This window comes from Coregonus clupeaformis, chromosome 1 (assembly GCF_020615455.1).
Source record: "Coregonus clupeaformis isolate EN_2021a chromosome 1, ASM2061545v1, whole genome shotgun sequence".
In the NCBI taxonomy this organism is placed as follows: Eukaryota; Metazoa; Chordata; class Actinopteri; order Salmoniformes; family Salmonidae; genus Coregonus; species Coregonus clupeaformis.
In genome coordinates, this window is record NC_059192.1 from 96,248,776 (window position 1) to 96,310,655 (window position 61,880).

General features: G+C 41.8%; 5 protein-coding genes across 7 annotated transcripts; 3 read left to right on the forward strand and 2 right to left on the reverse strand.

Moving 5' to 3' along the window:
* Nucleotides 1-5,530: 5,530 nt before the first annotated feature.
* LOC121577900 lies at nt 5,531-17,103 on the reverse strand. 2 transcript variants are annotated; one of them, XM_041891896.2, is made up of 7 exons: nt 16,682-17,103; nt 8,884-9,052; nt 8,005-8,730; nt 7,744-7,974; nt 6,723-6,916; nt 6,241-6,400; nt 5,531-6,096 (listed from the first exon to the last, which is right to left on the reverse strand). In XM_041891896.2, exons 1-7 carry the CDS (start codon nt 16,736-16,738, stop codon nt 5,954-5,956), a joined length of 1,680 nt encoding a protein of 559 aa, XP_041747830.1. In that variant the 5' UTR covers nt 16,739-17,103; the 3' UTR covers nt 5,531-5,953. The 2 variants fall into 2 exon arrangements, with proteins under 2 accessions (XP_041747830.1, XP_041747820.1); XM_041891886.2 differs by having other exon boundaries at nt 7,744-8,730.
* A 243-nt stretch (nt 17,104-17,346) lies between these two features.
* LOC121577915 (proteasome subunit beta type-1-B) lies at nt 17,347-19,608 on the forward strand. The gene is made up of 6 exons (XM_041891905.2): nt 17,347-17,549; nt 17,892-17,999; nt 18,413-18,494; nt 18,660-18,789; nt 18,934-19,040; nt 19,295-19,608. The coding sequence occupies exons 1-6, from the start codon at nt 17,449-17,451 to the stop codon at nt 19,478-19,480; spliced, it is 714 nt and encodes a 237-aa protein (XP_041747839.1). The 5' UTR covers nt 17,347-17,448; the 3' UTR covers nt 19,481-19,608.
* A 1,743-nt stretch (nt 19,609-21,351) lies between these two features.
* On the forward strand, nt 21,352-28,224 carry LOC121577937 (TATA-box-binding protein-like). 2 transcript variants are annotated; one of them, XM_041891934.2, is made up of 8 exons: nt 21,352-21,463; nt 22,057-22,139; nt 22,263-22,579; nt 23,221-23,308; nt 27,110-27,201; nt 27,281-27,448; nt 27,630-27,724; nt 27,831-28,224. In XM_041891934.2, the coding sequence occupies exons 2-8, from the start codon at nt 22,089-22,091 to the stop codon at nt 27,908-27,910; spliced, it is 891 nt and encodes a 296-aa protein (XP_041747868.1). In that variant the 5' UTR covers nt 21,352-21,463; nt 22,057-22,088; the 3' UTR covers nt 27,911-28,224. The 2 variants fall into 2 exon arrangements, with proteins under 2 accessions (XP_041747868.1, XP_041747858.1); XM_041891924.2 differs by having other exon boundaries at nt 21,353-21,463; nt 21,937-22,139.
* Nucleotides 28,225-29,120: 896 nt separating this feature from the next.
* pdcd2 (programmed cell death 2) lies at nt 29,121-34,888 on the reverse strand. The gene is made up of 6 exons (XM_041891913.2): nt 34,493-34,888; nt 31,023-31,262; nt 30,790-30,930; nt 30,523-30,623; nt 29,954-30,067; nt 29,121-29,601 (listed from the first exon to the last, which is right to left on the reverse strand). Exons 1-6 carry the CDS (start codon nt 34,779-34,781, stop codon nt 29,431-29,433), a joined length of 1,056 nt encoding a protein of 351 aa, XP_041747847.1. The 5' UTR covers nt 34,782-34,888; the 3' UTR covers nt 29,121-29,430.
* A 767-nt stretch (nt 34,889-35,655) lies between these two features.
* LOC121577949 (rho-related GTP-binding protein RhoU-like) lies at nt 35,656-42,249 on the forward strand. Its single transcript, XM_041891944.2, has 3 exons — nt 35,656-36,247; nt 36,622-36,680; nt 40,956-42,249. The coding sequence occupies exons 1-3, from the start codon at nt 36,001-36,003 to the stop codon at nt 41,406-41,408; spliced, it is 759 nt and encodes a 252-aa protein (XP_041747878.1). The 5' UTR covers nt 35,656-36,000; the 3' UTR covers nt 41,409-42,249.
* The last annotated feature ends 19,631 nt before the right edge of the window (nt 42,250-61,880 follow it).

Sequence of the window (61,880 nt, forward strand, 5' to 3'; positions counted from 1 at the left end):
CAATTGTCATACTTGAGTCAAAAGTAAAGATACCTTAATAGAAAATTACTCAAGTAAAAGTGAAAGTCACCCAGTAAAATACTACTTGAGTAAAAGTCTAAAAGTATTTGGTTTGAAATATACTTAAGTATCAAAATTAAATGTAATTTCTAAAATATACTTAAGTATCAAAAGTAAAAGTGTAAATTTCAAATTCCTTATATTAAGCAAATCAGACGGCACCATTATAATGTTGTATTTAGTTTTATTTAGTTTTTATGGATAGCCAGAGGCACACTCCAACAAGAGGAATAATTTACAAACTAAGCATTTGTGTTTCGTGAGTCCACCAGATCAGAGGCAGTGGTGATGACCTGAGATGTTCTGTTGATAAGTGTGTGAATTTGACAATTTTCCTGTCCTGCTAAGCATTCAAAAATGTAACAAGTATTTTTGGGTGTTAGGGAAAATGTTGGAGTAAAAAGTCAATTATTTTCTTCAGGAATGTAGTGAAGTAAAAGTTGTTAAGAATATAAGTAGTAAAGTACAGATACCCCCAAAAAACTACTTAAGTAGTACTCAGTTGGTAGAGCATGGCGCTTGCAACGCCAGGGTTGTGGGTTCGATTCCCACGGGGGGCCAGTATGAAAAATGTATGCACTCACTAACTGTAAGTCGCTCTGGATAAGAGCGTCTGCTACATAACTAAAATGTACTTCCAAGTATTTTTACTTAAGTACTTTACACCACTGTATTTCATGTAGGCTTTCCCTGGCGTGACGTTTTGATAACGTGTGAATCTCTCTAGGACAAGGTGACTTTTATCAATATAGTCGGCTCTATTTACCCTGATTCGAAAATGCTAATTAGCATCATAGACATCATGCATGACTACAAATCCCTGAATGTCATCTCTAGCTGACACCTTTGCTGTCAGCTAGCTAGCTACCTTGATCCAAAACAAAATATATATTGAACATTTTAATTTACTGTTCCCTATTTTAACTCATATTTGTTGTCTTATTTATGCATTTGGTCTTGTGTCTTGTACAGAATACTATCCTAGTAGCAGTCAGATATTTATAATGTGCCATAAATACTAGAATAATATTTTTGCTAGCTACCTACCTAGAGATGATATTAGCAACATATCCTTATTTTACCAGATCCTCTTCTCCTTCAGCCAGTGGAGTTCTATATTTAATCCCTTATAATTTCTGCCAACTACATGAATGAGGTGAAATCTATTTAAATTCATGGTGTCAGAATGCACTGCTGTATTAAAGCAATTCAGAACTAACTTGTTGACATGCTCTGTTACACATTTAAAGCCAGATTAATTTATTGCAGAATGTATCCATAATCATGAATTAATAAATGTATTTGACAAGAATGCACCTAGCCACCCATCAATCACGTCAAACACCTGAACTCCAACAATTACATTGTTTTAGGCCTACAATGCCTTCAGAAAGTATTCACACCCTTTGACTTTTGCCACATTTTGTTGTGCATTTAAAATATATTAAATTGAGATTTTGTGTCACTGGCCTACACACAAAGTTTTTCAAAATGTTAACAAATTAATTAAAATTGAAAAGCTGAAACGTCTTGAGTCAATAAGTATTCAATCCCTTTATTGCAAGGCTAAATAAGTTCAGGAGTACAAATGTGCTTAACAAGTCACATAATAAGTTGCAAGTGTTTAACATGATTTTTGAATGACTACCTCATCTCTGTACCCCACACATACAATTATCTGTAAGGTCCCTCCGTCGAGCAGTGAATTTCAAACACAGATTCAACCACAAAGACCAGGGAGGTTTTCCAATGCCTCGCAAAGAAGGGCACCTATTGGTAGATGGGTTTAAAAAAAAGCAGACATTGAATATACCTTTGAGCATGGTGAAGTTATTAATTACACTTTGGATGGTGTATCAATACACCCAGTCACTACAAAGATACAGGAGTCCTTCCTAACTCAGCTGCCGGAGAGGAAGGAAACCGCTCAGGGATTTCACCACGAGGCAAATGGTGACTTTTAAACAGTTAGTTTAATGGCTGTGATTGGAGGCTGGATCAACAAAATTGTAGTTATTCCTCAATACTATCTTAAATGACAAAGTGAAAAGAATGAAGCCTGTACAGAATAAACATTTTCCGAAACATGCTTCTTGTTTGCATTAAGGCACTAAAGTAAAACTGCAAAGAATGTATAAAATAAATGAACTGTCCTGAAATTGTTTGGTTTGGGGCAAATCCAACACAACACATCACTGAGTACCACTCTCCATATTTTCAAGCATGGTGGTGGCTGCATCATGTTATGGGTATGCTTATCATTGGCAAGGACTATAGTTTTTTTTTGGATAAAAATAAAAGGAATAGAGCTAAGCACAGGCAAAATCCTAGAGGAAAACCTGCTTCAGTCTGATTTCCAACAGACACTGTGAGACAAATTCAACTTTCAGCAGGACAATAACCTAAAACACAAGGCCAAATATACACTGGAGTTGCTTACCAAGACAACATTGAATGTTCATGTGGCCTAGTTACAGTTTTGACAAATCGGCTTCAAAATCTATGGCAAGACTTGAAAATGGCTGTCTAGCAATGATCAAATCAAATCAAATTTTAGCAGATGTTATTGCGGGTGTAGCGAAATACTTGTGTTCCTAGCTCCAAAGGTGCAGTAGTATCTAACAATTCAACAACCAACTTCACAGAGCTTATAGAATAAAAAGAATAAAAAAATATGCAAATATTGTACAATCCAGGTGTGCAAAGCTCTTAGAGACTTACCCAGAAAGACTCACAGCTGTAATCGCTGATTCTAACATGTATCGAATCAGGGGAGTGAATAGATATTTCTGTACTTAATTTAATACATTTGCAAAAATGTCTAAAAACAAGTTTTCAGTTTGTCATTATGGGGTATTGTGTGTAGATGGGTGAGAAAAAAATATTTTGAATCCATTTTGAATTCAGGCTGTGACAACAAAATGTGGAATAAGTCAAGGGTGTGAATACTTTCGGAAGGCACTGTATATACAGTTGAAGTCGTAAGTTTCACACCTGAGCCAAATACATTTAAACTCTGTTTTTCACATTCCTGACATTTAATCCTAGTAAAAATGCCCTGTCTTAGGCCAGTTAGGATCACCACTTTATTTTAAGAATAATAGTAGAGAGAATGATTTATTTCAGCTTTTATTTATTTCATCACTTCCCCGTGGGTCAGAAGTTTACATACACTCAATTAGTATTTGGTAGCATTGCCTTTAAATTGTTTAACTTGGGTCAAACGTTTCGGGTAGCCTTCCAAAAGCTTCCCACAATAAGTTGGGTGAATTTTGGCCCATTCCTCCTGACAGAGCTGGTGTAACTGAGTCAGGTTTGTAGGCCTCCTTGCTCGCACACGCTTTTTCAGTTCTGCCCACACATTTTCTATAGGATCGAGGTCAGGGCTTTGTGATGGCCACTCCAATACCTTGACTTTGTTGACCTTAAGCCATTTTGCCACAACTTTGGAAGTATGCTTGGAGTCATTGTCCATTTGGAAGACCCATTTGCGACCAAGCGTTAACTTCCTGACTGATGTCTTGAGATGTTGCTTCAATATATCCACATCATTTTCCTTCCTCATGATGCCATCTATTTTGTGAAGCGCACCAGTCCCTCCTGCAGCAAAGTACCCAGACAGCATGATGCTACCACCCCCGTGCTTCACGGTTGGGATGGTGTTCTTCGGCTTGCAAGTCTACCCCTTTTTCCTCCAAACATAACGATGGTCATTATGGCCAAACAATTCTATTTTTGTTTCATCAGACCAGAGGACATTCCAAAAAGTACGATCTTTGTCCCCATGTGCAATTGCAAACCGTAGTCTGGCTTTTTTATGGCAGTTTTGGAGCAGTGGCTTCTTCCTTGCTGAGCGGCCTTTCAGGTTATGTCGATATAGGACTTGTTTTACTGTTGATGTAGATACTTTTGTACCTGCTTCCTCCAGCATCTTCACAAGGTCCTTTGCTGTTGTTCTGGGATTGATTTACACTTTTCGCACCAAAGTACGTTAATCTCTAAGAGACAGAACAAGTCTCCTTCTTGAGCGGTACGACGGCTGCGTGGTCCCATGATGTTTATACTTGCGTACCATTGTTTGTGCAGATGAACGTGGTACCTTCAGGCGTTTGGAAATTGCTCCCAAGGATGAACCAGACTTGTGGAGGTCTAAAAATTTTTCAAATCTTGGCTGATTTCTTTAGATTTTCCCATGATGTCAAGAAAAGAGGCACTGAGTTTGAAGGTAGGCCTTGAAATACATCCACAGGTACACCTCCAATTGACTCAAATTTTCTGGAATTTTCCAAGCTGTTTAAAGGCACAGTCAACTTAGTGTATGTAAACTTCTGACCCACTGGAATTGTGATACAGTGAATTATAAGTGAAATAATCTGTCTGTAAACAATTGTTGGAAAAATGATTTGTGTCATGCACAAAGTAGATGTCCTAACCGACTTACCAAAACTTTGTGGAGTGGTTGTATGTAAACTTCCGACTTCAACTGTATAGTGTATGTACACAGTCTTGTACTCTTAACCTTTTTTAAACTGACTATCGTATTTGTTGATTAAATCGGACTTCATTAGCATAATGAGTAATCCAGGAATGTCAAGTTAATTGACACGAGAAAACCTGAGAAAATAGCAACTCTACAGAGCGCCAATAGCTACAATGAATGGCTAAATTACTTTCGGAGACAAAGGGTCCGCGCAGCTCCTCCTCACCACTCGCTAGGTTTTGGCCAAAAAGCCAAGCCTACATTAGTGCCTACAAAAGGAGGCCATTACTATTGCCCTCTTTAGCAGAGCCGGCCCTAGCCTTTTGGGGCCCTAAGCAAGATTGACGGAGGACATTTTAATTTCCTGCAATTCTAAACAGTTTGCCATGACTTATGCAATGTTAATGATATCTGAGTGAGAGTGACTAACAAAATCAATGCGGGCCCCCTGGAGGTCAGGGACCCAGGGCACGTGCCCTGCGTGCTCGGTTGGTAATGGGCCATGATTACTAGAAATTTAGATAGCTGGCTAGATTAATTTACCAATCTAAAATGTGTTATCTGACATGGCTAATTGAGTGACTCAGTGAATGACATAAGAGAAAAGGTGCTTGAAATTGCACCTTGTGTGTTCTGCTATTATAACTCAACAGTAAGTTCAGAGTGAGGAGTGAGACCCCGACTGAGTTCGCATCTAGACATTATTTCCAGTATCTTTTAGCCTAGCATTTGGTTTTCAACAGCGGAGATTTGTTTCAATTTTGAATTGCGATCTCCACCGTATCATAGAAAGTGTCCGAACGAGACAGACAGCAAGTTGGTCTGGTTGTCATAGTAACATACAACAACTAGTTAGCTAGCTAGCTAAGCTGCGGGGAATAACAAAGTGAATGTATTGTTTCACTGATTAAAATCAGTTCAAATGAAATCCCAAGGTCAAGAACATTGGGAAACAGCGGCACTCCAAAATAAGGACAAAAAAACGTCACCTCATTTCACCATTTTATTTTTGGCCGAGCAGGCTAACGTGGTTCGGCAATTATGCCTTCGTCAGAGCATCCTTATATCTTTCTTTTGTCTAGTATAGCCATTTAGCTTAGATAGCTTGGCATAGAACACATAGAACTAATGACCAGTTGGCTTGGTTGGCAACAAGCAGCTTAGATTTGTGTCGGGACTATATCTCATGGAAGGAAGGAAATAGTATGAATAAATTCATCAAAATAAAGTTGAATGAAAATATGTCAATCATTATTTGAATATGTCAGTAACCGTTGCATAAAAGTGATAATGCCCTCCAAGCCGTGATTTGGAGGTTATATTGGCACGGTTTGCCGGCCCTTGACAAATATATCATCCAAACCACGGCTTCTTGGGCACTATCACTTAAATACACCCTTTTCCCCAAGTCCATCATGGCACAGGGGCTGCCACACTCCTGTCTCGTCTCCTTCTTCCTCCTTCCCGGTATGCCGCCAGCTGCAACCACTTTTTCATGACCGACTCCACATCACTTTCGGACGCTCTAGATGTTAACGGATTCTTCCGGACAACAGCTAATGAACAAGAGCACAAGTGGTTTCAAAGATGTGAAAAGGCAGTTGCAACAGGGAGAACGGAATACTGTAAAATGTAATGGTAATTGCATTGCAGGCTATTTGTGTCGTGATGAGACATTTGTAAATATGAGAAATCCTTACCAATCAAAACCTCTCTCAGTTGAAGGGATGCAAGAGAGATTTTCCGATTTACTCCTCTCCAATTCATGTTTTTTGCCAGCGCATTGGAAATTGTGCGCCTCATTAAACGCCACACAGCATCTTTCACATCGCATCCCCCAATTAGGCTCAAGTGGTTAATCTAAAGGAAAAATACATTTGAATAATGTATCAATTGACATACAATTTATATCCACAATTGACTGCCGCTTTTCCCCAGGTGAGAGAAGCATATATGGTTTTAAGAAACACGTATGCTTATTCTGAGCATCGAAACATTAAGCTTTTATCCTACATCAAGTTGAAACGTTTTTACAGGGAGCCTTTTCCTTTTCATAAAAATGTTTTTGTGGACATAAATAATAATGTTTTTGTCTTGCTTAACTGAACAATTAATTTAATCCCATAAACTCCCATTGAATCTCTCAAAAAGAGCTTAAGATACAAAGTGGAATGAAACTCACCAGTTTAACTTTGAAGTCAGCCCCCTGAAGATCAGTTTCCAGGCTCTGGAGACCTTGCTGATCCTTCAACGGCAGAAGGCCTTCTTCAATCGCATATTCTGCTCCATTTTGCTGTCCTGTTTGTAACAGTCGTAGGATGAGTGTCTGTTGTTCCAGTATCACCTCTTGCTTGGTAAGCATTTCCCGAATGAGCGCTGAAAGACATTTTAAGGGGCATTTCACTATAACACAAAGAGGTGGACAAGAGTGAGGTAAGTGTATATTGCTGCCCACCAGGAGTAGGGGAGACATGGAAGATGTGTCTACCCACTGGGCACACACTGGTTGAATCAACGTTGTTGAATCAACGTGGAATAGACATCTGTGCCCAGTGGGTATCCTCGGCGTAGAATGGACACATCCTTCCCATCTCTCCCTCCACCGCTGGTACTGAAACATGAGTGAGTGAGGTATTGGCATTTGTAAATATTAGTGTACAAAACATTAGGAACTGCTCTTTCCATGACAGACTGTCCAGGTGACAGCTATGATCCCTTATTGATGTCACTTGTTAAATCCACTTCAATCAGTGTAGATGAAGGGGAGGAGACAGGTTAAAGAAGCATTTTTAAGCCTTGAGACAATTGAGACATGGATTGTGTATGTGTGCCATTCAGAGGCTGACTGGGCAAGACAAAATATTTAAGTGCCTTTGAACGGGGTATGGTAGTAGGTACCAGGCGCACCAGTTTGAGTGTGTCAAGAACTGCAACGCTACTGGGTTTTTCAAGTTTAACAGTTTCCCGTGTGCATCAAGAATGGTCCACCACCCAAAGGACATCCAGCTAACTTGACACAACTGTAGGAAGCATTGGCGTCAACATGGGCCAGCATCCCTGTGGAACGCTTTCAACACCTTGTAGAGTCCATACCCCAACGAATTGAGGCTGTTCTGAGGGCAAAGGGGGGGATACAACTCAATATTAGGAAGATGTTCCTAATGGTGGTACACTCAGTGTATATATTATGTATTGCTGCTCACCAGGAGAAGGAGAGACAGGGAAAATGTGTTGATCCTCTGCAAACACCCAATTGTCCTGGACAAAGCACTGACTCTTGAGATTGGAGTGAGCTGTAATGTCCTTCTCAGCAGATGTATGCTTCCTTAGTTGATGTTTCGTCAGGTTATTTTTGTTAAGCCATAAACTGCAGTTACGACATTTGATTTTCCTCTTGCTTGCAGGTCTCACAGCTGGACACGCTGAACCTGGGCCTCTCACAGTTGCACTGGTTACATCTGGGCCTCTCACAGTTGCACTGGTTACATCTGGGCCTCTCACAGTTGCACTGGTTACATCTGGGCCTCTCGCAGTTGCACTGGCTGCACCTGGGCCTCTCGCAGTTGCACTGGCTGCACCTGGGCCTCTCGCAGTTGCACTGGCTGCATCTGGGCCTCTCGCAGTTGCACTGGTTACATCTGGGCCTCTCGCACTTGCACTGGCTGCATCTGGGCCTCTCGCACTTGCACTGGCTGCATCTGGGCCTCTCGCAGTTGCACTGGTTACATCTGGGGCTCTCGCAGTTACACTGGCTGCATCTGGGCCTCTCGCAGTTGCACTGGTTACATCTGGGCCTCTCGCAGTTGCACTGGCTGCATCTGGGCCTCTCGCAGTTGCACTGGTTGCATCTGGGCCTCTCGCAGCTGCACTGGCTGCATCTGGACATCTCACAGCTGCACTGGTTACATCTGGGCCTCTCGCAGTTGCACTGGTTACATCTGGGCCTCTCGCAGTTGCACTTGTTACATCTGGGCCTCTCGCAGTTGCACTGGTTACATCTGGGCCTCTTGCAGTTGCACTGGTTACATCTGGGGCTCTGGCAGTTGCACCTGGGGCTCGCCCACGTACTGACTCACATTGTGGAATGTGTTTGGTAAAATCACTCCTATTTACATAGGTCTTGGGGCAGTATGGGCAGTGGAAATGCTTTGCTGCTCTGCACTCCAAATGGCAGATGAATATTGTGAACTCTGAAATAGAGAAAATAAAACGATCAGCATCCAGGACCCAAAGTTCCCCGGTTTATAATAATCATGGTATCATGTGCTAAACTAGCATAATGAATGGAAGGCTTCACGTGGTTAGTATGTGTAGCTAAGTGTAACATCACTGTACGTGATTACCTCTATGCAGCACAGCCTTCAATCTGTGAGACTCAATGTGTGCCGACACACTGGCATAGTCTCGGGGCTTGAAAATGGAGGGCTGGCAGAAGGGGCAATGATACAATTGGTACTTCTGGCACTTGGATAAAACAACACGGCCATCAGCTGCTTTTCGCACTGTGATATGCTGTCAAACACAAACATAAATGACAAATATACTGAACAATAATATAAACACAACAATTTCAAAGATTTTACTGAGTTACAGTTCATAGAAGAATCAGTCAATTTAAATAAATTCATTAGGCCCTAATCTATGGATTTCACATGACTGGGCGGGCCACTTGTTCTCAACTGGCTTACCTGGTTAAATAAAGGTGAAATAAAATAAAAATAAAATAAAATAGGCCCACCCACTTGGGAGCCAGGCCCACCAATTGGGGAGCCAGGCACAACTAATCAGAATGAGTTTTTCCCCACAAAAGGGCTTTATTTCAGACAGAAATACTCTTCAGCGGCCTCCCGAGTGGCACAGCGGTCTAAGGCACTGCATCGCAGTGCTTGAGGCGTCACTACAGACCCGAGTTCGTTCCCAGGCTGTGTCACAACCGGCCGTGACCGGGAGTCCCATAGGGCGGCGCACAATTGGCCCAGCATCGTCCGGGTTAGGGGAGGGTTTGGTCAGGGGGGCTTTACTTGGCTCATCGCGCTCTATTGACTACTTGTGGCGGGCCAGGCGCCTGCAGACTGACTTCGGTCGTCAGTTGAACAGTGTTTCCTCTGACACATTGGTGCAGCTGGCTTCCGGGTTAAGCGGGCAGGTGTTAAGAAACACGGTTTGGCGGGTCATGTTTCGGAGGACGCATGACTCGAGCCCGTTGGGGAGTTGCAGCGATGAGACAAGATCGTAATTGGATCGCAATTGGATATCACGAAAAAGGGGGTAATATACAACAACAAAAAATACAAAATTAAATATTTAAAAAAATACTCCTCAGCACCCTCCTTCTCCCTCCACAGACAATCCGGCAGGTGAAGAAGACGGATGTGGAGGTCCTGGGCTGGCATGGTTACACGTGGCCTGCGGTTGTGAGGCAGGTTGGATGTACTGCCAAATTCTCTAAAATGACGTTGGAGGTGGCTTATGGTAGAGAAGTGAACATAAAATTATCTGGCAACAGCTCTGTTGGACAATCCTGCTTTTTGTGCATTTGGAACATTTCTGGGATCTTTTATTTCAGCTCATGAAACATGGGACCAACACTTCACATGTTGCGTTTATATTTTTGTTACATATAGTTTAGCAAGTCAGCTAGGTGAGTTGATAACGTTGCCTCACTGTGTATTATACATCATGAATATGGAATACGTACATCATGAATACGGCTGCAACGAATGGGCCTACAGCCAATGTTACCTTCTTTTTTTACTGTGAACACAGGCTGTACCCGCTTTAAGTTACAGTTTTAACAGTGGCCAAGTAGGCTAATGTGGCTATTTGATCATAATGTAGTCCTACCAGAGTGGCCTATCATCAAAAACAATGGAGAAAATGCATCCCATAACATTTTAACATGGAAATAGCTGTTCTATCATTCATCCTACAGAAGCAGCCAATGTGTGGTGTTCAATGTAGGCCTACATTCCATTAGACTTTGGAAAAAAATATGCAGGGCTTGACATTAACCTGTTTATCCACTTGTCCTTCAGACAAGGAAGTGACTGAAAATGTTGTTGTGTTATTTGATGCAAGAAACCACTTTACAAAATAAAATGCATTATTATTCCCATACCATTATTACAGAGAATCAGACACATTATGCTACCCTCTGCCTATTGGCTACTTAGCTTATTCAAGCCTGTCTCAAAATACAACACTGCTACTTTAAGACAAAAAAAAAGCTCTTTACCTGACACACTTTTCAAAGATGTCTAGAAATGCACATTTTGTGCTCTTGTAGGAAGCAATCACTCCCCTATTGCTGACTACAAATGATCTATAACTGGGCTAATAACTCACTAACTAGCAAAGGATATTAACAAATGTGCACAGGTGGCTACATGCAGCTCTGGCTTTGATCTCAAAACAAGCGCATCTACTCACAACCACAGCTTTAAAACGGGTCAATGACGTATAAGGTTTTAAAAAGTGAAAAAAAAGTGAAAAGGGAAAACAATTTAATTTTAAATACTTTTTATGTTCCCTTGAGCGTTACCTATGCACTTTCAGGGTTTGTCGCAAAAAATAATTGTTAAAAAGTTGTTTTTTTATGCGATTGTTAAATTGACCTCCTAAAGAAAGTCATTCGGTGCAACCATGAATACAAATTTAAAAAAGGTTTTCGGACCATTATTTCAAGCAAAGAAGAGTAAAATATGAATATATGCATGGTCTCAAATATTCAACATTAAAGAAGTTATAAGTTACAGTATAATAAATATATTTTCACTGGAGGAACCCTCATTTTGAATGACTGTCAACTACAACTTCTGTTAAATGAAAACCATATAACATTTTACAGAAATGCATTTTCTCTTATAGACTGAGCTTCTCTCTGCATGTTTGAGACAATAACATAATATAATTGTTTTTTAACATTAAAAACACTGGTTGTACCAAATGATCATTGCTAGTCGCACCGCATTACTATTTTGTTATGGTGTAATTCTTTAGGCAGATCTCTCTCTCTGTTTCCATCTTAATCAAACACACACACAATAAGAGTAAACATGGCTTCCTATTCAACAACAATGAAGCCTTTAATGCTTAATAAAATACAAAAAATGTGACTCAAATGATAATCACGCAGAAACATTTCATCATGAACATGACAATGGACTTCTAAAAACAGGATTAAAATGATGCATTATGATGAATTTATTTAACAATAATTCAACATTCAAACATAAACATATAAAATGCATTAAACAGTTTTTCTACATTACATTACAATTTCAAGAAACAAAGAAATTATCACAAGTTGTATCACAAACTCATTTAAGTTGACAATAATCAAACTTGCATTCTTAAAACAGTGTTTTTGATGTTGTTGCACTAGTGTGACAGGAAAGCATCCCAGTCTGTGTCGGACAGCCCAGATGCTCTTGAGCTCAACGGCTCGGGCTCAATGATCATTGACTTCACATCTCCTTCATAGTAGAAGGTAATGTTTAGCACAGAGGGCCAGACAAAAACATTCCTCACTCCATGCTGCTGCATACAAGTGATCTGCACTTTCTCCCCAACCACCTTCAGCACCTGGCCCACAAAGGGGCAATCTTCGTAGCTGACAATGACAAAACTGCCTAGACTTTCAGCAAGTGTTGACTTGGACACAGCTGCAGCTTCATCTTGCTGTTCCTCAGTGATGGTGTTGTCCTGATGGCACAGCACTGAAACAGGTGTTGCAGATGCTTGGTCTGCTGCAGAAGCAAGACACTTCATGGTGTTTTATTTTCCCTTCCACTGTGGAGGTGACCTGGTGCAATTTCATGGTTCCTTTGACTCCAGCAAGGTTGTTTGGCACAGCTTCATCATACTTAGTGACATCTATAATCCAAAAGAACTTGATGCTCAATCCACTCTTCAAGTAGTTGGAAGAGCTCCTTGGGAGTCTGCACACCCTCCCCACGTTGAATGTGTTTGTCTGTACAACGTTTCATAGCCCCACCCACGCTATCTGATGCCCCCTTCCCGTAGGCCTTTTCTGAAAAGTTCCAGGTGATTTGTTTGAATCCGTAAATAAATGGCAGTGTTGAGTAGGTACATGTTCTTCTTGTTTCTGTATTGGTTGACGGGACCATCGCTCATCATGTGGAGTGTCATGATTTGTGGATTCTTGTTCTTGACATCTCTTAGGACAGGCTCCAGGTGAGCCCATACTGCTCTCTCATCATGTCTAAGGGAGTCAGATATGGTGGCGTAGGACTGGCTTCCCTCTGATGTGTACACAACACTTGTATGGATCGTAGCCTGCTGTCTACTCCCCCCAAAGTGGAACGCCTGGAATTCTGTGGCAAATTTGCAACTGAGTCAGCAGTAATCTGTGTCTTGACGATAAAGCATTTGCTTGATAAAGGCATCTGCAAATTGACTCTCAATTAAGATAGATAGATAGATAGATAGATAGATAGATAGATAGATAGATAGATAGATAGATAGATAGATAGATAGATAGATAGATAGATAGATAGATAGATAGATAGATAGATAGATAGATAGATAGATAGATAGATAGATAGATAGATAGATAGATATAGGATAGTAGTTATTTACATAAACTTATTTTCAGTTTTAGCTGCTTGATGTGCTATACTATAAAACTAAAAAAACTGACATAAAATACCCTTATCCGACAAAAATGTGTGTTTTTACTTGAAAAGGAGATAATATTATGTATTTGTGTGTACAAAAAAAATATACAAAGACAAACATATTGACATTCAGTACAACCGTTTAGTCATATGGTGTAACTGGAATTTCTGGTGACTCCGAATGATCATTTTGCTTACACCATATTACTTTTCTCACATAAACATGTTTTAGAGGCAACTGCTTATGCACCCATGTGAACACTTGACTTTGACATCAAGTATGTATCTTGAGTATCGAAATAAAATAAGCTTTACAGATAATTCAACATTTTAATTGGTTTTTAGTAGTGGAAATGTAAACGTATCAAAGATTTATGAGATACTTGCTAACCTTTATTTTTAACCAAAGGGTATCTCACAGGCATCTTAATGATGTCACATCCTGTCACATGAGTACCGAATGATAATCATTAAGGCTATTTTTCCGGACAAAAGTATTTAAAACCTTTCTGCCTAAAATGTCTTACCCATACAGACGTATAGTGCAATAGACCCTTAAAAAAAACATGCAAGAATAATCATTTTACAGTTTTGTTATGATTTTAGATGTTTTATTAACATTTATATAGATTGCATTTGTCTTCGGACAGTATGACTTTTTTTAACTTTAGAGCACCGAAGGTGACAGTTTTTTTTCTCACATTTAACCATTAACTCTTTTAGGACTCAATAAAAGAGAAAGGGCATAGTTACATAACATAAAATGTGTATAAATTGGTTGTTGATTTTGGAAAGTATTTCATTCGGACACCAAAATATGCACATCATGTCAATGACCCAAACACAGTCCAGTTCAAAGTAAATGTCACAGATCCATATATGGCAATGGTTTATTTGCATATAGGCCTACTGCAGCTCTGATTGGTTATGCCGCACTAGTCTGTGTAGAGTACCGGCTGAGCCTAAAACAAAATCTCTTGCATAGTTTGTTTTGTTTCGGTATGTTGCATTGAAAGTGGCTAATATTGTGTTGATTCGATCACAATTGCCAAAGTAAAGGGAAATATTGATAGTGTTAACTAACAGGGAAAACTCTAGAAAGTTGAGTGATGTTCAATCTCGTGCTTCTCTCCATGGGCTGATATTTCTTCTGCGCTCTGCGTGGCAGTCCCGGGGGAGCTGCGGGTGCCTACAGCTAATGTGTTAGCATCAACATCCGGGGAATTGTCTACGTTTCTTTTCATGCTTTGATTGACATGGTAATGGACAAATAGTATTTGAGAAAAGCTGGAAAACTGACCCCTTCTGGCCTGAACTTTACCGTGTTACGACTAGGGTTGCAAAATTCCTGGGAACTTTCAATAAATTCCCTGGTTTTCCAGAAATTCTGGTTGGGGACCAGACAGTGAATTTCTAAATACACCGTCTGGAACATGACAGTGTTTGATTCTGGAAATGGTCCTCTCAGGTCCTCTACAATTGTCAAACACTCATGTTCCAGATGGGGTATTTATAAATGGGTAATTCCACGGTAGTAACAAAAGAAATACCAATGATTGCAAAGTTCAACAAACCATACAACTCCATGCTATGCACAATAACTACTTTTAACAGTTTTCACTGAAAATGTTTAAGTCGTCGCAAAGTAGCAAATAGTTGAAAAGTTGCTATTTAGTTAAAATGCTAAAGTTGTCTGTGATGAGGTTCGAACATGCAACCTTTGGGTTGCTAGACGTTTGCGTTTATGCCCACCCCGACCAACCACCCTCCTTCCGTTTTTGCCTTAAGTAACTTTCTGTCATATGTAACCATACCAGTGCTTAATTTGAGCCGGATCCTCTCCGTTTGGGACTGTTTCGTTCCGGAACCTATTTGGCCGGATCCGGTACCTCTCGTGGCATGAAAACTAATTGTCACTTTTTACTATGTAAAAATTATAATAAAAGCAATCAAAGTTCATTCGAGTTGCCTTTTCGTTAAAACATTTGCGCCACATTGTAGCCAATATAGACCAACGCATGGCCATCACTGTGGTGAGAGAGAGAGAAGCGGGCCTGTATCTCTCACAGAACTAGAATGAGATTCACTTTCTATGATCTCTCTCCCTCTCTCTGCAGTGTTAGACATGAGCCTGCAACTCATCTCTCCAGCGTTTCACTTCATCATTTATGTCCTTATAGAATCATAGCCGTGGGAAGGGTGCTGGAGGTGCTGCAGCACCCATGATAAATTGAACTACATTTGCCAAAGTTATAGAATTACTGCTGTCTGTTCAGAAATAAATTAAATAATTCAGAATAGCCTACTACACAAAGAAAATGCCTACAATTTAGCCACAGAGGATCAACAGCTTATTTAAAAAAATAACCTAGCTGTGGATTGTAAGGCAATAACAAGGAATAGCCTACAGTCGGGAATGCATGGCACATCTGTCAGTGAACAAACAGCACGCAGACAAAACAGGCCTTACGCAATATTTCAAATACAATCGAGGGAAAACACAGGTTAGAAAGTAAATGGCTCCAGCTGAAAATACCAATCTGTCTGCTGTAGGCTAACAAAATATTTGATCAACTTCCAAATATTGTTTTACAAAGTAAAAAGAGATATAGGCTTTTGGCACAAACGCATCGGCCATCACCGGTGACTGAACTGCACATCATTGGGTGAGTCTGTGAAACTGGAAACCATTTTTAGGACTATAATTTCCTCCTCATATTGTAGCCTACAATATATGTCTCCACACACTTAGGCCTAGGCTATTGCTGGATTCAACACAAGGTTGTTTTTATTGATCTCAGATTTTCAGTTTGTCAGTGTCAAAGTAGTCTGTCATTTCGATCATTTACAGTATTAAAAAAGTATCTGCCAAAGTCTCCAGTCATGTAAAATGACATAGAATTGCATGAAATGCATTTATAAAAGTCACATTTTCCCCTGACCCTAGGCTACTAAAATGTTCCCCATGTGTGCAACTTCTGTAATTGCCTCTACTCTACTGCTCTATGCCACTACGCAAATGCAATGATATGCATGCAATGCTTTATTATAAAGGTGAGGAAAAAATAAGTAATGCGCTCCTGGTACTGCAGAGCTCCCCAGGTCACCCCCCTCTCATGTACACTTTTTGTTCCAGCACCTCCCGATTTACAATTAAACACTGAACCATACATACCAAACGTAACATATCGTACAAATTTGAGGCGTCCATATTTATTTATTATGTTACGTCTAGTATATGAGACCAGGCTGAATACACAGACTCCAGATGTAGTGTCCCAAAGCTTGGAATAGCCCAAACTCCTTGTCTGGTCCCCAGGCTAACTTACCTAGCTAGCTAGCTAAGGTAAAAGGCTAACTAGCTTGGTAGATCGCCACGTTATCGTTATACAGTAATAAAAAGCTAGTATATACATCTACGAAAAACGTAGACACCGGTAGCTACACAAAAGGCGAAGCTCAAAGTGAATCGCAAAATGTTAGCCTAAATGAAATGGCTTACCCTCATCTCTGCGGTCGAAGACACACTGAAACAGAGACACATCAGGGCTGTATTCATTACGCCAATTCTGTTGCAAAACGTTTACTCCAAACAGAAAACGTTTCGCAATGAAAACGACTTTCTATTGGCCAAATTCTGGTATGTCCCTCTCAGTTTCGTTCCCGTTTGCGCTGTTTGCTTCCGTTTGGTTCTTAAACGGTTTCCGTTGTAAGACGTAATGAATACACCCCAGCAGCCACGCAAAACGGTCTTGAGTGGTAACAAATTTGCACAATTAGCTGTTCGATTTCCATACACCCACTTGTGTATTCGTTTTGGAACCGGGATGCCTCCCGGGCGTGAGCCAGGTGCCCCTTTCTGGCCGACGGCGAAGTCGGCTCAAGACAAAAGTGACGTAATTAGTAGGATTCGGTATTTTCATATGCTAAAGTGATTCGTTTTTTATTTAAAAATGCTTTATCTGCCTTACCAATGATTTTTTTTTTGAAAATTGTTTATTAACATTGTTGTTTTTGCTGATTTGTTGATAACATGGCTGAGCTGCGCAGATCACTGTTCGATTTGAGAGTGGCGCTCCTCCCTCACCGCTTTTTCGAACTCCCTCCATGACTCCAGCCAGTGGGTGGTAGGAAAGACAACTTTTTGTTTTGTAGGTTGTTGAAGAAGAAGAACCATATCCGTCCGCCATATTGCAGTGATACAGCGAGATTTCCCATTTGTCTTTAGCAAGCTGAAGAGTTTATTGAGTTTCCTTGTCAACCGGCATAATGTTTAATACACAAGTTTATGGAGATAATGGAAAAATGAAGGAGTATCACTATACTGGACCAGTAGAGCACCGATTCTCTCCATATTCCTTCAACGGAGGGTAAGCGTCAATATCCAACTAACGTTAGTTTAGGTAGCCCAAATGTTAGCAAGCTACAGTAACGTTAGCTAGCTACCTAGCTAATGCTGTGCATCATTTTGTTCTGCAGAATGGACAGTGACTGATATAGTGTCTGACTAAGAATGTGTCATGGTGTAAATAGCTAACACTTAATCAAGATAATATTTTCGTAGTTAACTACGTGAAAAACAAGACTTAACTACATGTTGTTTAGCTGGTTTCGATTTCAGTTAGTAGTTACAGTAGGTTTTGCCAAAACTAACCAACTTGTTTGTTAGGCCATCATGTCAACTTACACTTGACTTTTTTGTTTGTTTCCAGGACTGTGCTTGCTGTTGCCGGTGAAGACTTTGCCATTGTGGCCTCAGACACCCGTCTGAGTGAAGGCTATTCAATCCACAGCCGTGATTCTCCAAAATGCTACAAATTGTAAGTCAAGTCCACACAACTGTATTCCCAAGGATGAGCGAAGGCAGATTGTCACATGGTGTGGTTTAACCCCATTAACTGCCTCCCTATTGCTGTGTTTAGACAGGCAGCCCAATTCTGATATTTTTTTTTCACTAATTGGGCATGATTGGTCAAAAAAACAGTTGTTGGAAAACATTTTCATAATTGGGCTGCCTGTCTAAGCTCAGCCAAAGTGACTTGTCAATTATTTTTATCTAATGACATGATAGATGATAAATCTAAATGCAGTCTTGGTCAAACTAAATAAGTTGAAATGGTGGTGAATGAAAATGGATTACGCTTGTGAACATCATAATACATTAGATGTTCATCAATATTTGACCACTAAGTTACGGTGCTGTTACTAATACATTTTGTTTCATTTCTCACAGGACAAATACAACTGTCATAGGCTGCAGTGGATTCCATGGGGATTGCTTGACTCTTACCAAAATCATTGATGCAAGATTAAAGGTGAGATCGTCTTGAGACTGTTTCACTTTCTTTCATCATTTTTACTTTCAAAATTGTTAGTTCAGCTGAAAGTTATGGCATACGGCCGTACACAATAAATTAGCATTTGTAAATGTATAATTTTCTAACATCAGCCAATGTCTGATGGGAAATGTTATTTTTTAGATGTACAAGCACTCCAACAACAAGAGCATGACAAGTGGAGCAATCGCAGCCATGCTGTCAACAATCCTGTATGGTAGAAGATTCTTCCCCTACTACGTTTACAACATCATCGGTGGCTTGGATGAGGAAGGTATATCTCCTGCTCTATTTCTGTTATTACTGTTATCAGATGCTTGGTTCAGTTTCCATATGTGTAAGGTATTCACTGCATATGTTAAGTCTAGTCCACTATTTATGACGTTCCAATCTGAACTGGATTGTTTTTGCTTTTCAGGTAAAGGAGCTGTTTACAGTTTTGACCCAGTGGGATCCTATCAGAGAGACACATACAAAGCTGGAGGCTCAGCGAGTGCCATGCTGCAACCTCTGCTTGACAACCAGGTAAAGAAACCAAAAAGTGGTATAAGTTCAGCATCACTATTATCTTTTGAGGGCTTTGTTCAACTCAAAGCACCTCTGTCTAATTCGACAGCACAATATGACTGGAATTTTTGTATGCCAAATGTGTATGTAGAATTTAGCTGTGGCAAGGAAACCCTAGACATTCTAGTGACCTAGATATCTTTGATTCGGGACAAACCATCTCCTTGTTACTGTATTTCCCCTTATCGTCTTTATTCTTAATTTACAATCAGATTGGATTCAAGAACATGGAGGGTGTGCAGCACCTGCCCCTGAGCCAGGAGAAGGCTGTGCAGCTGGTCAAAGATGTCTTCATCTCCGCTGCTGAGAGAGACGTGTACACCGGGGACGCCCTCAGGATCTGCATCGTCACCAAGGAGGGTATCAAAGAAGAGACAGTCCCTCTCAGGAAGGATTGAACAACCTATTCCCCGCCGCTGTGTCAAGCTACCGCTTTTGTCTGGATTTTTCATATTTTGGACCAATCTCCTGCTTTTCTTTTTACATTCTTGCTGAAGAATAAAAATGTTCCCTGTAGTTCATTTTCTCATGTTGTCAGTGTCCTTTTTTAAATTGTATATATGACATGAAATGTTTGAAAATGTATTTGATTACAATGGAGTCTGAACAGTATTCAAATGTATAAAGAAAAATCTTGCTCAACATATATGCCATCGGTCCTGAGATTGGAAGTGTCTCCTTAGACGAGAATTGGTTAAGGCTGGCAAAAATACTTTTAGCCAAATAGGGGTGTTAAGAGATTGAGTTTGGACAGCTGGAACTGGATATACTACCACCTGTGCCATAACTGACCAGGGGGCGGTTTCCGATTGCGATGGAATTTAGACTTATGAGCGTTTTAAAGATTTTATCTTTTCTACACACGCCGAAGCTGTAATGCCGTATTCAAGTGCTAGTCTCTGACTAGGAAACTGACATTTCAGACTTGCTAACTGGTTGTAGTTATACACGTGACGCCTTCAGTGAATCAGCAAATTGGACATTTCCGAGTTTCCTAGTTCAGACTAGCATGAGAACGCAGCACAACATACGTTTCCTAAAACACCAAGCAGAGAGAACGAACGTTCGCTAAGTGCGTCGCGTCGTTGAGGCACGTGTCGATACTGATAGGCTCGAAAGACAATGCTGCTTTTGGATCAGCTTTCTCCATTCAAATCATACCATAGCATTAGAATTATTCCACAATACTGAGGACGGATCAGCTCCTAAAAAGACACAACCTATGGCTGCAATTACCGAGGCGGCTTATTCTAATGCTTACCCTATAATAATGCACTAAATCAAGATTTGGCACATCATTGCGCACATGTTAGGCTACACATCATGAAATATAGACAAATTAGCCAACAGATACCCTACACGTAGCAAAATATAACTCAATTGATTGAACATGAAATGTATTTACATTTTATTGCAGTCATCTCGGTTTTAATTTGAAGCATTTTTTATACGTCGATGGTTTGTATCATTTGCAAAGACATTGGCAACTTTATTTGTAGTCGACTTTGTTCTGAAGTTATCGTGGTATCAGGGGCGGATAAACCATGTGATTATATGTTTAGCGGATATCTTCTGTATATAAAGTGCGACGAGTGGTCTGAGGCAAGCGTTAGATCACGAGCGTTTTCACGTGCAACGTTAATAACGATAGTTTTGGGAAAAAGCTCGGAGATTTAACGATGCTCCTACGAAGGCCTTAAGGAGCTTTTGGGAAACCAGGCCCTGACCTTTTGGTTGTAGTAAGGTAGTATTCTGGAGTCATAACTCCTCTCAAAGAGGCACACTTCACAGTTCACACAAACCCCTATGCAACCAGGGGTAACGCTTCCGACAAAGGCCAGAAACCAGGGATTATCCTTCTGCTACCACCAATGTAATGGTTGAAGGGAAACTTCTGAACTGCAGGGATTGAACCAAAGAAAATCACTAAAGACATCTCTAAAGAAAATGCATAATACCAACCCTTTTTTCTTGAACAGTACTTTCTGTTTTTAATTTTGGATAACTTTTGCCTTTGCTCCTGCCAGATAAAATAATCAAGAATATTATGTGAATTTTTATGAACTTTGACACTTCTGAACTGCAGGGATTGAACCAAAGAAAATCACTAAAGACATCTCTAAAGAAAATGCATAATACCAACCCTTTTTTCTTGAACAGTACTTTCTGTTTTTAATTTTGGATAACTTTTGCCTTTGCTCCTGCCAGATAAAATAATCAAGAATATTATGTGAATTTTTGTGAACTTTGACACCGGATGTATCATACCGGATGTATCATACCGGATGTCACTGTTTTGAGCGAGTGAGTGCATGAACCAGTGAAAGCAGCGGCTATCCAAAGCGTTTTAATGTGACATTTTAAGTAAAGTTAGAGACGTGGTGAGTATTTGAAATATTTGTCCCATCTCAACAGCTCACAACTTCATCACTTAGTGAGCAAAACACTAATGACCACAAGAGTGTTGACATGGAAGTAGAAAGCTAGCTAACGTTGATACTACGCTAACATTAGCCTGGCCAGCTCTGCCAATCATCAAGTCAGGTGCGATTTTTGCGCCAAACTGATTTTTACGCGCACACGAAGTTGCATGCGTTACATATACAACTGCATACATTGCAACATTGGATTTAATTCCAATGTGTAACGTTAAAGTGCTAGCTATGTTAAGAGAGTTCGTGCGCCGCTATCACTGGCGGTAACTAGCTAGCTAGCTGACTGGCTGCAAAGGCTTGTTAACTAGTAATAGTTTTTTGCTAGCTACTGCTGCATAATGTGGTCTAGTTCAGTCATTGATCAAGTTTCTTGACAGTAGTGTTACTTGGTATCAATTGTGATTGTTGTCTTCTTGCAGGTCAAAAGAAGCTAGCTTAGGGGTTCGCTGCTACCCTCTGTTGTTCCAACACGACTGTGGTCGAATTTTTCAAAAACAGAATTGCTCATAGGTCTCAGAATTTATTTCCTTTTGAGACAGTGAACCAACTGTCCGCTTCATAATTTGAGGACATGGAGCAGAACAACAGTTTGCCTCCTTTCCAGGGTCTTGCCTCCCCGCAGGTAACTCATTTGACTTCTAATAAATTTGAGTGAGAAGTTTTTGTAGGCAACACAGAAACAGCATTGCTCAAATGTTTAGATTCAACTATCCTAATTGAGGGATTGTTATTCCATCTTTTAAAGGGGGCGATGACGCCTGGAACGCCCATCTTCAGCCCCATGATGCCCTATGGCAGTGGTCTGACTCCCCAACCTGTGACAAACACCAACAGCCTGTCTCTCCTGGAGGAGCAGCATCGGCAACAGCAGGCTTCGGCCCAGCAGGGTGGGGTGTCAGGGGGCTCGGGACAGACACCACAACTTTATCACTCACAAACGGTCACTACCACCACACTGCCGGGAAACACCCCTCTCTACACCACTACGCCACTAACCCCCATGACACCCATCACACCTGCAACACCTGCCTCTGAGAGCTCTGGGATTGTCCCACAGCTACAGTAAGTGTTCTTGAATAATTTGTTAGTGTCAACCACTATGTAGGTAAGTTGAATAGTGATGTGACCATAGTGATGGTTTGAATAGTGATCATCATGATGGTTTGAATAGTGATGTGACCATAGTGATGGTTTGAATAGTGATCATAGTGATGCTTTGGATAGTGATGGTTTGAATAGTGATGTGACCATAGTGATGCTTTGAATAGTGATCATAGTGATGGTTTGAATAGTGATGTGATCATAGTGATGGTTTGAATAGTGATGTGACCATAGTGATGCTTTGAATAGTGATCATAGTGATGGTTTGAATAGTGATGTGATCATAGTGATGGTTTGAATAGTGATGTGACCATAGTGATGGTTTGAATAGTCATGTGACCATAGTGATGGTTTGAGTAGGGATGTGAGCATAGTGATGGTTTGAGTAGGGATGTGAGCATAGTGATGGTTTGAGTAGTGATGTGAGCATAGTGATGGTTTGAATAGTGATGTGACCATAGTGATGGTTTGAATAGTGATCTGACCATAGTGATGGTTTGAATAGTGATCTGACCATAGTGATGGTTTGAATAGTGATCTGACCATATCAGCAAGGAGAATCTCTCATCCTGATGGTATGGTTTATTTCCTTCCCTCTTTAGGAACATTGTATCCACTGTAAACTTGGGCTGCAAACTTGACTTGAAAACAATAGCACTGCGAGCTAGAAATGCTGAGTACAATCCTAAGGTAAGCATATTGTTATTTTTCATTTGCAAATCAAAATGAATTTATGTTGCATACCCAGATTAACAGATGTTAACCCTTAACACTCGTGTGAATTGACTATGGTAGCAATGGAGAGGGAACAGTTTCGAGGTTATGGGAAAATTATTAGACTAAAGGTGAGGACACAACAGTTCACCTGACAGAAGACTCAATCCAAACATTACACTGTTGATTTAATGTGCATTTTACATTTACTGTAATTTTTGCCTAATTTGTTGATAACGGAAATCTGAAAATACTATGGATACATTCATTAACTGATAAGAATATTCCTGGAAAATGTTGGGTAGGTGCAACATAAGACCAAAAAATGACAAGGGTTTGAATGAGAGGACTAACTGGTGTCTCCAAGTGGCCACACACCTCTCCAAAGTGTCCTCAGTTCCTAAGTCATTTCTATGCACTTTTATGACTCAAAGAAGCGTCTTCAACTATAAGATGCTTTTTTTTTTAGCTCTCCTAGCTGTGCCGTTGAGGAACTAGAGCAAGCACACTTGTAGTTGTTTTGAACACAGCCCTGCATCCCCACCATTACACAATTACTTTTGTTGTTTATGCAATAAAAAAACGGTCCATTATAAATCACAATCTGGGTCAGGTGGGCATCATTTGAAAGCCTGTTCTATTGCCAACATGACTAGATAAGTTATAAAATACCATACTACAGTGTTAGGCTTTCACAAGGCAATTCAGGGAAACTGATCATAATTTTGGTGCGCATAGAAAGGAGTCATGCATTCAGGTGCGTGTGCCGCGGGGAATGTTCTTCACAATACAGGCTCATTCTGTTCAGAACAACCCAGGGTATGACGCCATGCCATCTTGTAACTGTACATCAAACATAGTGATCATAAACGTTGACACTGTATATGACATGATTTTTATGATATGGAAATGTGAAGTGCACATTTGGACTCACAGGTGTTTGGCATGCTTGTATGACATCAAAGCGGTATTTATTATAATCCTCACGATCTCATATTTTAAAATACATTAATATTAATTAATATGCCATTTAGCAGATGCTTTTATCAAAATCGACTTAGTCATGTGTGCATACATTTTTACGTATTTACATTTACATTTTAGTCATTTAGCAGACGCTCTTATCCAGAGCGACTTACACAAGCAATTAGGGTTAAGTGACTTGCTTAAGGGCACATCGACAGATTTTTCACCTAGTCGGCTCGGGGATTAGAACCAGCGACCTTTCGGTTACTGGCACAACGCTCTTACCCACTAAGCTACCTGCCGCCCCATGGGTGGTCCCGGGGATCGAACCCACTACCCTGGCGTTACAAGCGCCATGCTCTACCAATTGAGCTACATAGTCCCTTAATTTACAGCATTTACCTCACTCAGACTTTTTTTTGTGCAATAGTTGCCCAATTAGCGGGAGGGATGGGGGGGCAACGTCATGTCGCGCGAGGTGCTCAAGCTCTGAACCCATACAGCGCTGTGAAGTGCAGAGCCAGAGCTCTGACATCATGGATAGCGTTTTACTCTACAGCCACTGCATTCCAATTTAGGTGTTTATCAGTGCCCAAATCTGCCATTTTTAACCCGTATATGGGTACGAGTATAAAGAGTTAAAGCAGGTGCAGCGAAATGCTTGTTTCTAGCTCCAGCAGTGCAGTGTGTGTCTAACAGTACAATGCTAATACACAAATAATCCTACCGGCCCCCTCAAATAAAGAAACAAGAAATTACGAAATATCAGAACAAGCAATGTCAGTCTGTAATATAAATACGTGGTGTGTTTGTGTGTATAGTTCGTATGGACAATGTAAAAGGTATGTACAGCTGTAGTCAGGTAGCCTAGTGGTTAAGAGCATTGGGCCAGTAACCGAAAGGTTGCTGGTTCGAATCCCAGAGCCGACTAGGTGAAAAATCTCTGTGCCCTTGAGCAAGGCACTTAACCCTAATTGCTCCTGTAAGTCGCTCTGGATAAGTGTCTGCTAAATTAGTAAAATGTAGTTACAATGCATTCGGAAAGTATTCAGACCCCTTCATTTTTTCCACATTTTGTTACGTTACAGCCTTATTCTAAAATGGATTACATTGTTTCCTCAATCTACACACTATACCCCATAATGACAAAGCGAAAACAGGTGTTAAGATTTTTTGCCAAATGTATTACAAATAAAAAAACATTTGCTATGAGACTCGAAATTGAGCTCAGGTGCACCCTGTTTCCATTGATAACCCTTGAGATGTTTCTATAACTTGATTGGAGTCCACCTGTGGTAAATCCAATTGATTGGACATGATTTGGAAAGGCACACACCTGTCTATATAAGGTCCCACAGTTGACAGTGCATGTCAGAGCAAAAACCAAGCCAGGAGGTCGAAGGAATTGTCCGTAGAGCTCCGAGACAGGATTGTGTCGGCACACATCTGGGGAAGGGTACCATTTCTGCAGCATTGAAGGTCCCCAAGAACACAGTGGCCTCGGTTATTCTTGAATGGAAGAAGTTTGGAACCACCAAGGCTCTTCCTAGAGCTGGCCGCCCGGCCAAACTGAGCAATCGGGGGAGAAGGGCCTTGGTCAGGGAGGTGACCAAGAAGCTGATGGTCACTCTGACAGAGCTCCAGAGTCCTTTTGTGGCGATGGGAGAACCTTCCAGAAGGACAACCATCTCTGCAGCACTCCACCAATCAGGCCTTTATGGTGGAGTGGCCAGACGAAGCCACTCCTCAGTAAAAGGTACATGACAGCCCGCTTGGAGTTTGCCAAAAGGCACCTAAAGGACTCTGACCATGAGAAACAAGATTATCTGGTCTGATGAAACCAAGATTGAACTCTTTGGCCTGAATGCCAAGCATCACGTCTGGAGGAAACCTAGCACCATCCCTACGGTGAAGCGTGGTGGCAGTGTCATGCTTTGGGGATGTTTTTCAGCGGCAGGGACTGGGAGACTAGTCAGGATAGAAGGAAAGATGAACGGAGCAAAGTACAGAGAGATCCTTGATGAAAACCTGCTCCAGAGCGCTCAGAACCTCAGACTGGGGCGAAGGTTCACCATCCAACAGGACAACAACCCTAAGCACACAGCCAAGACAACACAGGAGTGGCTTCGGGATAAGTCTCTAAATGTCCTTGAGTGGCCCAGCCAGAGCCCGGACTTGAACCTGATCTAACATCTCTGGAGAGACCTGAAAATAGCTGTGCAGCAACCCTCCCCATCCAACCTGACAGAACTTGAGAGGATCTGCAGAGAAGAATGGGAGAAACTCCCCAAATACAGGTGTGCCAAGCTTGTAGCGTCATACCCAAGAAGACTCGAGGCTGTAGTCGCTGCCAAAGGTGCTTCAACAAAGTACTGCGTAAAGGGTCTGAATATTTATGTAAATGTCATATTTCCATTTTTATTTTTAACATATTTGCAAAAATGTCTAAACCTGTTTTTGCTTTGTCATTTTGGGGTATTGTGTGTAGATTGAAAAAAATATAAATATGTTTAATCAATTTTAGAATAAGGCTGTAACGTAACAAAATGTGGAAAAAGTGAAGGGGTCTAAATACTTTCCGAATGCACTGTATATAGGATGAGCTATGTCGAGAATAAACAGCTCATCCTATATAACTGCTGCTGGTACATACCTTTTTCCAAATCATTGTCAGGGCCCATGGAAAGGTGAAATTGGACCACGGTAAAATGCCAACTAGAATGGCAATGTTGCTTCGGGTCCTAGAATGTCCCAACAAGACACTGTTGTTCTATTGAATAAATTCACAACTTTTTAACTATTGTCTTACAGCGATTTGCTGCTGTAATCATGAGAATACGAGAGCCAAGAACAACTGCACTAATCTTCAGCTCTGGGAAAATGGTGTGCACAGGAGCCAAAAGGTTAGTATCATCTTCAAAAACAGGAAACATGAAAACATCTGTTTTAAAGGCCTTATCATACTTCCTCCTTCCCCTCCAGTGAAGAGCAGTCCCGCCTGGCGGCCAGGAAATATGCCAGAGTCGTGCAGAAGTTGGGCTTCCCAGCCAAATTCCTTGATTTCAAGATTCAGAACATGGTGGGCAGCTGTGATGTCAAATTCCCCATTCGGTTAGAGGGACTTGTACTAACTCACCAGCAGTTCAGCAGGTTTGTCTATTTCACTACTGCAAAATGAAAGCCTGTAATATCTGAGGAGATGCGTTGTCATACTTGGAATTCTGTCATATTTTGTTCATTATTTATAAAACTGCTATTGGTATTCTAAAGTGATTTAGTACTGGGAGCAAAGATTAGAAGTAGGCCTAATATTTTTCTTGTTATTTTTCAGTTATGAACCAGAGTTGTTCCCTGGGCTAATCTACAGAATGATCAAACCCAGAATTGTCCTGTTGATATTTGTTTCAGGCAAAGTTGTATTAACAGGTGAGTTTTTCTCATTTTCCTAATAACATAGAGAAGGGGCATTTGTTGTCCTTAATTTTTGTCAAATGTAACTTGTGTATGTACTATTGTTGCTGCTTTTTTCAAGGTGCAAAGGTGAGAGGAGAAATTTATGAAGCATTTGAAAACATCTACCCCATCTTGAAAGGATTCAGGAAGACAACATAAATATTTATGCCTGCAATCTTTTTTTTATTTTTAATTGTCACATGGGAACTTGTCCTATGTTGTGAGCTGTTACTTTGGGACTGATTGGACCTGTACAGTTTAATCAAGTCAGGGACCCCTCCTATTCACCGTAAAGGGATACTTCGGGATTTTGGCAATGAGGCCATTTATCTACTTAGTCAGATGAACTCGTGGATACCATTTTTATGTATCGGTGTCCAGTATAAATGAAGTTTATTTTTGCGAGCCAATGCTAACTAGCGTTAGCATGCTAGCAGATACCCATAGACTTCCAGTCACTGCGCTAACGCTAGTTAGCATTGGCTCGCGAAACTACCTCTAACTTCCTTCATACTGGACACGGAGACATAAAAATGGTATCCACACGTAGATCTGACTATGGGGGAGTATATAAAGGTGATCCCTTTAATGGTGATACTAGGAGAAATGCTGTATTTTAGCAGTTTTATTTATTTTTAAATGACTCTTGCTTGTTAATAAATAAGGCAGTCTGGCTGGCTCTTAAATTTTTCTAATGTAGGTTTTGTTATCCTAACGTTTCTCAGTGGATGTTTGTCCACATATTCCCTACAGACATTCAAGATTCATAACATTATTCTTTAAATGGTTTTTAGTCTTTCATTGTTATATGAAGAATCTCCAGATTTAATGTTACTTGGGATTGTATTGCAGCAAGGCTTAACTTCCCAATTTTGTCATTATTTTAACATTGTTTGGATGACATTTTGATCACTCTTTGGTGTTGAAGGCCAGAAAATGGTTGAACATGAATCATGCAACCTTAGTCTGAATCTTAGGACTGTTATTAGTCATATCTGTATGTACCTCCAATGTCTTATTTTGGTCCTTTTTAAGTGTGATTTAAGATCCCTCATGTTTTAATGCTAGAATAGACAAACTAGCCTTTGTTTCAGTAGTTTACACATACTGTATGTTTGGTCTACCATGTAAGCCCACGAAAGCACTGTCAGTAATTATGTTCTGGTTTTAAATGTGTTATTTTGCTACATTGTGCACAATTAAATATTTACTTACCAATTGTGATCTCCCTCCTTAGTTTAAAAATATTTGTCTTCAGGGTATGGCAAGATTACAACTAGTATTCAATCATCCAGTGAATGACTAGTACGTACATGGATTTGAGATAGCATGACCAGTTTAAAGAATAGACCCACTAACAATGGCGCAATATTCCAAGGTGCATCACATGACATTTTAACATGCAAAGTGCGTTTAATTTTCAAGAAATTACATTCCATTAATGTTTTTAAACCGGATTTGAAGCTATGTCCTATGACAAAACAAATGACATGTATTTTGCTTATGATAAAGTAAGTACCTTGTAACAATCAAGTCCTATTCCTCAAATCAATGTATGAGCGATTGGAAATCTAAAAGATTGTGGCTGTTTATGCATAGTTTTTCCTCTAGAAAAGGAAATAGCCACTGAGACAAAGGGACAGTGTAGCCCAAGCCCACTAAATTAAACATTTCCATAACTAGGTACATTCGGATTTCTGTTCTGTGAAATCTTGTTTCCAGATGAATTCGGAAGAGTACTTGTTGCCTTGGTCACAGCTGTCAGCACATGTGTAGACAGCCAAGGTTCCCCAGTCTATACTGGCATCAGGGCTGTCTACTTTTAGGTCATTCAGTAGCTGGGGCATGACCTGTTGGAATGCAAAACACTATCAGCACATTGTCATTCAAGCCTTAGACGTTGAAACATTTAGGTCTGGTTTTCTGGACCCAGATTAAGCTCAGTCCTGGATGAAATATCTCAGCTGAAAGTGTGGTTTAGTCCAGGAATAGGCTCGATGGGGTGTATTCATTAGTCGCAGACCGTTGCCTCTAGGATCCAAACAGAAAGAAACGGAGGAACCTACCTGATTTAGTTCAATAGAAACTCTGTTTAGTTTCAAAATGTTTTCAGTTTAGAGTAAAGATTTTGCAACAGTCTGCGACTAATGAATACACCCCTTGGTCCAGGAAACCGGCTCTTCGTTTAAATATTGCAAATACCTGAAATTCGAAGATACGCCTGGAACCACATGAACAATGTGGGATGTCCTTCTCCACAGGAACATGTTCAGACGAAACCCAAAGAGGAGAGCCACCTCTACAGTATCGCAAAACCTACAATAACACAATGTTATTATAGTCTTCAGTAATCAGGGAAACCCACAATTAAAATTGTGTGTAATTGCATCAGATGCTTGATTAGGTTCTGGGGGGAGATGTATGAAAATAGTCTCCACCCTGCTAAATGGAAACTCTCAGCCAAAGCATTGGCCAAATGTCACCTCCCCTTATGAAATTTGAAAGATGTGAACACCTTTGAAATCGTGATTTGTCCAAATGATCAGTGATGGAAAAAATATGCGCACAGGAACAAAGTTCCTGATAAGTCTTCGCATCCCAGTCTTGACAGAAGCAAGATACCATCCTAAATTATGTGCATTTGTCCACAAGAGATTGTTTCGAGTAAAAAAAAAAGATTAATTTCAGAGTAATCTACACGATTGCCAAATACGTATTTGAGTGATTCTGATGCTCTTCATGTCTGAGGATTCTGCTTGAAGAGTTGTTACCTGATGTGGCTCTGACGCAATCCTCTGTTTAAACTTCTGGAACACTTTGCTATCTTCGGTTTCATGCATGGCCATGTCTTCAAGTTCTGTCTCTGCCAAATCTGTGGAATAGAAGTCATGCTTTTATACAACAGAAATTGTAATCATTTATAGACTCCTATTTAGGCTGGGTCAAATGCCAAAAGATTCTCTCTTCACTCTCCTTTTGATGCCTTAATGGGTCTGAAAGGACTAGATAAGTAAATGCAATGCAGTCTAACTTCTTACCGTCAACTGAGGAGGAGCATTCCACGTTATTCTGTGCGTCCCCGACTGTTTCACTTGATTCTTCTTTCTGATGTTCCTCAGGCTCTGTGACCAGTTCCGACTCTGGGAACAGGAATGGGGAAGGCACTGCGCTGGACGGCACTGAACATGTATTGAAAGTTTAATGTTTATCTTTCAGGCGGGCGGAAAACACAATTTCAGCATTATTACAAATAGTATGACAGTATAATTACCTTGTTTGCAACACTCTTTCTTGTGACAGTGTTTCCAGTCTATGGTCTGGTGTTCTTTGCTGCAGTAGGACACTGCATGGCATTTAGAGCAAGCTTTCTGACCAGGACAGCCACAGAGCTTGCATAGTTTAACCCCTGAACTGTGGACGCAGGGGTCACGCTCAGTCCAATTGGGGTCTTCATCAGATGGAGGATCGTAGGGATAAAAGTCGTTCTTCCGTGGCAACTGGCTCCGAAATACTGGAAAAGAGTAATCTCAAGGTCAGCTTGAGTGGAATAATAGCGGAGTAACATCATTAGTTTCAAGTTTTATTAGTCGTACAGTGGGGGAAAAAGTATTTAGTCAGCCACCAATTGTGCAAGTTCTCCCACTTAAGATGAGAGAGGCCTGTAATTTTCATCATAGGTACACGTCAACTATGACAGACGAAATGAGAAGAAAAAAATCCAGAAAATCACATTGTAGGATTTTTTATGAATTTATTTGCAAATTATGGTGGAAAATAAGTATTTGGTCAATTTCAAAAGTTTCTCAATACTTTTATATACCCTTTGTTGGCAATGACACAGGTCAAACGTTTTCTGTAAGTCTTCACAAGGTTTTCACACACTGTTGCTGGTATTTTGGCCCATTCCTCCATGCAGATCTCCTCTAGAGCAGTGATGTTTTGGGGCTGTCGCTGGGCAACACGGACTTTCAACTCCCTCCAAAGATTTTCTATGGGGTTGAGATCTGGAGACTGGCTAGGCCACTCCAGGACCTTGAAATGCTTCTGACGAAGCCACTCCTTCGTTGCCCGGGCGGTGTGTTTGGGATCATTGTCATGCTGAAAGACCCAGCCACGTTTCATCTTCAATGCCCTTGCTGATGGAAGGAGGTTTTCACTCAAAATCTCACGATACATGGCCCCATTCATTCTTTCCTTTACACGGATCAGTCGTCCTGGTCCCTTTGCAGAAAAAACAGCCCCAAAGCATGATGTTTCCAGCCCCATGCTTCACAGTAGGTATGGTGTTCTTTGGATGCAACTCAGCATTCTTTGTCCTCCAAACACAACGAGTTGAGTTTTTACCAAAAAGTTATATTTTGGTTTCATCTGACCATATGACATTCTCCCAATCCTCTTCTGGATCATCCAAATGCACTCTAGCAAACTTCAGACGGGCCTGGACGTGTACTGGCTTAAGCAGGGGGACACGTCTGGCACTGCAGGATTTGAGTCCCTGGCGGCATAGTGTGTTACTGATGGTAGGCTTTGTTACTTTGGTCCCAGCTTTCTGCAGGTCATTCACTAGGTCCCCCCGTGTGGTTCTGGGATTTTTGCTCACCGTTCTTGTGATCATTTTGACTCCACGGGGTGAGATCTTGCGTGGAGCCCCAGAACGAGGGAGATTATCAGTGGTCTTGTATGTCTTCCATTTCCTAATAATTGCTCCCACAGTTGATTTCTTCAAACCAAGCTGCTTACCTATTGCAGATTCAGTCTTCCTAGCCTGGTGCAGGTCTGCAGTTTTGTTTCTGGTGTCCTTTGACAGCTCTTTGGTCTTGGCCATAGTGGAGTTTGGAGTGTGACTGTTTGAGGTTGTGGACAGGTGTCTTTTATACTGATAACAAGTTCAAACAGGTGCCATTAATACAGGTAACGAGTGGAGGACAGAGGAGCCTCTTAAAGAAGTTACAGGTCTGTGAGAGCCAGAAATCTTGCTTGTTTGTAGGTGACCAAATACTTATTTTCCACCATAATTTGCAAATAAATTCATTAAAAATCCTACAATGTGATTTTCTGGATTTCTTTTTCCTCAATTTGTCTGTCATAGTTGACGTGTACCTATGATGAAAATTACAGGCCTCTCATCTTTTTAAGTGGGAGAACTTGCACAATTGGAGGCTGACTAAATACTTTTTCCCCCCACTGTATGTACAGGATACACATGGTATACACTGTCTAACGAAACACTTACTTGCAGGTTCCTTCTGGACAATGCAACAACAGTAAGAAATAATAAAGGATAATACAAAATAAAGTAAATGGCTCAGTAGAATAGAAAACATTTGAACATAAGTATAATACAGGAAGGCAAAATGTATAGTCCAATATTTACATGTGTACTGGGTAAGGGGGGATTGGGGGGCAAGTGTTTAAATTGTGCAGTATTAGCAATAGTAAATAATTGTTTGCTAGCAGCCATTGTGGTGTGTGTGTGCTAAGGTGAGGAGAGTCAGAGCAGGTGGTCAGTCCAGTTCAGCAGTCTGATGGCTTGTAGATAGAAACTGTCTATGAGCCTGTTGGTATCAGACCTCATGCTCCAATACCGTCTGCCCAACGGTAAGGGAGTGAACAGCTTGTGGCTGAGGCGTGTGGGGTCCTTGATGATGCTGTGGGACTTCCTCAGGCACTGTTTCAAGTACAGTGGCTTGCGAAAGTATTCACCCCCCTTGGCATTTTTCCTATTTTGTTGCCTTACAACCTGGAATTAAAATGGTGCAAGTCTCTTGGGGTATGTCTCTATAAGCTTGGCAAATCTAGCCACTGGGATTTTTGCCCATCCTTCAAGGCAAAACTGCTCCAGCTCCTTCAAGTTGGATGGGTTCTGCTGGTGTACAGCAATCTTTAAGTCATACCACAGATTCTCAATTGAATTGAGGTCTGGGCTTTGACTAGGCCATTCCAAGACATTTAAATGTTTCCCCTTAAACCACTCAGGTGTTGCTTTAGCAGTATGCTTAGCATCATTGTCCTGCTGGAAGGTGAACCTCCGTCCCAGTCTCAAATCTCTGGATGTCAAACAGGTTTCCCTCAAGAAATTCCCTGTATTTAGCGCCATCCATCATTCCTTCAATTCTGACCAGTTTCCCAGTCCCTGCCAATGAAAAACATCCCCACAGCATGATGCTGCCACCACCATGCTTCACTGTGGGGATGGTGTTCTCGGGGTGATGAGAGGTGTTGGGTTTGCGCCAGACATAGCGTTTTCCTTGATGGCAAAAAAGCTCGTGCCCTTGCACTCCTACTAAACAACTTTTTTATTTGGTGAATGGTAAAATCTACAAAACTTTGTCCACTCTGTAATAGATTCTAGTTTTGGGAACAGAACTGTATTGACATCAAACGTTTCATCGATTAGAAAACTTGCATAATGTCGGCCAAAATCCATCTGGCTCCATCTTCCACTGCCGGCCACTGGGCTTCCTCTCATCACCATATTTGGTAGTGAGTGGAAAACGCCAACACCTATACATCCGGTGAAATCTCTGGCTCATTGTTCCATCTGTGGTAGTGTGATTGCCCTGTAACAGGTTTGAAAATTCAAGCCCCACTCCAACTGTTGCACCGCAGTAACTACAATGGTGGTAGCGGTGGGATAATCCCAGCCTTTTAGTGTGCCCCTCTCATTCCCATCCCTGACCATGTGACTATAGGTTTGATGTTGATGGAAATGCAATAGCTAGCTAGCTAAATGCTATTTACCTTTCAGGCAACGGCTGTCGTTTCGTGAATAGCAGTCTGGTGTCTTGCAGCAGAATACAAAAAGAGTTCGGTGAAAACTTATATCCTGTCCAGTTATTGGAGCGTAAACCTGCAAGAGAAATGCTGTATGAAGTTGGCATTTTCCACATGCTAACTCAGGAAGACTTGGGATGTCCAACTGACTCAACCATGCAGGTTTGCCTCCAACTTTGCTGGGGAACTGATGACTCTGTAGTAGCCAGTGTTCGGCCTCCTCCAAAAAGCCAAGAGCAACCCCTGTTTCTGCCATAGTGTTAATTTAACTATTTGCCAAGTAACGTTGATTTGATCGTATTCCTTCAATCGCTGGCTAGCTGTCTGTCACATCATATTCCAACGTGCGTCAAGGTTGTAACTTTAAAATATGTCCGGAGTGGAACAATACTTTTAGGAGGCAAACGTTCTGTGTAATTCGCTCTCCTGCCATATCGCTTATTTGCAATTGAAACACCTTAATTAAAATAGTGTGGCGTACCTCGGAAAACGTAATTAAATGTATCTGTAGGTCCAAGAAATGCTGAATAGTTGTCTCTGTCACGTCGTCAGTGGGCTCCCGAGTGGCGCAGCGGTCTAAGGCACTGCATCTCAGTGCTAGGGTCACTACAGACCCTGGTTCGATTCACAATCCGGTCGTGATTGGGAGTCCCATAGGGCTAAATAAGAATTAGTTTTTAATTGACTTGCCTAGTTAAATAAAGGTAATAAAAAATGAAGTCAGTCAATATAGAATATTTCCTGTCAAAGTCCACCAGGTGGCAGACTTCAGCTACTGTATCATCGCTCAGCCATATCATCGGAGAGAAGTGATACTGTTGGTGAGATCAAACAGGCTGAGGGATGCAAATGTAACAATTGTGTACAAAACATGTAACAATTTCGCCGGTTAAAACTTAACCATGAATAGTAGAGAATTAGAAACCATTGAACAGACGAAGCCTTACAAATTACTTATTTATTTATTTTAGTTTATAAAACAAAATTTTTGCACAAAAAAAAGAATCAAATTCTAGGTAGGATATATTTGCAATCTACGGGGGGGGCTTGCTTATTGCTATTGGTCAATGGTGCAATCTTTTTTCTGACTCAGTGGTGTTTGATGATGTCATACTGCTCAGGAGTCGAAGGCTGAGCTGTTTTTTACAGTCATAGGGCTGAGTAGGGGAGGGGAGTGCGAACTACAAATGTGGAAAAGATTTAGGAAAGAAACTTCAAATCATACGGGGTGGAAACATTTTCTCCTATTGGACTTATTGCTTGAGGAATTTATTTCTGTACAATGGGGGATTGACATCAAGGTGTCTGCATCGTCTTTATAGAAAGGCCACACTTTTTCCAACCATGGAACACTACAGAAGATAAGGGGCAGTTCTTGTGAAAGTCACGTTGATGTCAGATCTAGGAAACTAATGGTTTGGCGAAACTAGGATTAACTGGTTGCTGGACGGTTCCATTGGCTATACCACAAGGCGATGCCTCCCCAGGGCGATGGAGAATATAAACCTGTAGCAGTGTCGGCGGTCCCACCGGTTCCCCCTCGGAGGGTTCGGAGCAGAGAGTCGTTTTCTGGCTCCAAGTGTTGGTCCGGTGGCGGAGAGCGCAAAGTGAAGTGTGTGCTTGTCGGTGACGGCGCAGTTGGAAAGACGAGCTTGATTGTCAGCTATACCACAAATGGATATCCAACTGAATATGTCCCAACTGCTTTTGATAATTTTTCAGGTAACTTGACAAATATGTGCCTTTTGAAGTCAGGTAGGCTATTAGGACCTATTGTGGTCCTATTGGCATATGCAATTCATTGTTTTTCTCAGGCCCTTTTAACAGCACATTTAACAGGTAAATTCTTGATTAGCCTATATTTCTACTCAGCCTCAGACTGACAGCAATTTTAAATTCAGCTTGAGTAAAATTTCTGCCAACTGTCTGCTGCCATACATTGGCAACAGGAAGACTATGGTAATTATTATACACAATAGTTTGTCCATAACAACACTGTTCTGGCCTTAACAGTAGTTAATGGCATTGTGGTTACCAATTTATTCTTTGTTATATTGGCTGATTACATTTATAATTTGTTGTATTTTTTCTTTCAGCGGTTGTGGCAGTTGATGGCAAGCCAGTGAAACTGCAGCTTTGTGACACAGCTGGGCAGGTTTGTGTAATTAAAATACACCTCTAGGACAGTTTCATATGATCGCTACACTCCTGGAAGTGTAAAGGATTAGTTACAAACAAACAAAGTTGACCTTTTTGCTGTTCCTAAAATGTCTCAAACTTCTTCTAACCCCCTATGCATTACTAGGCTACTACATGTACAGAATGGGTTCAAATGGTCTACTAGTGTAGGGGAGATAAGGGATCTGTCTAAATTGATGTGCTCCAGTAGTGTTTTTGTCCTGTCATTTACATTTTAGTCATTTAGCAGATGCTCTTATCCAGAGCAACTTACAGTTAGACATTTTCATACTGGCCCCCTGTGGGAATCGAACCCACAACCCTGGCGTTGCAAACGCCATGCTCTACCAACTGAGCTACACGGGACCAGTCATGAGTCTTCACCATAAATGAGGTTACTCAAATAAATGCTGTCTCCCCCACATGGGAGGGGGTAACAGGCTTGGGGGGATTACAGACAGGAAACCTTATGTGTAATGAATTGAATATGAGCCTGGAAAGGAAACGTAGCTTCGGCACAGCTGGGGCTGGTCAGAGGAGATGGGTCTGTTTCTGAGGAGCAGAGCAGGCTGGAGAGAGTCAGCAGTGGAAAACAGCCCAGGAAAGCAGGCCAAGAGAGATCCAGAGCGGTTCTGTCTAGACACAGAGAGAGTCCCTGGCTGGAGGCTGAGCTCTGTGGGTTCATAGGGTTCTGCTTTGTCTCTTTGCAGTGAGGCTCTAAGCCGATGAGCTTTTCATTAGACACCAATGATCTTTTCAATTGTTTTGAAATTATTTTTTACAAGACAATGCAAGCAATATCATAGTTATAGCATAGTTAAACCTTGGTTACATAGAAAAATAATCAAGATGACATTTCCGTTTGCATGAATATTTTGCCCCAGCTGCCCGCCCAACCCCATGATGTGCTGCAAATGTGAGATAATGGCTGAGCCAATTCAACAAAATAATAGTTATTACCTTTTCAAAGATCAATGTCACCCTACTCCCCTGGGCATAACTGAGTCTGTGTATTTAGCATACTAAGCATGCAGAAGACTGCCTGAATACCAACCACAGGGTCCCTCACAGTCAATGTTTTAGTATTTTATTGGGATCCCCAGTAGCTAGTGCTGAAGCAGCAGCAACTCTTCCTGGGGATGTTGTTGACCTCATTGGGTTCCTGATACCACTAATTAACTCCCAGCCAATCAGAAATGATCTGGAGACCCTTTGCTGCTACCCTCTGAAGAGGGAAATGCACTATTAAAATCTCTTTCAGGAAGCAATGGGTACACACAAGCTGGGTGTATCAGAGAAACAGATGAGAGAGAGCGATGGAATGCACGTTTGTCAATTAACAACAAAATATAATCTCAGTGGAATGCCAGCGTTATCGTCCCTCCAATAGAACTAGATGTATTGGAGATATGCAAACGTAATCTGAATGTTGTGTAATAAGCAAAGATAAGCACACATATTGGCGTCAGTGCAATGGCCCATGGGTTGGATGTTTACCGCTGGAACTCCCCTGCAATGCTGAGCTGCCACTAATACCTGATACCGCTCCACTCAGGGGCTCTTTAGCTGGTGATATAAATGATGTCACCGCTCCACTCAGGGGCTCTTTAGCTGGTGATATAAATGATGTCACCGCTCCACTCAGAGGCTCTTTAGCTGGTGATATAAATGATGTCACCGCTCCACTCAGGGGCTCTTTAGCTGGTGATATAAATGATGTCACCGCTCCACTCAGGGGCTCTTTAGCTGGTGATATAAATGATGTCACCGCTCCACTCAGGGGCTCTTTAGCTGGTGATATACATGATGTCACCGCTCCACTCAGGGGCTCTTTAGTTGGTGATATAAATGATGTCACCGCTCCACTCAGAGGCTCTTTAGCTGGTGATATAAATGATGTCACGCTCCACTCAGAGGCTCTTTAGCTGGTGATATAAATTATGTCACCGCTCCACTCAGGGGCTCTTTAGCTGGTGATATAAATTATGTCACCGCACCACTCAGAGGATCTTTAGCTGGTGATATAAATGATGTCACCGCTCCACTCAGGGGCTCTTTAGTTGGTGATATAAATGATGTCACCGCTCCACTCAGGGGCTCTTTAGCTGGTGATATAAATGATGTCACCGCTCCACTCAGGGGCTCTTTAGCTGGTGATATAAATGATGTCACCGCTCCACTCAGGGGCTCTTTAGTTGGTGATATAAATGATGTCACCGCTCCACTCAGTGGCTCTTTAGCTGGTGATATAAATGATGTCACCGCTCCACTCAGGGGCTCTTTAGCTGGTGATATAAATGATGTCACCGCTCCACTCAGAGGCTCTTTAGCTGGTGATATAAATGATGTCACCGCTCCACTCAGGGGCTCTTTAGCTGGTGATATAAATGATGTCACCGCTCCACTCAGGGGCTCTTTAGCTGGTGAGATACATGATGTCACCGCTCCACTCAGGGGCTCTTTAGCTGGTGAAAATCACATATCCTTATACTTACAGAGATTGGGCAGTGGGGTAGTGGTTTGCTGTGCCAACTGTGAATCAGAAATGTTTTCCTCCTCTACCCTCTCAACAGCCTCATCACACTTTCTCTCTTTCATTTAGCTGCATGATCGTCATCACAAATTCCTTTTGGGAGTCAGTCAGACAAAATGTGGACTATGGTTCATAGTCTTATGTACACTGAACAAAAATATAAACGCAACATGTAAAGTGTTGGTCCCATGTTTCATGAGCTGAAATAAAAAATCCCATAAATGTTCCATACGCACAAAAAGCTTATTTCTCTCAAAGTTTGTGCACAATTTTGTTTACATCCCTATTGGTGCATTTCTCCTTTGCCAAGATAATCCATCCACCTGACAGGTGTGGCATATCAAGAAGCTGATTAAACAGCATGATCATTACACAGGTGCACCTTGTGCTGGGGACAGATGTGTCAAGTTTTGAGGGAGCGTGCAATTGGCATGCTGACTGCAGGAATGTCCACCAGAGCTGTTGCCAGAGAATTTAATGTTCATTTCTCTACCATAAGCCGTCGTTTTAGAGAATTTGGCAGTATGTCCAACCGGCCTCACAACCGCAGGCCACGGGTAACCACGCCAGCCCAGGACCTCCACATCCGGTTTTTCACCTGCGGGATTGTGTAGGGGGGTGGTGGGGTGCTGAGGAGTATTTCTGTCTGTAATAAAGCCTTTTTGTGGGGTAAAACTCATTCTGATTGGCTGGGCCTGGCTCCCAAGAGGTGGGCTTATGCCCTCCCAGGCCCACCCATGGCTGCACCCCTGCCCAGTTATGTGAAATCCATAGATTAGGGCCTAATGAATTTATCTCAATTGACTGATTTCCTTAAAGGAACTGTAACTCAGTAAAATCGTTGAAATTGTTGCTTGTTGCGTTTTATATTTTTGTTCAGTATAAATATTTTAATCTATAATATAGTCATGTTCTAGCAATTTAATAATGCTCTCTCTCTTCTCCAATTTAGCTATTGGTAGTTTTTATATTTAGCATTCATGCTAGTGTAATATATGCCGGTTGGAATAAACAGTGCCTTCATTACGCAATGGCATGTCAGTCAGCAACATTAAAGGAGATTCAAATCAACTGTAGGCTATGCTGAAAGAGCTGTCCCTAATCAGAAACACTACAGCATGTAGACTTTGTCACTCTAACAGAAACTGATACAGGTGTCATGTGTTGTCAGGTTGTGGACACAGAGTGTGTGTTCCTGCCTGCCAGAGACACTTTGTCATGAGGTTGAGGCTCCACTAGTTACAGCCATGCACATGGTGACATCTTAGCCAATGAGGGCAGGATTTTTCTTCTCTTGACTATGCCCTTGTCAACCCTCTACACTCTTAGAAAAAAGGGTTCCAAAAGGGTTCTTCAGCTGTCCCCATAGGAGAACCCTTTTTGGTTCCAGGTAGAACCCTTTTTGGTTTCAGGAACCAAAAAGGTTCTACCTCTGACCAAAAAAGGTTATTCAAAGGGTTCTCCTATGGGGACAGCCGAATAACCATTTTAGGTTCTAGATTAAACCTTTTTTTCTAAGAGTGTACTCAAAGACCTTTTCACAAGGAGGACTATTGAGTTGAGCTTGCCCATTCTCGGTTCTACTTGTTATCAGGTCGTGTCATGAACCCCCCTCTCCTCTCCTCTCCTCTCCTCTCCTCTCCTCTCCTCTCCTCTCCTCTCCTCTCCTCTCCTCTCCTCTCCTCTCCTCTCCTCTCCTCTCCTCTCCTCTCCCTGCAGGATGAGTTTGACAAGCTGCGTCCGCTCTGCTACACCAACGCAGACATCTTCCTGCTGTGCTTCAGCGTCGTCAGCCCCTCCTCCTTCCAGAACGTAACAGAGAAATGGGTGCCGGAGATTCGCCGGCACTGCCCGCAGGCGCCGGTGGTTCTGGTGGGCACCCAGTCGGACCTGCGGGAGGATGTTAATGTTCTGATCGAGCTGGCCAAGTATAAAGAGAGGCCAGTCGAGCCCCAGGAGGCCCAGCAGTGTGCCGAGGACATGAGGGCTGTGTCACACATGGAATGCTCCTCACTCACCCAGAAGAACCTCAAAGAGGTGTTTGACGCAGCCATCGTGGCCAGCATCCAGCACTCTGACAGTCAGCAGCAGCATAGACTGAAAAAACGGACTCCAGACAAGATGAAGAAGCTTTCTAAATCATGGTGGAAGAAGTACTGTTGCGTGGCTTAGCCTCTATCTGTGTGTGTGATAGGAAGGACGCATGGGTTCCTATTTTGGTTCCATGTCAGCATGTTAACAGGGGCAGTAAGGAAAACAGTGACTGGAATATGGACGAAGGTCTGGTCTGGAGTATCTGAGTTATGTGTAGGTTAGGCCTCAATGACCCCATGCTATTTTTGCTTTACCAATGTGAGCTGCAATGGAGACAGAGCTGACTTTCCTCGAAGAATACTCATTGACTTTCCCCTGCCTTATATCCATGATCCTGGGGGGGGACAGCTTCTAAATGGACAACTGTGAAAGATGAAGCCCTATTGATAACCAGGAGGGCTTATGTTGTTATATCAGCCCATATTTAAGAGCCTTGTTTAGCTTGTTGTCTAATGTACAAACCACTCAGAAACATAGCAGAGCTACATTTTTCTAATGTTTTTCAGAATTTCTAACTGTTGTTTACATTAGGACATGGGTTCTGTCCAAGTTCATATGAGGGTCACAGTCTCAAGTTATGTGCTGGAGTTCTAACTGGACTTGTTGACCTTCGGTTCACTTGACCATAGCACAACCTGAGGAGTTTTAAACAAACACCGCCATGGCAACATTTAAAGAGCTCCCTATGGGACTCAAATGCATGTGACATGTCCCCTTGTTACGTATGTCAGTAGCTAGGTTTCCATCCATTTGGGGACAGGTTTTCATGCGAATATTCTAAAATCCATGTAAAGAAAAGATGTGCATTTTCCCACAATTGGTCTTTCACCACGCTGTGAAGTTCATCATGACTTATTTAATCTGTAGCCTAATAAACAGCATGGTTTCCTGAGTCATAGTGGGAGGTCCACACACCATATCATCTTGTGACTCCTAGTTTACTTCGATATGATGGTTATTATATCAATATATGCGTATAAAGACGTTTCCACCGCCATTTCTCGCATCATTAATTTTATCGACACAAAACGATCCCACCATGTTGAACAAACAAATTATCTGTCTGCATTTATATAATTGTTGAGAAAATTCCTGTTTCTATCACAGCTGTCGTGATTTTCTTATATACGGCATTACTTTACTCGCATAAAACCTGTGGATGGAAACGTGATTAGTAGGTACAGTGAGGGAAAAAAGTATTTGATCCCCTGCTGATTTTGTACGTTTGCCCACTGACAAAGACATGATCAGTCTATAATGTTAATGGTAGGTTTATTTGAACAGTGAGAGACAGAATAACAACAAAACTATCCAGAAAAACGCATGTCAAAAATGTTATAAATTGATTTGCATTTTAATGAGGGAAATAAGTATTTGACCCCTCTGCAAAACATGACTTAGTACTTGGTGGCAAAACCCTTGTTGGCAATCACACAGGTCAGACGTTTCTTGTAGTTGGCTACCAGGTTTGCACACATCTCAGGAGGGATTTTGTCCCATTCCTCTTTGCAGATCTTCTCCAAGTCATTAAGGTTTCGAGGCTGACGTTTGGCAACTCGAACCTTCAGCTCCCTCCACAGATTTTCTATGGGATTAAGGTCTGGAGACTGGCTAGGCCACTCCAGGACCTTAATGTGCTTCTTCTTGAGCCACTCCTTTGTTGCCTTGGCCGTGTGTTTTGGGTCATTGTCATGCTGGAATACCCATCTACGACCCATTTTCAATGCCCTGGCTGAGGGAAGGAGGTTCTCACCCTAGATTTCACGGTACATGGCCCCGTCCATCGTCCCTTTGATGCAGTGAAGTTGTCCTGTCCCCTTAGCAGAAAAACACCCCCAAAGCATAATGTTTCCACCTCCATGTTTGATGGTGGGGATGGTGTTCTTGGGGTCATAGGCAGCATTCCTCCTCCTCCAAACACGGCGAGTTGAGTTGATGCCAAAGAGCTCGATTTTGGTCTAATCTGACCACAACACTTTCACCCAGTTCTCCTCTGAATCATTCAGATGATCATTGGCAAACTTCAGATGGGCCTGTATATGTGCTTTCTTGAGCAGGGGGACCTTGCGGGCGCTGCAGGATTTCAGTCCTTCACGGCGTAGTGTGTTACCAATTGTTTTCTTGGTGACTATGGTCCCAGCTGCCTTGAGATCATTGACAATATTCTCCCGTGTAGTTCTGGGCTGATTCCTCATTGCAATTCCTCATTGCATTCCACGAGGTGAGATCTTGCATGAAGCCCCAGGCCGAGGGAGATTGACAGTTATTTTATGTTTGGAATAATGACAACTGTTGTCACCTTCTCACCAAGCTGCTTGGCGATGTTCTTGTAGCCCATTCCAGCCTTGTGTAGGTCTACAATATTGTCCCTGACATCTTCGGAGAGCTATTTGGTCTTGGCCATGGTGGAGAGTTTGGAATCTGATTGATTGATTGCTTCTGTGGACAGGTGTCTTTTATACAGGTAACAAACTGAGATTAGGAGCACTCCCTTCAAGAGTGTGCTCCTAATCTCAGCTCGTTACCTGTATAAAAGACACCTGGGAGCCAGAAATCTTTCTGATTGAGAGGGGGTCAAATACTTATTTCCCTCATTAAAATGCAAATCAATTTATAACATTTTTGACATGCGTTTTTCTGGATTTTTTTGTTGGTATTCTGTCTCTCACTGTTCAAATAAACCTACCATTAAAATTATAGACGGATCATTTCTTTGTCAGTGGGCAAACGTACAAAATCAGCAGGGGATCAAATACTTTTTTCCCTCACTGTACACTATATACAGTTGAAGTCGGAAGTTTACATACACCTTAGCAAAATACATTTAAACTCAGTTTTTCACAGTTCCTGACATTTAATCCTAGTAAAAATTCCCTGTCTTAGGTCAGTTAGGATCACCACTTTATTTTAAGAATGTGAAATGTTTACATAAACTCAATTAGTATTTGGTAGCATTGCCTTTAAATTGTTTAACTTGGGTCAAACGTTTCGGGTAGCCTTCCACAAGCTTCCCACAATAAGTTGGGTGAATTTTGGTCCATTCCTCCTGACAGAGCTGATGTAACTGAGTCAGGTTTGTAGGCCTTCTTGGTTGCACACGCTTTTTCAGTTCTGCCCACACATTTTCTATAGGATCGAGGTCAGGGCTTTGTGATGGCCACTCCAATACCTTGACTTTGTTGTCCTTAAGCCATTTTGCCACAACTTTGAAAGTATGCTTGGGATCATTGTCCATTTGGAAGACACATTTGCGACCAAGCTTTAACTTCGTGACTGAGGTCTTGAGATGTTGCTTCAATATATCCACATAATCTTCCTTCCTCATGATGCCATCTATTTTGTGAAGTGCACCAGTCCCTCCTGCAACAAAGCACCCCCACAGCATGATGCTGCCACCCCCCGTGCTTCACAGTTGGGATGGTGTTCTTCGGCTTGCAAGAAACCCCTTTTTCCTCCAAACATAACGATGGTCATGATGGTCAAACAGTTCTATTTTTGTTTCATCAGACCAGAGGACATTTCTCCAAAAAGTACGATCTTTGTCCCCATATGCAGTTGCAAACCGTAGTCTGACTTTTTTATGGCGGTTTTGGAGCGGTGTTGATGTCGATATAGGACTTGTTTTACTGTGGATATAGATACTTTTGTACCTGTTTCCTCCAGCATCTTCACAAGGTCCTTTGCTGTTGTTCTGGGATTGATTTGCACTTTTCGCACCAAAGTACGTTCATCTCTAGGAGACAGAACGCGTCTCCTTCCTGAGCGGTATGACGGCTGCGTGGTTCCATAGTGTTTATACTTGCATACTATTGTTTGTACAGATGAACGTGGTACCTTCAGGCGTTTGAAAATTGCTCCCAAGGATGAACCAGACTTGTGGAGGTCTACCATTGTTTTTTCTGAGGTCTTGGCTGATTTCTTTTGATTTTCCCATGATGTCAAGCAAAGAGGCACTGAGTTTGAAGGTAGGCCTTGAAATACATCCACAGGTACACCTCAAATTGACTCAAATGATGTCAATTAGCCTATCAGAAGCTTCTAAAGCCATGACATCATTTTCTGGAATTTCCCAAGCTGTTTAAAGGCACAGTCAACTTAGTGTATGTAAACTTCTGACCCACTGGAATTGTGATACAGTGAATTATAAATCAAATAATCTGTCTGTAAACAATTGTTGTAAAAATTACTTGTGTCATGCACAAAGTAGATGTCCTAACCGACTTGCCAAAACAATCATTTGTTAACAAGACATTTGTGGAGTGGTTGAAAAACAAGTTTTAATGACTCCAACCTAAGTGTATGTAAACTTCCGACTTCAACTGTATACAAAAGTATGTGGACACCCATTCAAATTAGTAGATTTGGCTATTTCAGCCACACCCGTTGCTGACCGGTGTATAAAATCGAGCACACAGCCATGCAATCTCCATAGACAAATATTGGCAGTAGAATGTCCTTACTGAAGAGCTCAGTGACTTTCAAAGTGGCACCGTCATAGGATGCCACCTTTCCAACAAGTCAGTTTGTCACATTTCTGCCCTGCTAGAGCTGCCCCGGTCAATTGTGAAGTGGAAACGTCTAGGAGCAACATTGGCTCAGCCGCGAAGGTATGCCACACAAGCTCACAAAATGGGACCGCCGAGTGCTGAAGCCAAGCACCATCTGGTAGTCCGATGGGCGAATCTGGATTTGGCGGATGCCAGGAGAACGCTACCTGCCCCAATGTATAGTGCCAACTGTAAAGTTTGGTGGAGGAGGAATGATGGTCTGGGGCTGTTTTTCATGGTTCGGGCTAGGCCCCTTAGTTCCAGTGAAGGGAAATCTTAACGCTAAAGCATACAATGACATTCTAGACTATTCTGTGCTTCCAACTTTGTGGGAACAGTTTGGGGAAGGCCCTTTCCTGTTTCAGCATGACAATGCCCCCATGCACAAAGCGAGGTCCATACAGAAATGGTTTGTCGAGATCGGTGTGGAAGAACTTGACTGGCCTGCACAACCTTATCGAACACCTTTGGGATGAATTGGAACGCCGACTGCGAGCCAGGCCTAATCGCCCAACATCAGTGCCCGACCTCACTAATGCTCTTGTGGCTGAATGAAAGCAAGTCCCCGCAGCAATGTTCCAACCTCTAGTGGAAAGCCTTCCCAGAAGAGTGGAAGCTGTTATAGCAGCAAAGTGGGGACCAACTCCATATTAATTCCCATGATTTTGGAATGAGATGTTCGACGAGCAGGTGTCCACATACTTTTGGTCATGTAGTGTATGTGTTGGTCTACTGTGAGGAAAGGACGAAATTGCTTTTTTTAATGATTATTCCAGGAGTTTAAGAGTGGAAGAACAATATTGAATTTGACATTACATACAGTATGTCAACCCATAGGGCGAATTTGTATGTCATTTACCGTCCACGTTGTACACAACAACGTAATTTAAGTGAGTCAACATTTCTTTGTGGTTAAATTCTTTTTAACTTTTGCCATTCGAGAGTCACACAAATCATGTACTAATACTCCTTTACGGTCATTTGTTAGTTTTGAAATGTTAATCATTATATTATAGAAACCAATGATGATTATTCTCTCCAAAAAGAAATCAAGGTTTTCAACATTTCAATGCAATATATCTTTACTGTGAACCATGAACTATATGTATATTCACTGTAATCTTTTGTTTACTGTATGAATGTAGATTTAACATGAAAATACAGCAATTTCCTCTTAGTCCAATTGAGAACCGTACAGCAACCAGACCTGTAGACTATAGTGCATAATGATTTTTATATGAAGAGGCAGTTTGGACATTCAGATTAGACCTGTTCTTTAGGCAGTGATTTTGATTTCAATCATGATAGCAAATATATTATTGATTGATTGAATGGGCCTAATCCCCTATGTAATGCTGTTTGGGCATGTGTGGCATGTGTGAATTGGAATCATGATAGAAGCCGAGCTGTGCTTACTGAAGGGTTTTAAAGGAAAATAAGTCATGGATCAGGGTGATGTCAGCAAAAGAATACAAACCTGGCTATTCAGATTTTTTTGATAACCACCACAGGCAGAAACATCCCCAGACAATTAGGCTGGAATAATACTGAGATAATGCAGGGATGTCAATGTTAACTCTTAACTACCTTACTCTGTACAGGGCTGACTGCAGCTGAGTCGAGGTTAACTCTTAACTACCTTACTCTGCTAGCTGTTATTAATGACTATGAGCAAATCATTTCATATATTTCTGAAACCATTACCCTGGAAAGAGTATGTTAACTGACCAAAGCAAGCTTAACACCACTATCATCTTGGATTTAGTTGACAAAAATATATTTCCTATCCCTGTGACATATGTGATGGCTATCACTGTCAATACTGTGTTCTGAATTGACCTATAGAGATGAGGTTATTAGAATCTCAAAATGATAACCATAGAATTAGGAATTAGAATACTAGAATGGCAATGAACATTCTTATGATGGTCCAAAGGTCAGCCGTTTTGGTCAGGGAGTTGTTCAACCATGGTTTGCCAGTGCTGTGATAAGATATTGTGTGAAACAATGAATATGAATAATTGATGTGCACTGTGTGTTTGTTAGCTAGCTAGCCAGCCAGTTTTAGAGGAATTTTTCCATTAATTGTTCAAATTAACTGCCACTATGCCAACATTCCATTCAAACAATGCAGTCAATCCACAGCCATACACTGGCTGAAATCAGTTGATAATAGGACTGAGAGAAGTTGTAAATGCAACAAGTACTGATATTGTATGTAATAGCACTCACAGCTTTCCAAGAAAACAAAATCTGAGGCATTTATGGTCTGTTTACATATATTTTAGAGGCTATTTATACAGAATTTATTTATAAAAACCTGTATAAACTGTATTTATAATTATATGACAATATTTTAAGTTGAATATAATTATATTTCTGATACCTGCATCAACTATGCCTTGACTGCCATTCATTCCTATTACACTGGTTTTGGATTTTCCATTGACCAATATGGCTGCCATTTTGGTCCCATTCTGGAACTTTGAGGTTTTATGACATAGCCCCTCTAGTAATGTAATATGATCTCTATGGTGATAACTGTCACCTCTTTCAGAGATTTGTTTTTCAAGCATTGTAACTTGAGCCTTGTAATATCTCTTCCAGTAGAATGCCAAACTAAACCTTGGGCTTAACAATACAGTTACCTGTATGATCATGTTCACCTCCTTAGATGACCTGGACGTGTCACCTGTGGATGTGTGATGGACCTCAAAGTGAAATATAATGGAAGACAGACAATGGAGAAGTTATTGTTTTACTGGATCACTCTTAGTCGACCTTGTTGCATCAACGGTTAGTTCAATGTTAATCATCACCATTAATAAATAATATATACAGCTAGTGATTTTATCTCATTATGAAATACAAGCTATTCCTTGAAAAGGAAAATACAAGGAGATGGGTGAAATGGAAATGTGACAAGAATGCTTTAAATAGGATAGGTCTTTGGATGTGATGTGGGTAAGCGGTAAGTGTTAGTGGACATTGGTGCACACACCTTTGGACAGGTGTCTTTTTCTGGGTCCTTTTGAATTTCGGGTTCTTCATAGCGTCATATGATATTTTCGAACTTCTTCCAATGTCCAGTTTCTCAGTATTGCGGGGATTATATCCTCAGTACGAATACATTTAACAACGATGCATTTCTTCAAATGCCTCTCTTTGTTACAGTGCACATCACATGGTGTACTATACTCTTGTAGCCTGAATGGACAAAACATTAAGAACACCTTCCTAATATTGAGTTGCACCCCTTTTGACCTCAGAACAGCCTCAATTCGTCATGGCATGGACTCTACATGGTGTCTAAAGCATTCCACAGGGATGCTGGCCCATGTTGACGCAAATGCTTCCCACAGTTGTGTCTATGCCATGGAAAGAGCAGGTGTTCCTAATGTTTTGTACACTCAATGTATTTCCAAGTAACCTATGACTTCCAGCAAACATGGAAGTTCAAGGATCTTTGTTCAGGATGGCGCTGTGGTGAAATAACAGCTTTCATTCAGTGTCATGTCAGGACAAAGATCTGTTTGTCTGTAGTTTGATACCTTTGGAAAATAAATAATATTTGGTATACATGCTGGGTTTTGTGTTTGTTACATTGAAATGGATTTGTTGGGGTTTTGTCTCTGAAGCTCTTTTCCTTCGTGATATTTGTAAGTCTGTATGAGTCACACAAACTGGCCCTGTTTTTGTTTTTATTTTATTTATTTCACCTTTATTTAACCAGGTAAGCCAGTTGAGAACAAGTTCTCATTTACAACTGCGACCTGGCCAAGATAAAGCAAAGCAGTGCGATAAAAACAACAACACAGAGTTACATATGGGGTAAACAAAACATAAAGTCAAAAATACAACAGAAAATATATATACAGTGTGTGCAAATGTAGCAAGTTATGGAGGTAAGGCAATAAATAGGCTATAGTGCAAAATAATACAATTAGTATTAACACTGGAATGATAGATGTGCAAGAGATTATGTGCAAATAGAGATACTGGGGTGCAAATTAGCAAAATAAATAACAATATAGGGATGAGGTAGTTGGGTGGGCTAATTTCAAATGGGCTGTGTACAGGTGCAGTGATCGGTAAGGTGCTCTGACAACTGATGCTTAAAGTTAGTGAGGGAGATAAGAGTCTCCAGCTTCAGAGATTTTTGCAATTCGTTCCAGTCATTGGCAGCAGAGAACTAGAAGGAATGGCGGCCAAAGGAGGTGTTGGCTTTGGGGATGGAGTCTGTATGTGTTTAATGGAGTCTGTATGTGTAGAGGTGTTGGCGGTGCAATGTGTAGAGTTCTTGCCCAACCATACAGACCCACATGACAAATAACCACCTCAACTGAGACCAGAATAAATGTGAGAGATGTCTAGATGGTACAGATAACATGTTTTGACGTATGCACACTGATGCCCACACTCAACTATGAAGAAGGTCCCGCAAGACAAGTTCCATAACTCTTCTTAAAGAGTGGGGGAAAAATACTGGTGGCCTGATAGATTTGCTAGAGGGGGTAGAAGCTGTTAAGAAGTGGACCTAGATTTGGCACTCCGGTACCACTTGCCGTGCGGTAGCAGAGAGAACAGTCTATGACTAGGGTGGCTGGAGTCTTTGACAATTTTTAGGGCCTTCCTCTGACACCGCCTGGTATAGAGGTCCTGGGTGGCAGGAAGCTTGTCCCCAGTGATGTACTGGGCCGTACGCACTACCCTCTGTAGTGCCTTGCGGTCAGAGGCAGAGCAGTTGCCATACCAGGCAGTGATGCAACCAGTCAGGATGCTCTCGATGGTGCAGCTGTATAACTTTTAGAGGATCTGAGGACCCATGCCAAATCTTTTCAGTCTCCTGAGGGGGAATAGGCTTTGTCGTGCCCTCTTCATGACTGTCTTGGTGTGTTTGGACCATGATAGTTTGTTGGTGATGTGGACACCAAGGAACTTGAAGCTCTCAACCTGCTCCACTACAGCCCCGTCGATGAGAATGGGGGCGTGCTCGGTCCTCCTTTTCCTGTAGTCCACAATCATCTCCTTTGTCTTGATCACGTTGAGGGAGAGGTTGTTATCCTGGCACCACACGGCCAGGTCTCTGACCTCCTCCCTATAGGCTGTCTCATCGTTGTCGGTGATCAGGCCTACCACTGTTGTGTCGTCGGCAAACTTAATGATGGTGTTGGAGTCGTGTTTGGCCATGCAGTCATGGGTGAACAGGGAGTACAGGGGGGGACTGAGCACGCACCCCTGAGGGGCCCCAGTGTTGAGGATCAGCGTGGCAGATGTGTGTGTTACCTACCCTTACCACCTGGGGGCGGCCCGTCAGGAAGTCCAGGATCCAGTTGCAGAGGGAGGTGTTTAGTCCCAGGGTCCTTAGCTTAGTGATGAGCTTTGAAGGCACTATGGTGTTGAATGCTGAGCTGTAGTCAATCAATTAATCAATCAACTGTTATTTATAAAGCCCTTTTTACATCAGCAGATGTCACAAAGTGCTATACAGAAACCCAGCCTAAAACCCCAAACAGCAAACAATGCAGAGGCATGGTGGCTAGGAAAAACTCCCTTGAAAGGCAGAAACCTAGGAAGAAACCTAGAGAGGAACCAGGCTCTGAGGAGTGGCCAGTCCCCTTCTAGCTGTGCCGGGTGGAGATTATAACAGCACATGACCATTAAGGCCAGATTTTTCTCCAAGATGTTCAAACGTTCATAGATGACCAGCAGGGTCAAATAATAATCACAGTGGTTGTAGAGGTTGCAACAGGTTAGTACATCAGGAGTAAATGTCACTTGGCTTTTCATAGCCGGGCATTTAGAGGTTGAAATAGTAGGTGCGGTAGAGAGAGAGAGTTGAAAACAGCAGGTCTGGGACAAGGTAGCACGTCCGGTGAACAGGTCAGGGTTCCATAGCCGCAGGCAGAAGAGTGGAAACTGGAGCAGCAGCACGACCAGGTGGACTGGGGACAGCAAGGAGTCATCAGGCCAGGTAGTCCTGAGGCATGGTGCTAGGGCTCAGGTCCTCCGGGATGGGAGGGAGTGAGGGACAGAGAGAGATTTAGAGGTAGCATACTTAAATTCACACAGAACACAGGATAAGACAGGAGAATAACACCAGATATAACAGACAGATGGCTGTAGTCAATGAATAGCATTCTCACGTAGGTGTTCCTTTTGTCCAGGTGGGAAAGGGCAGTGTGGAGTGCAATAGAGATTGCATCATCTGTGGATCTGTTGGGGCGGTATGCAAATTGGAGTGGGTCTAGTGTTTCTGGGATAATGGTGTTGATGTGAGCCATGACCAGCCTTTCAAAGCACTTCATGGCTACAGACGTGAGTGCTACGGGTTGGTAGTCATTTAGGCAGGTTACCTTAGTGTTCTTGGGCACAGGGACTATGGTGGTCTGCTTGAAACATGTTGGTATTACAGACTCAGTCAGGGACAGGTTGAAAATGTCAGTGAAGACACTTGCCAGTTGGTCAGCGCATGCTCGGAGTACACGTCCTGGTAATCCGTCTGGCCCTGCGTCCTTGTGAATGTTGACCTGTTTGAAGGTCTTACTCACATCAGCTACTGAGAGCGTGATCGCACAGTCATCCGGAAGAGCTGATGCTCTCATGCATGCTTCAGTGTAGCTTGCCTCGAAGCGAGCATAGAAGTAATTTAGCTCGTCTGGTAAGCTTGTGTCACTGGGCAGCCCGTGGCTGCATATTCTGCATATACACAGTGTGTGCTGTTCAAAAGACTGGGCCCATAGGTTGTGGCAAACCATGTCAGTATATGTTATTGTTTCTGGGGAGGCAGCACAGCTAGTTATTGGATCTTGGCAATGTTTGGGGTATAAAAGTTAATAGCGGTTGGAATTACCACAAAACAGGTTGTGTGTGTGATGCCTTTAATCAATGCCAAATGTTGAATGAGAAAGAAGCCCTGTTAATCATTTCCCTGAGTAGGAGAGTAACAGAGTGAGATGGCTGTTCATCATTTCCCTGAGTAGGAGAGTAACATAGTAACAAATGGCTGTTCATAATTTCCCTGAGTAGGAGAGTAACAGAGTGAGATGGCTGTTAATCATTTCCCTGAGTAGGAGAGAAACAGAGTGAGATGGCTGTTCATCATTTCCCTGAGTAGGAGAATAACAGATGGCTGTTCATTTCCCTGAGTAGGAGAGTAACAGAGTAACAGATGGCTGTTCATCATTTCCCTGAGTAGGAGAGTAACAGAGTAAAGATGGCTGTTCATCATTTCCCTGAGTAGAAGAGTAACAGAGTGAGATGGTTGTTAATCATTTCCCTGAGTAGGAGAGAAACAGACTAATAGATGGCTGTTCATCATTTCCCTGAGTAGGTGAATAACAGGTGGCTGTTCATCATTTCTCTGAGTAGGAGAGTAACAGAGTGAGATGGTTGTTCATCATTTCCCAGAGTAGGAGAGTAACAGAGTAACATATGGCTGTTCATCATTTCCCTAATTAGGAGAGTAACAGATGGCTGTTCATCATTTCCCTGAGTAGGAGAGTAACAGATGGCCGTGCATCATTTCCCTGAGTAGGAGAGTAACAGAGTAACATATGACTGTTCATAATTTCCCTGAGTAGGAGAGTAACAGAGTGAGATGGCTGTTCATCATTTCCCTGAGTAGGGGAGTAACAGATGGCTGTTCATCATTTCCCTGAATAGGAGAGTAACAGAGTGAGATATCTGTTCATAATTTATTTCCCTGAGTAGGAGAGTAACAGAGTAACAGATGGCTGTTCATCATTTCCCTGAGTAGGAGAGTAACTGAGTAACAGATGGCTGTTCATCATTTCCCTGAGTAGAAGAGTAACAGAGTGAGATGGCTGTTCATAATTTCCCTGAGTAGGAGAGTAACAGAGTAATAGATGGCTGTTCATCATTTCCCTGAGTAGGAGAGAAACAGAGTAATAGATGGCTGTTCATCATTTCCCTGAGTAGGGGAGTAACAGATGGCTGTTCATAATTTCCCTGAGTAGGAGATTAACAGAGTGAGATGGCTGTTCGTCATTTCCCTGAAAAGGAGAGTAACAGAGTGAGATATCTGTTCATAATTTATTTCCCTGAGTAGGAGAGTAACAGAGTAACAGATGGCTGTTCATCATTTCACTGAGTAGTTGAGTAACAGATTAAGAGAGTAACAGAGTAAGATGGCTGTTCATCATTTCCCTGAGTAGGATAATAACAGATTAAGTGAGTAACAGGGTAAGATAGCTGTTCATCATTTCCCTGAGTAGGAGAATAACAGATGGCTGTTCATCATTTCCCTGAGTAGGAGAGTAACATAGTAACATACAGTGGGGAAAAAAACTATTTAGTCAGCCACCAATTGTGCAAGTTCTCCCACTTAAAAAGATTAGAGAGGCCTGTAATTTTCATCATAGGTACACGTCAACTATGACAGACACAATCAGAAAAAAAATTCTCCAGAAAATCACATTGTAGGATTTTTAATGAATTTATTTGCAAATTATGGTAGAAAATAAGTATTTGGTCAATAACAAAAGTTTCTCAATACTTTGTTATATACCCTTTGTTGGCAATGACACAGGTCAAACGTTTTCTGTAAGTCTTCACAAGGTTTTCACACACTGTTGCTGGTATTTTGGCCCATTCCTCCATGCAGATCTCCTCTAGAGCAGTGATGTTTTGGGGATGTCGCTGGGCAACACGGACTTTCAACTCCCTCCAAAGATTTTCTATGAGGTTGAGATCTGGAGACTGGCTAGGCCACTCCAGGACCTTGAAATGCTTCTTACGAAGCCACTCCTTCGCTGCCCGAGTGGTGTGTTTGGGATCATTGTCATGCTGAAAGACCCAGCCACGTTTCATCTTCAATGCCCTTGCTGATGGAAGGAGGTTTTCACTCAAAATCTCACGATACATGGCCCCATTCATTCTTTCCTTTACACGGATCAGTCGTCCTGGTCCCTTTGCAGAAAAACAGCCCCAAAGCATGATGTTTCCACCCCCATGCTTCACAGTAGGTATGGTGTTCTTTGGATGCAACTCAGCATTCTTTGTCCTCCAAACACGACGAGTTGAGTTTTTACCAAAAAGTTATATTTTGGTTTCATCTGACCATATGACATTCTCCCAATCCTCTTCTGGATCATCCATATGCACTCTAGCAAACTTCAGATGGGCCTGGACATGTACTGGCTTAAGCAGGGGGACACGTCTGGCACTGCAGGATTTGAGTCCCTGGCGGCGTAGTGTGTTACTGATGGTAGGCTTTGTTACTTTGGTCCCAGCTCTCTGCAGGTCATTCACTAGGTCCCCCCCGTGTGGTTCTGGGATTTTTGCTCACCGTTCTTGTGATCATTTTGACCCCACGGGGTGAGATCTTGCGTGGAGCCCCAGATCGAGGGAGATTATCAGTGGTCTTGTAACAGAGTAACAGATGGCTGCATAATTTACCTGTGTAGGTGAGTAACAGAGTGAGATGGCTGTTTATCATTTCCCTGATTAGAAGAGTAACAGAGTGAGATGGCTGTTCATAATTTCCCTGAGTAGGAGAGTAACTGAGTAACAGATCGCTGTTCATCATTTCCCTGAGTAGGAGAGTAACAGAGTAAGATGGCTGTTCATCATTTCCCTGAGTAGGAGAATAACAGATGGCTGTTCATCATTTCCCAGAGTAGGAGAGTAACAGAGTAACATATGGCTGTTCATCATTTCCCTGAGTAGGAGAGTAACATGGTAACTTATGGCTGTTCATCATTTCCCTGAGTAGGAGAGTAACAGAGTAAGATGGCTGTTCATCATTTCCCTGAGTAGGAGAATAACATATGGCTGTTCATCATTTCCCAGAGTAGGAGAGTAACATGGTAACATATGGCTGTTCATCATTTCCCTGAGTCGAGAGTAACAGAGTAAAAGATGGCTGTTCATCATTTCCCTGAGTAGGAGAATAACAGATGGCTGTTCATCATTTCCCTGAATAGGAGAGTAACAGAGTGAGATGGCTGGTCATAATTTCCCTGAGTAGGAGAGTAACAGAGTAAGATGGCTGTTCATCATTTCCCTGAGTAGGTAGAATAACAGAGTAACAGATGGCTGTTCATAATTTCCCTGAGTAGGAGAGTAACAGAGTGAGATGGCTCTATACTGTATGTGCTGAAGATAAATAATGTATAACTGCTTTAATCAACTCTTCAATAAACTCTTAATTTTCCCTTCAAATATTTCCTCTTTGTCTGTATACTGCAATTCAGCTTTTAGATGTGAACCTTACTGTTCAGGGATGTATCATGCGTAAAGGACATTGTGTTCTTTGATTGGTCAATGCGTACTTACTCCTGTAATACATTGCATCTGAAACGCCATAGGCTCAGTAGGAAACACAAGTCCTTTAATGCAGGTGTGCCATAGGCTCAGTAGGAAACACAAGTCCTTTAATGCAGGCGTGCCATAGGCTCAGTAGGAAACACAAGTCCTTTAATGCAGGTGTGCCATAGGCTCAGTAGGAAACACAAGTACTTTAATGCAGGCGTGTTTTGCCTCTAAACTAAGCCACAGTAACAAGTAGTCTAGATATAGACCCATTCCCATGTTTTTAAAGGTTATTTTCAGAAAATGTCCAACTGCTCTCTATCTCCCTCCTAGAATTACAGAATTAATTTGCTTGGTACTCTGTAAACTGCAATGACACAGCACGGCCAGGGCAACGTGACAGCACGGCCAGGGCAACGTGACAGCACGGCCAGGGCAACGTGACAGCACGGCCAGGGCAACGTGACAGCACGGCCAGGGCAACGTGACAGCACGGCCAGGGCAACGTGACAGCACGGCCAGGGCAACATGCATTTTGACACAGGCCAAAAAGGAGGGCACTGCAGCAGAGCATCATGGTTTCATCCAGTCATATGATGTTATATAATGGGAGAAACCAGAATGTTCACAGAAATTACTTTTAATGGCCGAGGAACAAATCTGCTCTTTTTACTTAAAACATACTATTAATCCAATAAAAGTGACTAAAGCTATAACTCACTTTGCACCCCAGTTTTGAAGATAGGCGAGTACATGTGTTGCCATGTCATTTGGATAAAGAGAACACCGTAAATGTAGTAGCTTATGTAACAATTTTTTATTGTTTTGGTTTATGGAACGTGTGTGTGTGCGTGTGTGTGTGTGCGTGTGTGTGTGTGTGTTAAATGAACATGTCAAAAGAACTAGCCCAGGGAGACTGGCAGCAGATCATTTGTACTGGCCTTGGCAAACTGCCATCTCTTTCAACCACCACCAACACAACATTGGGTCCAGGCTTTTAAATTATGTGGGACAGTATCCACTTAAAATCATGAAAGGAAGGCCTTAGCATTGCTCTGTCCTCCTTGAGTTCACTGTGCTTGACAATTCCATTTCAACAACAACAACATGTTTATTAAGTTACACATCTTCTACAGAAGTGAGGCTCATATAGACTTGCTTTACTAGAATGATAAAGGGCCTTATAGACATACTAGTCTGATAATTATGCCGTCTTACTTTCACTTCAGGTTTTTTTCATGACAAAACACATTGCTTTGTTGTGGTTTGAGTATGCAAGCAAAGCCAATGGCTCTCACTCACTACAATATTGTGTAGGCTATTGTCAACCATGTGTGATGATGAAAGGAGCCTTACTAACTGAGGTGTTGATCAAACTTCACACATGTCCTGTTTCAACAGTTTGTTATGCTTTGAAGGCCTACAGCTGTGCTTAAATGTGGTAAGAATTACTGAAAGATAGTAAACAAGTACTAGAACCTTACATGTTTTCAAAAGGCAAACATATAATGTTTGCAGCAGGCGGAAAAAGAAGGCGGTTACAGGTATCACAACATCAAATTCCTTGAACAAACTCATTGGAGAGAAAAAAAGAAGCAAGTTATGACTAGACAAACCAACCCCTGGTTTCTGTATGATAATTAGGGCTCAGTTTTTATTTAACTAGGCAAGTCAGTTAAGATCAAATTCTTATTTACAATGACGGCCTACACCGGCCAAACCCGGACGACGCTGGGCCAATTGTGCGCCGCCCTATGGGACTCCCAATCACGGCCGGTTGTGATACAGCCTGGAATCAAACCAGGGGGTCTGTAGTGATGCCTCAATCACTGAGATGCAGTGCCTTAGACCGCTGCGCCACTCAGGAGTTTAACGGACCATTGCCCCTTTTGAGTTAATGTGACTGACTGATCAGTCTGTGAAGGTCAGAGTGGGTTTTAAAAGTAAAAGCATCTAGACACTGGAGAGAGAGAGAGAGAGAGAGAGAGAGAGAGAGAGAGAGAGAGAGAGAGAGAGAGAGAGAGAGAGAGAGAGAGAGAGAGAGAGAGAGAGAGAGAGAGAGAGAGAGAGAGAGAGAGAGAGAGAGAGAGAGAGAGAGAGAGAGAGAGAGAGAGAGAGAGTTCTAGCCTCAAATCAGCTGGTCTGCAGTCATTTGGGCTTTTGCCAATACATTTATTTTGTTGTCAAGAGCATGGTTTCTAAGAAAACAATGATAACATCTTCAAACGCCACTAATAATTGTGCACAGCTGTTTTGCAAAGAAGGTTTAATAATTTATTTAGAATAGTAAGAAATCCCTTTGTCAAAAAAATATCTTTATCCCTTTTGCCCCCCTAGCTCCCTCTCCTTGTCCTTATCAACCAGACTGGTTTTCATAGACTAGACGTAACATAGTAAACGTACATTTGAGACTCTCAAATTAGTATGATATGTTATGTTTGGTATGGTTACATAAGATTGAAGGTTACTTAAGGCAAAAACGAAAGGAGGGTGGATGGGTGGGTGATCTACGCAACCCAAAGGTTGCTTGTTCGAATCTCATCACGGACAACTTCAGCATTTTAGCTAATTAGCAACTTTGCAACTACTTACTACTTTTTAGCTACTTTACAATTACTTAGCATGTTAGCTAACCCTTCCCCTAGCCCTAACCCTAACCTTAACCCTTTAACCTAACTCCTAACCCTAACCTTAACCCTAACCTTAACCCCTAACCCTAACCCCTAGCTTAGCTAACGTTAGCCAGCTAGCTAACATTAGCGTTTGCAACCTAGCCACCTAGCTAACGTTAGCCACAACAAATTGGAATTCGTAATATATCATACATTTGGCAAATTCGTGACTATTTTACGTTTTGCAAATTCATAACATATTGTATGAATTACAATTCGTAACATATTGTACGAAATGGAAGTATGGACATCCACAAATTAATAAATACCATACGAAACGTAACATATCATACTAAATGTATTGTCTCGGATTTAAGTACAGAATAATACTAAATGCTCTTAGACCAGGTTGCAGCAACTGTGGGGAACCTCACATTTTGTTTGTCTTGGATGGGTTGATTACATAAACTAGTGGTAGTTTATTTCTAATGTGTGACCTGTGGATGTTTACTGTGTAGGGGGAACAGTTGGATAGTGTCCCAAACCCTTTTTAACAGCGTAGCCTAGCCTTTATGATGTCACTACCACTGTACTTTATCTTAAAACCTCTCCCTTGTCACAGTCTCAGCAGTCAGCCCAATAGAACTTCTGTATGATTGTTATATTCTCCCCAGAAAAACGTGGTGAGGATTCTGATATATACACCTTTTGAAATGGAAAAGCAGCAGAGTGTGTAGACACAAAGTGCTGCTGGGAAAAGAAGATACAACATTATATTGAGAGAGGGGAGGAGGGAGGGAATAAACTGCCTCCCTCTGGGTTTTTTATTAAGTTGTGGCCTAGAAACCAGATGTAACCACCAGCAGGTCGACCCCCCCCATGCCCACTTCCCCAGTCAGTCATAGCACTGGGCCAGAACCAGTCAGAGTCATGGCACTGGGCCAGAACCAGTCAGAGTCATGGCACTGGGCCAGAACCAGTCAGAGTCATGGCACTGGACCAGAACCAGTCAGAGTCAAGGCACTGGTCCAGAACCAGTCAGAGTCATGGCACTGGACCAGAACCTTTGTCTTGTTTTCCAACTTTGTGAGCTGACACAAATGAGACAACAGGCAAGGCTTTTGAGGGAAAATGTGAATCACCTACTTTCTCCTGCTGTAACCTCATAGCTCATGGCTCTCACATCCTCAAAGAATAGGCTCTGCAGCAAACAAACAAGAGGAGAAAAAGTAGGAGATCCTATTCGCATCCTATGAATATAGTTTTTCCAAGACATACACATTTTAAGATCACAATATCCATCATTTTAGCAGGAATTATTTTCAATTAAAGATTATTGGAGAGAGTTGACACAACGCTCACACACTGCTAGGAAATATTGGTGTAATGAAATCCCAAACTGCATTAAGCTGGTCTTGGGTGCACCTCAGCCACGCTAAAGGTCCTAAACGATATTATAACCGCGATCGATAAAAGACAGTACTGTGCAGCTGTCTTCATCGACCTGGCCAAGGCTTTCGACTCTGTCAATCACCGCATTCTTATTGGCAGACTAAATAGCCTTGGTTTCTCAAATGACTGCCTCGCCTGGTTCACCAACTACCTCTCAGATAGAGTTCAATGTGTCAAATCAGAGGGCCTGTTGTCTGGACCTATGGCAGTCTCTATGGGGGTGCCACAGGGTTCAATTCTTGGGCCGACTCTATTCTCTGTGTATATCAATGATGCTTTGCTCTATCTTGGCCAGGTCGCAATTGTAAATGAGAACTTGTTCTCAACTGGCTTACCTGGTTAAATAAAGGTGAAATAAAATTAAAATTAAAAAAATTAAACACGTTGAATTACAGTATAATACTGACTGAGACTGCTGTGTTTTGTCTTGAAAACTCTGATCCTTTTACCCCATATGGCCAGCGTGGTTTACAATCGGTTGCCCCCATGTTCTTACTGTCAGTGGGGATCTGATGACTCTGGTATTGAGTGACTGATCTTGTGCTGATGAAAGGTAGGCATTGGAAAGGGGTCAAGACATGATGGAACAATGTGAGTTGAATTTACAGTTTGAGCTGAATTTATAATAATAAAATAATAATATGCCATTTAGCAGACGCTTTTATCCAAAGCGACTTACAGTCATGCGTGCATAATTTTTTTTCTGTGTATGGGTGGTCCCGGGGATCGAACCCACTACCTTAGCGTTACAAGCGCCGTGCTCTACCAGCTGAGCTACAGAGGACCACGATAGAAACTGGTTTCTCACCCCACACCCCAATTTGACCCCAAGAATGGGAGGAATACTTTACAACCTCCTGGAGATGCCTGACATCAACATGTTTAGTTCAGTTTATATACTGGTCAGTTACATTTCAACACATTCAATGAACGGAGGTGATCAGACGTCAAGTTCAAAAGGAGCTGGGCGCAATGGATGAAAAGATCAGTCAGGACACAGACAGTGTCTGGAGGCTGCAGACAGCATGTATTCCAACACTGCTCACAGGACCCAATCTGTTATCTGCAATGAGGTGGCTATTACAGTCATTTCAAATGTAAATGATATTCCACTGTCTGTCCTATCTGGTGGTAGTTTGTTATTCAGCAAATTAAAGAGATGCCTGTTGGAACCTGGTGGACCAATCAAATCAACAACCTGGATGTTTATGGTAGCTTGCCTATTTCATGTTTCCACTGTAAATATGATTTTTATTAGATATACATTTTCGGAAACCCTTTACAACCTCCCCTGGTTTTATGAACATTGATCCACTATGACCTGTGGGGTGAGAAACCTGCTGGGTCATCTCTTTTATGTACCGTATCACTATAAGGTGCACCCGAGTATCAGCCGCAGCAGCTAAATTGAATGATGTGTACATACAGTATATAAACCACACTGGTGTTTTAATGTTTAATTACCATATGTAAGGGTTCGTGCACAGAGGGGATTGTCGGGAAAGAGATGGCTGCTTGAGGAAGCTCCCATTTATTAACATTTCAACAAACAAGTTGCATATTTGCATAACATATTCAAGTGTTACCATTTAGTGCAATAGTAGCTACAGAACATATACTGTGCTGTGTAAACTGTACTGTATCACATAGCGTTTCAGACACAC

Coding starts and splice junctions, on each gene's coding strand:
- LOC121577900 (XM_041891886.2), bottom strand. CDS start 16,738: ATGAATACAGCCCTGATGTGTCTCTGTTTCAGTGTGTCTTCGACCGCA. Junction 9,053..16,681: donor CTTCGACCGCAGAGATGAGG/GTAAGCCATTTC, acceptor TGTGTTTGACAG/CATATCACAGTGCGAAAAGC. Junction 6,917..7,743: donor CCCTGTCTCTCCTTCTCCTG/GTGAGCAGCAAT, acceptor AATGTCTTTCAG/CGCTCATTCGGGAAATGCTT.
- LOC121577915 (XM_041891905.2), top strand. CDS start 17,449: ATGTTTAATACACAAGTTTATGGAGATAATGGAAAAATGAAGGAGTAT. Junction 18,495..18,659: donor TCATTGATGCAAGATTAAAG/GTGAGATCGTCT, acceptor GTTATTTTTTAG/ATGTACAAGCACTCCAACAA. Junction 18,790..18,933: donor CGGTGGCTTGGATGAGGAAG/GTATATCTCCTG, acceptor TTTGCTTTTCAG/GTAAAGGAGCTGTTTACAGT.
- LOC121577937 (XM_041891934.2), top strand. CDS start 22,089: ATGGAGCAGAACAACAGTTTGCCTCCTTTCCAGGGTCTTGCCTCCCCG. Junction 22,140..22,262: donor AGGGTCTTGCCTCCCCGCAG/GTAACTCATTTG, acceptor CATCTTTTAAAG/GGGGCGATGACGCCTGGAAC. Junction 22,580..23,220: donor GGGATTGTCCCACAGCTACA/GTAAGTGTTCTT, acceptor TTCCCTCTTTAG/GAACATTGTATCCACTGTAA.
- pdcd2 (XM_041891913.2), bottom strand. CDS start 34,781: ATGGCAGAAACAGGGGTTGCTCTTGGCTTTTTGGAGGAGGCCGAACAC. Junction 30,931..31,022: donor GAAAGAGTGTTGCAAACAAG/GTAATTATACTG, acceptor ATACATGTTCAG/TGCCGTCCAGCGCAGTGCCT. Junction 29,602..29,953: donor GGCGTATCTTCGAATTTCAG/GTATTTGCAATA, acceptor GCATTCCAACAG/GTCATGCCCCAGCTACTGAA.
- LOC121577949 (XM_041891944.2), top strand. CDS start 36,001: ATGCCTCCCCAGGGCGATGGAGAATATAAACCTGTAGCAGTGTCGGCG. Junction 36,248..36,621: donor TGCTTTTGATAATTTTTCAG/GTAACTTGACAA, acceptor TTTTTCTTTCAG/CGGTTGTGGCAGTTGATGGC. Junction 36,681..40,955: donor TTTGTGACACAGCTGGGCAG/GTTTGTGTAATT, acceptor CTCTCCCTGCAG/GATGAGTTTGACAAGCTGCG.